Source organism: Microcebus murinus, chromosome 4, assembly GCF_040939455.1.
Source record: "Microcebus murinus isolate Inina chromosome 4, M.murinus_Inina_mat1.0, whole genome shotgun sequence".
Classification (NCBI taxonomy): domain Eukaryota; kingdom Metazoa; phylum Chordata; class Mammalia; order Primates; family Cheirogaleidae; genus Microcebus; species Microcebus murinus.
In genome coordinates, this window is record NC_134107.1 from 20,035,188 (window position 1) to 20,096,135 (window position 60,948).

General features: G+C 37.0%; 3 protein-coding genes and 1 pseudogene across 4 annotated transcripts; 1 reads left to right on the forward strand and 3 right to left on the reverse strand.

Moving 5' to 3' along the window:
- Window positions 1-3,507: 3,507 nt before the first annotated feature.
- LOC142870533 (olfactory receptor 4A5-like) lies at window positions 3,508-4,431 on the reverse strand. The gene has a single exon (XM_076001380.1). The coding sequence runs from the start codon at window positions 4,429-4,431 to the stop codon at window positions 3,508-3,510; it is 924 nt and encodes a 307-aa protein (XP_075857495.1).
- Window positions 4,432-13,549: 9,118 nt separating this feature from the next.
- Window positions 13,550-14,542, reverse strand: LOC105884129 (olfactory receptor 4A16-like; annotated as a pseudogene).
- A 14,279-nt stretch (window positions 14,543-28,821) lies between these two features.
- On the reverse strand, window positions 28,822-29,963 carry LOC105884128 (olfactory receptor 4A15-like). Of its 2 annotated transcripts, XM_012787840.2 has the most exons (2): window positions 29,069-29,963; window positions 28,822-28,868 (listed from the first exon to the last, which is right to left on the reverse strand). In XM_012787840.2, exons 1-2 carry the CDS (start codon window positions 29,961-29,963, stop codon window positions 28,822-28,824), a joined length of 942 nt encoding a protein of 313 aa, XP_012643294.1. The 2 variants fall into 2 exon arrangements, with proteins under 2 accessions (XP_012643294.1, XP_075857381.1); XM_076001266.1 differs by lacking the exon at window positions 28,822-28,868 and having other exon boundaries at window positions 29,046-29,963.
- Window positions 29,964-47,621: 17,658 nt separating this feature from the next.
- LOC105884127 (olfactory receptor 4C46) lies at window positions 47,622-48,551 on the forward strand. Its single transcript, XM_012787839.2, has one exon. It carries the CDS (start codon window positions 47,622-47,624, stop codon window positions 48,549-48,551), a length of 930 nt encoding a protein of 309 aa, XP_012643293.2.
- Window positions 48,552-60,948: the final 12,397 nt, after the last annotated feature.

The window sequence follows — 60,948 nt, forward strand, 5'->3', positions numbered from 1 at the left end:
CACTCTGAAAGACAAATACCACATGATCTCACTGATATGTGGAATCTAAAAAAATTGAACTCACAGCAGTACAGAATAGAATGGTCATTACCAGGAGCCAGGGGGTTGCGTTGGGGCACAGTTGGAAGATTTGATCAAAGAATACAAAATTTCAGCTAAATACGAGGAATAAATTCTAGAGATCTATTGTACAACCTGGTGACTATAGTTAATAAACATGTCTGTTATTCTTGAAAATTGCTAAGAGAGTAGATATTAAGTGTTCTCATCATAAAAAAATGATAAGTATGTGAGGTACTACATACATTAAATAGCTTGATTCAGCCATCTCTCCATATGTATAGATTTTTAAAACAAAATGTTGTGCATAAGTATCTATAAAATTTTTAATTGTCCATTTAAAGAGTTAATGAATTAAAAACATAAAAATTGAGTGTTTTAAATTTCTTTTCTTTAAGAATCTTACAGAAACAAACAAAAAACACAAACGCAAGAATCACAACAAAATCGCTAAATACAGAATTTGTTATACTTCATGAGTGATCATTTATACTTGCAAGTATAAACCTTCCTAAATGCAGCCAATGTATTTTTATTGCATGAGATTTTTTTTTTACGTTACATATCAAAATGGCTGAAACAATCAATTCTGGGCACTTGGTACTGTATTTCAACGAAAGCTAAAGGAAGCAGTGCAGTATCGTCAGAACAGTACGAATCCTTCCCAGGCTGATGGACACCCCCAAACACAGTAGCAATATAAAAAAGAATATTTTTGAAAAGAGAATGAAACAGAAACACACCAAGAGTTTACATCCACTTTTGTTTCAAATTCTCTTTGGATTCCAATACATCTTGTTGTCTCAAGATACAACATGTCCTATTAATAATGGAGGAAGATCTATGCCTGTATATAAAAGTATCCTTCACTCAGAGGAGGTAGAACCTGGCAAAAGATTTATTGCAGAGATACCGTGTACCTGTTCACAACTCCCAAGGCTGATGGTACAAACAAGTGGTTATAGAAAAATAATATCAGTAGTTTGCAAAGTCAACATAAACCATGAACAGGATGATGTTTTTCTTCATGGTAGTGCTGAGACTGCAATGTGCTATGTAGAAAAACCCTCTCTCTGCCCAATCATCAAATGAAATGATAAAATGATAAAAATGGAAAATCATAAACTAAGAAAATGCTCTCTGCAATACATATAAACAATAAAAGATTTAGTATTCAGGATTGCTAAAACACCCCAATAAATTAATAGTAATGGAAAACAAAAAGCAGAAAATTGGCAAAAACATTAAATACACACTTAACACAAGACTAGAAAACAATAGAGATATAGTAAACATATGAGAATATATCAACTTCAATACCAACAAAAATTTCAAATAAAACCACAATGAACTAACAGGCTTAAAGCCATTACATTAGCAAAAATATCAAATCTCTCACAATATCAAGTACTGGTAAGGACACAGAGCAATGGAACTGTTATGTCCTACTGGTAGAATGTCACTTATAACACAGCATGGGGGGAAACTGCAGCCATCTGTAAAAGTGAACATATAAACATTCCCCTTAACTCAAAAGAATTGCTTTCAGCATGTCCATAGAAGTATTGTGCAATATACAAAACTGTTAACAATGCTACCAGTCCCTGAATGGTTACATAACCTGTGGTATATTCACACATGCAATAACACACAACAGGGGAAAGGATGAGACTAAGGCAATAGGCAGCAATGTGATCATATTTCAGAAAGTTAATATGGTGGATAATAATGAAATTCAAAAAATTGTATACCATATAATAAATTTTAATAAAGGTAAGGAATAATAAAATCTCAATAATATTTTAACGATAAGTTTATCATCGGGATTGCATCTGAGGAGAGGCAGACAAACAGCATCAGGGAGATACAAACAGTTAGTTTAAAAATGACATTGATACCCTATTAGACTCAGACTTTTGGGGGGAGGGGGGGAAATGGGCATTTATTGAAACCTTAAAATCTGTACCCCCATAATATGCCAAAATAAAAAAAAAATTATTAAAAAAAATGACATTGATAATATTCCACCTAAGAGATTACAAATACATAAATTGCATGTAAGATTGGGTAGGCATAAAAATTTTAAAATAATAGGAGTATTAAAGTACTTTTTTCATTTAGAAAAGTAAACTTGTTACACATTAGATTTCTACACTTGTTCATCCTCATATCTGCTTCTGCTCCTTTGTATCCGATAATATGTCACATGAGGACTATAGGTAACAAAATTGCACTATATTTGGGATTTCAGCTGCTATTTTCAAAGAAACCAAAAATTGAAATGGATGTATATCTTTATTTTCTTCACTATAGTAACCTTTTAATCTTTGTGTGTATCTTGAAGCACCATGTTGTATACCTTATATAAATATAAAACTCATTTTCTAAAAAGGTAAATTGTAACAATGTGTAGATAATGTTCCATATTACAATGAAAGCAATTCTATATTATTCCTGGTTTGGGATTTTTCAACATGGCTGGAATTGAGGAAAACTTGTCATTTTATAAAACTAAAAAGCAAAACATTATTTATGCCACAATAAATCATTTTTAAGTCTAGAAGTAAAGTATTTAAATTTAATACAACTTTTAGAAAATACATTGCTTATGCAAAATAACACATTTCTTTACCGATATCTTCAGCATCACGAAGACACAATTAGAAGCTCTACCTGTTCTTCGAAGAATGTCAAAACTGCACATTATAACTAGTGAGGAAAATCATGAAAATAAGAAAAAGGAAAGTAGCTATCTCATAATCAAGAACCAGAATCTGTTTTTGTCATCATCCACATTTACTCCAACCAAATGGTCCACTGATAGTGTCTTTAACTAAACATAATATCTCGGTCAACCAAACAACCTGAACTGTTAATGCATGACAATGACCTGAGGAACAGAGGTAATCCTAGGAAAAAATGATAGTACAGATACAGAAAGCTACTTTGCTGATAAATTAATGAACATTAAAACATAAAATCTAACCTTTTGACCTGAGAAATTTGTTCTAAGTATTAGTCAAATTAGTTTCTCAAGAATGTGAGACATAATAAATTTTCAAAAACAGCCTGTTTTTCCCCTTTGAAAACAATAAAACACTTTCATCTAAGTTCCATTTCAATATGAACTAAGAAAAATAAAATTACAAGATAAACTTAGTTTTGTTATTACCTGTAATAGGATAACTGTGCCTTTTTTCACCTTGCAGAACTTCTCTATTAGACTGATTGTAATCTCAAAAGTTAATTAATTGCTCTTTTCTGGTGACTTACATCAAAGAGAAGCATTTCTAGGGAATCCATTGAATTGACTACTTAATTCATCGTTAGAATTTGCTGTTTGTTTGTTGTCTTAGAACTGGAAACAAACACATTCAGTGTGGAAAACATTCATATTCTTTCTACAGTTAGACATTCTTATTCTATCTACAATTAGACATTTGTACTCTATTTATAGTCTCTCTTTTTACACCAGAGTTTTTCCATAGCATTTTTCATCTCTGAATTTCTCAAGGTATATATTAAAGGATTCAACATGGGAGTCACAACTGTATAAACCACAGTCATGGATTTGTCAATGGGAAAGTTGGAGACAGGTCTAACATACATGAAAATACAGGGGACAAAAAAGAGGGCAACCACGGTGATGTGGGAGCTGCAGGTAGACAGGGCTTTTCTCCTTGCTTCCTGACTATATCTTTTAAGGGAGATTAGAATGACTCCATAGGAGATGAGCAGAAGGGTGAAGATGACCATGCAGATGGTTCCACCATTGGCAACCATAATGATACCTATAGAGTAGGTGTCAGTGCATGCAAGTTCCAATAATGGGTAGATGTCACAGAAGTAATGGTCGATGACATTGGTGCCACAGAAGGGGAGATTGTATACAAAGACAATTTGGACCAAAGAGTGCACAAAACCTCCAACACAGGCCATTGCCACCAGAAGGACGCAAACCCGTCGATTCATGATGGTCAAATAGTGCAGAGGCTTACAGATGGCCACGTAGCGGTCATAGGCCATTGCCACCAGAAGGAAGATCTCAGATCCACCAAACAAATGTTCTAAAAACAGCTGTCCCATGCATGCTGGGAAAGATATCGTCTTTTTATCACAGAGTAGGTCTACAAGCAATTTGGGGGAAATGTTAGTGGAATAAGCAACATCAATGAGTGATAGGGCGGCCAGGAAGAAGTACATTGGGGAGCCCAAGGAGGAGCTGCTCATAACAGTCACCACGATGAGCAGGTTGCCCACCATCGTCACAATGTATGTGAGTAAAAACATCACAAATAGTGCTTTTTGCCCGTCAGGATCTTGAGTGAGGCCCAGGAGAACAAATACTGTCACATTGTTACTCTCTTCCATTTACTCTACTGTAAGGCTTTATCAGAGCTGAGAGCTCAGGAGACCAGCACCTATAAGGCAATTTTGAACAGGACTATGAACACATCCACGATGTCATGGAGCACATCTTTAACATCATACCCTCAACAGTAGTTTACGCACAATATACGTTTAATAAGTATCTATCCAGTTCTTCTCAGGATAGATAAACCTGCCATTAATAATTTTATTTTTCCTCAGATGATTTTGTTTTGGTCCTACAGATACAAGGTTCTATCTCTAAGTCTATTGGATATTCTATAAAACAGAATCAGGGCCCAACACTCATCCATATATTCAGTAACTCCTTATGTGAAATATGTTACTTCTTGGTACAGACATCAGCTATGTACCGGGAAAGGGCTGCAGCTCTCAAGTAACCTACTCTCTGGTGGTAGCAATAAACTCTAAATAAATACACTTGCATGGAGTCAGTCCCTTGAATTTAAGCAGCCGTGGTATCTTTACAATATGGTCTGTGTAGCACCAAACATATAAATACAAAACTCTTCCAAAATATCTCACACCATACTATGTGATACCACTGTGTGAAGGAGGAGAAAATAGCCACTGAGAAGAGAGGTAAAGAACAGTGGGACATGGGTTTATTTCAATTACATTTACATACTGAGAGTGCTCAAAAACAGAACTTTGGGGTCCAGATTCCAGAAAAAAAAAAAAACGTAATCAAGAGAAAATGCCAAGCTCAATGTACGAAGCCATGGGATTGAGTAATTTTCTAAATGTAATTATGTCTCAGGTTGCTCATTGGAAGATAATGGGGTTAAACTAGACAATCTCAGAAGCTTTTTCAGTCAAACTATCTATGATACAATTAGTGCAGCCTTCCTTTATTGTATTCTTCTGACTTTTTTTCCATTTTTCATATCTTTATAGTTAAATAACAATATCCCATATTAATACCATTACTTGAATAATGCAAACCAGTCACAAATGGGATTTGATCATTACAGTGAAAAGTAATTTTCTCAAGTAAGTTTCTCAAGTAAGTTTCTCATTCAGGATGTTCAGATTTAAGATCCAAGATCTCCCCAGAGAGAGAGCACAGCACAGCAGTGAATAATGTGGACTCTGGAGCCACACTGCCTCTGCCATGATCCCAGCTTCAGCACTTACTATGTGACTTTGAGCCACCTAATAAACTTCTCTGTGATTCAGTTTCATCATTTCTAGAATGGGGATACGCATAGTGCTCACCTCTTATGATTTTTGTTTCTTATAGCTGGTCAACTGCCTGGAACCTGGTAAACAGTGCCTGACACCTGGTAAAACCTGAATAAATGAGAGCTGTTATTAATGTTCCTGAAAGCTTCAATGTGAACATCGGATAACAACAAATCATCTGGATCTTGGTCATCTTGAAAAGAACTGTAGAAATAGTCCAAGATAAAATGAGCAGCACACCCATAACTCATTAACTTCTTTCTGGGAAAAGAATAAAATCTGGGAATAAAATCATATATCTTAAAAATTACCTATCTAATAATACGTGAGCTATAATTATACCTGTGCTGGGATGGACTTTGATGAGAAGCATGCAGAATAATAGGACAAAAGTTGGACCCATCAGCAGAGGGAGAGCTACATAGTAGAAAATGAAAGAAAGGAAGGATCAAATCAGGAAACAGAGAAATTATAGTTAATAAATGAATGTCCACAAGTAATAAGAGTATTAATTGATGGTTAAGTGAGGCTAGTAGTCTTCTAAAAATCTTCTTCAGAAAGGTTTCTTATAGCAGAGAAGTACTGGGAACCCAACCTCTTAGGGTCCCTGGAGATACACAAGCTGCTTCCTGGGGCAGCCATAACACATAAACGCAAACCCCATCCTACTAAGGAAACTTCTAAAAATTTAAAAAAAAAAAAAAAACATTGATTTCTTAAAGTTCCTAAATCTGATGGTTAGGAACAAACTTAAAGAACAGAGAAAAATGGAACAACTATAAACACAAACCTAGACTTTACGGTTATTCACTGCTGAGGAAAATTAATAAACCTCAAACTTTAGACAACATGATTCTATTTACATAGAGTTGGCAGTGGGGGAGGTCACGTGTAGGGAGAATTTGAACTCTCATTAGAAGCCAGCTGTGATTGCTGCACATCTCATCCACATAATCCAAGAGTTCTGTCATTGTTGAAGCTATAGACCAATAAAGGCATAACTGTTGAAGAACATAAGAGTACAAAGTAGTCTTTACCCAGTTCTCTTGTATTATCCATACCTTACTGTCTGTGAGGTGGTGGCCTTTTCTCTCTTTAATCATCAGTGATAGATCTCACCTGGATAAATCTTCTACTGCACAAGATAAATATTTACTTGTCAATTAGGATACGTTAACTATCCTCTATAGTTTAAGTCATCAAAGATTTAATATGTTAAGGTAGCATTACTAGGCTTTCAACTTAAAACACTACGTTAACACTTTTTTAGTAGAAAAAAATTTCATGTAGTTTCTTTAGAACATAACATTTTTAAAAGATAAATCCCTATAATAACATAAATAACCTCTGTAGTATTTTACAATTGCACTCTTCTAAAGCATCCTAATGACACTAGACAAGGTAATTCCCATGTGTTATTTTTGCTTGGATACTGTCCCTAACATGCTTCCTGAGATAATTTTTAGATTCATACATAAAAGCCCATATTATGTTTCCAGAACTAAATACATATATGTTCCATTACAATTTAACATGTTTGATACTATAAGTGATTTTAAATTCTCTAATTCAAATGTATTTAAAAGTAATTTATAGCTTTATTAAGATATCACATAAAATATAATATCCCCAAAACTGAGATTATAAATCCATTGGTTTATTTGTTATATATGTATCATGCAACATGTTTCTCCTGATATTTCACAAAATGGAAATAAACACCTATCTAGCCATATAATATAACCAAATGTATTTTGTATAGTCTCAGTAATTTCTGTGTTTGGCTGGATTAATTTTTGTAATTCAGATTTCTCCAATGAAAACATATGATATTTAAGACATTGGCTATATTTCAACATATCACAGGAATTGTCAATGAATAACCCTTGTCAGTTGTTTCAAGAACTCACATCTTTGGTTTTGTCCTTGTTCCAGAAAAGTCAATGCTTCTCTCCCTGAGTGTAACTGTAGATACTGCACGCGTCAACATGTGATCACAGAACACACTGCAATATGTGGATGATCAGTGAATCTAGAAATAAATCCAAGTGGCAACATGTTCCATATTTCCACACAGGTTTCCCATTACCTCAGTCCTTCAGAGAGGTGTAGAACTACCCAAAGCCTAAAATAATGTGAAAAAAATTCTATATTAAATTGAATAATAAATTATGAGTTTCACATTACAATATATTTAGGTAAAGTAAGTCATATTCAAACGAGAATGAAGGAGGAAGCAGCCCCAAGTTCCCTTACCCAACCATATCCCCAGCAAAGGGGGATTTTACTCTTACTGTTGGAAAATCTCCACCCAAGAAGGCCTGAAGATCAACGACAGACAGCCCTGTAGCTGAAGTTGACATTCTAGTTCTTAGAAAGATAGACAATCCTAGTTCTGGAGTTTTAGGTTGAGGTAGAGGGTATTGATCAGGCTTGCATCTCCATCACATGTAACCATAATGATCTTTATTAATTCAATCCCTTAAGTTTAGTCCAATATCAATTCGATGACTGGTTCTACAAGAAAGAAATTAGTCTTTTCAACACAGGAACAGTGCCTAAGGGCTTCCACTGTTATTTCCTTAACTTGCCTTGTCATTGATTCCATTGAGCATCTTTACCTCATCATGTGTTTAGCTAAATATTGGATCTTCTGTGCCACAAGGACCTTAGATAAAGAGTCACATAAATACCTATTTGAACCAGCCAAAAATCTTTATCATGTAATAGGCTCCACTGAAAGTTGACAGTTTTCAATTTACCTAATAAATGCATTGAATCCAGGAAACCCAAATGTCTTATGTATTGTTTCTAAGATTTAAAGAGCACATCTAAGCACTGTGTATCTCGTATTGCTAAGTGGTAAAAGATGCACAAATGTATTTTAATTTAATTCTGAAGAACTGTCTGATATGAGCAAAGTTACTGTGAAATAAATTATGACTCCAAGAGGAAGAACTAATATATGCATAAGGCATCATTCTCTATGTCACTTTCAGCAGAATTTAAAGAACTACTAATGTTTTCTGCTTATTCGAATGAGGCAAAAGCGTTTTCCAAATCAAATGATGCTGAAAGCAGCCCTGAATCTTAATTTATTTATTCCAATAAAAAATACATTGAAAACAGTAACTGATATAGATGTTGCCTCAAACCATAACCCATTAATATCGCCAAACTAGAAAGTTAACTACATATATTAGCTTGTTGTATTCCAATCACCAAATAGGAACGACCAAAGGTGCTAAAAAAAATGTAAAATATGTGTGCTTAAAAGAATTGTAAATGCTTTATTGTTCTTGCCTTTTAATATAGGCTTTCTCCTATATTTTATTTTTATTTGAGTGCTAGCTTTTGTATATAAAAATTTGGGAGACAATTCAAGACTTTTACAATGTTCTCTTCCTTTTTTTTTTTTTTTATTATGGCATATTATGGGGGTACAGATTTTAAGGTTTCAATAAATGCCCATTTCCCCCCTTCCCCCCAAAAGTCTGAGTCTCCATCATGACCATCCCCTAGATGGTGCACATCTCACTCATTATGTATGTATATACCCACCCCCCTCCCCCCTCCAACCTGCCCAATACCCTATTACTGTAGTACCTATGTGTCCACTTAGGTGCTACTCAGTTAATACCAGTTTGCTGGAGAATATATCTGGTGCTTGTTTTTCCATTCTTGGGATACTTCACTTAGTAGTATGGGTTCCAGCTCTAACCAGGAAAATATAAGATGTGCTATATCACCATTGTTTCTTAGAGCTGAATAGTACTCCATGGTATACATATACCACATTTTATTAATCCATTCTTGGATTGATGGGCACTTGGGCTGTTTCCACAGCCTTGCAATTATGAATTGTGCTGCTATAAACATTCGAGTGCAGGTGTCTTTTTTGTAGAGTGTCACTGGATCATCTTTAAGAGAGGATTTCTTAAATCCTGGTTTTCTGCCTGGCAACTAGGATTGAAAAAGTAAAGACCCCAGAGAACCTTAATCCAATCAAGGAATTAGGTGCTTCAAGCTGGGTTTGACTTCCTTTGAGGACTACTCTATCGTCTACTCTCCCCTATTCTAACAGTAAAGCCCTCAAATGATCTCAAATGAAAGCCTGGCTATTTAAAATGGACTCTTCTCCTTGGTAGACCTTGAATTTCACTTGTGAAGGAAGAATACAAGTTATCCACCACTGGCTTTTACTGTTTAACAGAACTTTGGCAGATCTCTTTAGCGATATAGATCAACACAAGGTAGCTTAAAGAGATACAGAAAACAAAGAACATTCCTAAGTAGCACCTTGTTCATAGATGTCATCTTACCTGCAAACATGCAATGACACAGAGAGAGCTCTGTGTCGCTTGCCAAGGAGACATTTAAGCCTCCACAAACAGGCTGGCAGGAAGGATTTTACTCTCTGGAGAATTTCTGCCGCCGACCAGGAGTGAGAGCCCTGTGTGAGTAACCTCTAGTAAACTAACCCATAAAGCTGATTTGTCTGGATCAGTGTTTGACCTCTCTGCACCCTCTCAGTTTGGGGGCCAGTTTTTCTCTACTGTCCTGGGATTTTCCTGAAACAGCTTGCCCTCAGGGAAAAGCATGTATGGAAAGTTCCATCCAGCTTTTTAGGATTTCATTTGTGGATTTTAGAATTATTCTATACAATTAGAGAAAAAAGAGCCCCAAATGCAGGGGTTAGCTGAGTTTCCTTCAAAAAAGGGTCCCACCGACCCTTCATTCCTCTGAAATGGAAAAAGAGGAAATGCAGGAAATAATGAAGACTATGGAAAGAGGAAATATGGGACTAAATCAAAATGAATATGAATTGTGAGTAACATTGATAAATGCAAACAAATAAAAAGATAGTAGATTTAAATACAAATATATGATTAATTTTATTTTTAAAAACAAATGCATTGATTTCCCCTGAACTCAACCTGAGCTCAGTAGTAAGAGACTTACAAGAGAAATCTCAAAAGGAAGAGTATTAAAAAAAATAAAATAGTGTAATAAACTGCATAAACCCTGACCAAAAGAACAGGGTCTAACTAATATCAGACAAAAATAGACTACAAGACAATAAATATTGCCAGAGGTCAAATATTTTGTGACAGCAAAGGGTCAACAGCTAGAAGATAGAACAATTATAAATTGGTATGCACCTAAAAACATACCTTCATAAGATTTTTAAAAAATAGTTTTACTCAAAAGGAAAAAATAGATAAATCAGCAACAATACAGGAAGACTTTAGCACAACTCTCAGTAAATGCAAGAATATGCACACAAAAAATTCATATACATACATAGTAAGATTTAAACACCATTAACAAATTTCATCTATGGATATAAGAGAAGAATGCATAATCAACAGCTGTGAAATACATACATGTCCTTTTAAAGTGTACATGGAATATTTTTCAAAGTGAATCAAATGCTGATCCATAAAGCAATTTTAACAAATTTCAAGGAATTAGAATCACAAAGTATGTCTCTCAACATCAGGAATATAAGCTACTAAATAAAAACCTAAAATTAGCCAGATAATTTCTATATGTCTGAAAATTAAGCAAATAAGTTCTAAAGAACCCATTGGTAAAATGACTGCAGAAATTAGAAAACATTTTGAGTTTAATGATAATGATAATACATCAGTGCTTGAAATAATCAGCTTAAATCCTACTTGTATTTATTAAATATAAGAAAGGCTAAAAATAAATAGATCAAATGTCCATTCAAGAAGTCATTTCACTTGCCCTCCAGGTCCTTCTATGTTGCCGGCAAATGATATCAAAACATCTTCATAAGAACATAAAATTATTTGTCAATTAAAACTAAAATAAAGGTATTATTAAAGTCCTCCTGGTTTGTGCATGTTGTCATAAATGGCAAGATTTCCTCTTTTAAGGAATAATATTACATTAGATATATTTTATGTATGTATATTTACAGAAGCTACAGTTTTAGTTATGCAGAATGAATAAATTCTGGAAATCTAAAGTACAGCATGGTGACTATAGTTAATAATACCATATTGGGGATGCACAAACACACACACACACAATATTGTGGAGATACACACACACCCCATATTGGGGAGATACAGACATACACACACACATTGGGGAGAGAGATATCTATAATATACCATATTGGACATATATGTGTGTGTATGTGTACATATATATATCATACTGTCTTTATCCATTCATCTGTTGACAGGTTGATAGACATTTAGGATGTGCCCATATCTTGATTATTGTCAATAATGCTGCAGTATACATGGAAGTGCAGATATCTCTTCAAGATACCGATTTCATTGCCTTTGGATGTATTCTAAGAAATGTGATTGCTGGATCATATGATGGTTCTATTTTTCATTTTATGTTTTTTAGGAACCTCCACAGTGTTCCATAGTGGCTGTACCAATTTATATCCCCACCAACACAGTACAAAGGTTCCCTGTTCTCCACAGCGAAACACAAATACCACATGATCTCACTTATATGTGGAATCTAAAAAAGTTGAAACTTGCAGCACTACAGAATAAAATGGTCTTTACCAGGAGCCAGGGGGTGGAGACACAGAGCAATGGAACTGTTATATCCCACTGGTAGGAATGTCACTTATAACACAACATTAGTGAAAACTGCAGCCATCTGTAAAAGTGAACATAAAAACTCAGAAGAATTGCTTTCAGCATGTCCATAGCAGTACTACTTGCTCATCCTCATACCTGCTTCTGCTCCTTCGTATCCTCTAATATATCACATGAGGACTATAGGTAACAAAACTACACGATATTTGAGATTTATGCTAAGTGAGTGTATTTCAGCTGCTGTTTTGACAGAAACCAAAAATTGAGATGGATGGATATCTTCATTTCCTTCACTATAGTAACCATTTTAGTCTTTATGTGTATCTTGAAACACCATGTTGTATACCTTAAATAAACATAAAACTCATTTTTTAAAAATGTAAATTGTAACCAAGTGTAGATAATGTTCCATATTACAATGAAAGCAATTCTATATTCTTCCTGGTTTTGGATATTCCAACATGGCTGGAATTGAGGAAAACTTACTATTTTATAAAACTGAAAAACAAAACATTATTTATGCCACAATAAATCATTTTTAAGTCTAAAAGTAAAGTATTTAAATTTAATACAACTTTTAGAAAATACATTGTTTATGCAAAACAACACATTTCTTTACCTATATCTTCGGCATCATGAAGACACAATTAGAAGCTCTGCCTGTTCTTCGAAGAATGTCAAAACTGCACACGATAACTAGTGAGGAAAATCATGAAAATAAGAAAAAGGAAAGTAGCTATCTCATAATCAAGAACCAGATTCTGTTTTTGTCATCACCCACATTTACTCCAACAAAATGGTCCACTGACAGTGTCTTTAACTAAACATAATATCTCTGTCAACCAAACAACCTGAACTGTTAATGCATGACAATGACCTGAGGAACAGAGGCAATCCTAGGAAAAAATGATAGTATAGATACAGAAAGCTACTTTGTTGATAAATTAATGACCATTAAAACATAAAATCTAACCTTCTGACCTGAGAAATTTGTTCTAAGTATTAGTCAAATTGGTTTCTCAAGAATGTGAGACATAGTAAATTTTCAAAAACAGCCTGTCTTTCCCCTTTGAAAACAATAAAACACTTTCATCTAAGTTCCATTTCAATATGAACTAAGAAAAATAAAGTTACAAGATAAGTTTAGTTTTGTTATTACCTGTAATAGGATAACTGTGCCCTTTTTTCACCTTGCAGAACTTCTCTATTAGACTGATTGTAATCTCAAAAGATCATTTATTCCACTTCTGGTGACTTTGAATAAAAACAAGCATTTCTAGAGAATCCTTTGAATTGACTACATAATCCAGTGCTAGAATTTACTGTTTGTTTGTTGTCTTAGAACTGGAAATAAACACATTCAGTGTGGAAAACATTCATATTCTAGCTACAGTTAACTTTTTACACCAGAGTTTTTCCATAGCATTTTTCATCTCTGAATTTCTCAAGGTATGTATTAAAGGATTCAACATGGGAGTCACAACTGTATAAACCACAGTCATGGATTTATCAATGGGAAAGTTGGAGACAGGTCTAACATACATGAAAATACAGGGGACAAAAGAGAGGGCAACCATGGTGATGTGGGAGCTGCAGGTAGACAAGGCTTTTCTCCTCATTTCCTGGCTGTAACTTTTAAGGGAGATTAGAATGGCTCCATAGGAGATGAGCAGAAGGGTGAAGATGACCATGCAGATGGTTCCACCATTGGCGACCATAATGATACCTATAGAGTAGGTGTCAGTGCACGCAAGTTCCAGTAATGAATGGGTAGATGTCACAGAAGTGGTCGATGACATTGGTGCCACAGAAGGAGAGATTGTATACAAAGACAATTTGGACCAAAGAGTGCACAAAACCCCCAACACAGGCCACCACCAGCAGAAGAACGCAAACCCGTCGATTCATGACAGTCAAATAGTGCAGAGGCTTACAGATGGCCACGTAGCAATCAAGGCCATCGCCACCAGAAGGAAGACCTCAGCTCCACCAAAGAAATGTTCTAAAAACAGCTGTCCCATGCATGCTGGGAAGGTAATCATCTTTTTATCACAGAGTAAGTCTACAAGCAATTTGGGGGAAATGTTAGTGAAGTAAGCAACATCGATGAGTGATAGAGCAGCCAGGAAGAAGTACATTGGGGAGCCCAGGGAGGGGCTGCTGACAACAGTCACAATGATGAGCAGGTTGCCCACCATCATCACAATCTATATGAGTAAAAACATCACAAATAAAAAACATCATCATTGCCCATCGGGATCTTGAAAGAGGCCTAGGAGGACAAATTCTGTCACATTTGTACTCCCTCCCATTTATACCTTCTGTAAGGCTTATGTCAGAGGTGAGAGCTCAGGAGAATAGGACCTGTAATGAAATGGCAAACAGGACTATGAACACATCCACGATGTCATGGAGCACATCTTCATCATGGTACCCTTAACATGTTACTAAACATTATACCTTTAGTAAGTACCTGGTGAGTTCCTCTCCTAAAGCTCACAATCGACCTTCCTTTAACAACTCCATTTTCTTCAGATGATTTTCCTCGCAGTGTACAGGTAAAAGTTTCTGTCTCTAAGTCTTAGTGGCTACTCTACAGAGAAAAGTAGTGAAGGGCCTAGTAATAATTCATACATTTAATAACTCTTTATTTAAAATATGTTACTACTTGGCACAGGCATGAGCTATGAACACCAGGGAAAGCATCCCTGCTCTCAAGAAACTTTCTCTCTGGTGGTGACAATAAACTCTATATGAACAAACTGATATAGAGTCAGTCCTTAGAATTTGTAGCAGTTGTGGTATCTTTACAATGTGATCTGTGTAGCACCAAATATATAAACCTCTTCTGATATATCTCACTCAATACTATCGCAATCCACTGTCATACCTTCGATTCCTCATGCCTTAAGGATAGTCTGTCTTCATGAATCTGTCATTAAATACCAGTGGACTGGACTGTGAACCATAATAAATAACTACAAAATTATTTAATGTTGTTTTTTGGTTTGACTCTGATTTTTTAGAAGCTGTAATTCTCTGCATTTCATCTTTACCTGTATGACAACTCTTAATACAGTTAAACACTATCCTGATTTTCAGCAATTGATTTGGAACTGAACTATCACCAACTACCACATTAGCAGCTAGTATTATTTTTCTTTTTTTAATTCAGAATATTATGGGGGTACAAACATTTTGATTACATGGAATGCATTTGCCTCGCCCAAGCCAGGGCTACAAGCGTGTCCTTCTCCCATACAGTGTTCTCTGCTTCCATTAGTTATGGATTTACCTCCCCACCCTGCCACCCGACCAGCACCCAGTGAATATTATTACCATCTGAACACTTTAGTGTTGATCAGTTAGTGCCAGTTAGAAACTCTTGGGGTGAGCCAGTTAGTGAGGAAGGAGAAAATACACATTGAAAAGAGAGGTAAGGAACAGTGGAACATGGGTTTATTTATAATACTTTTACGTATAAGAGCGCTCATAAGTAGACTTTCAGTGTCCGGATTCCAAAAAGAGTCATATATGATGGGAAATTCCAAGTTCAGTGTAAGAAGATATAAGGTTGAATCATTTTCTAAGTGTAAGTACAAGTCTGTCTCAGTTTGCTCATTGGAAAATAATGGGATTAAGCTAGATAGTCTCAGAGTTCTTTACAGTCGAACTATCTATGATACTATTAAGGCAGCCCTGCTTTATTTTACCCTGCTGACTTTTCTTTATTTTTCATATATTTATACTTAAATAACAATATCCCAGACTATTACTGTTATTTGAAAAATGCAAGCCAGTGGCAAATGGGCTTTGATCATTACAGTGAGCAAATTATGGGTCTCAGTTTCTCATCAGGGTGCACCTATTTAAGATCCAAGGCATCACTGGAGAGAGAGCACAGCGCAGTCGTCAATAATGTGGACTCTGGAGCCACACTGCCTCTGCCGCAATCCCAGTGTCCCCACTTCCTATGTGACTCTGAGCCAATTAATAAACCTCCTTATGCCCCAGTTTCATCGTTTTTAGAATGGGGACACCTATATTACTTACCTCCCTTAGGCTTGTTGCTGTATTACAACAAAGTAAAGTGCCTAGAACAGTGCCTGGCTCTTAGTAAAGCATCCATAAATGAGAGATACTATTAGTGTTCTTGAATTCGTCACTGTGAACACTGGATCAGACAAAATCTTCTGCATCTTGGACAACTTGAAAAGGATTACAGACAATAGTCCAAGAGAAAATTAATAGTACACCCATAACTCATTAACTTCTTTCTAGGCATACAATAAAATTGTATATCTTAGGAATTACCTACCTAATTATATGTGAGTAGTAATTTTACCCGTTCTGGGATGGACTTTGACGAGAAGCATGCAGAATAATAGGGGGAAAGTTGGACCCAGCAGCAGAAGGAGAGCTACAGAGCAGAAAGTGAAAGAAAGGAAGGATCCAATCAGGAAGCAGAAATGATGCCTAATACATGAATATCAACCAGTAACAAGAATATTAATGTGGTAATTAAGTGAGGCTAGTAGTCTTTTAAAAATCTTCTTCAGAAAGGTTTCTTATAGTGGAGAAGTAAGTACTGGGAGCCCAACCTCCTGAGGGTCCCTGGGGATATTCAGAAGGCTTTTTCAGAAGGGGTATCCACAACAAATAAACCCAGACCAGATCCTAGTAAAGAAAATTTCTAAAAATTCAAAAAGGAAAAAAATCATTGATTTTTTTAAAGTTTCTAGATCTGATGGTTAAGGACAAACTTAAAGAACAGAGAAGAATGGAACAAGTATAGGATACAAACCCAAATTTCTCGTTATTCGCTGCTGAGGAAAATAACCGAATTAGTAAATCTCACATGTAGACAAGATGCTTCCATTTACATAGATCTGGCAGTGGGGCAGATCATGTGCAGGAAGAGTTTGAGCTCCTGCTAGAAGGCAGCTGTGATGAACATTCTATACTCCTCATTCATGTAATTCAGAAATTCTGTCATTGTTGATTCTATAGACTAGTAAAGGCATAACTGTTGAAGAACATAAGGGTATAAAGTAGTTTATTTCCAATTCTCTCTTTTTATCCACACCTCACTTTCTGCAAGCTCTAGCGCCTTTTCTCTCTTAATCAGCAATGACAGATTTCACCAGAATAAATCTTCTATTAGACAATTTAACCATTTACTTATAAGTTAGGGCACATAAACTATCCTCTATAGTTCAAGTCATCAAAGATTACTATGCTTTCAACTTAAAACATTACTTTAACACTTTTCTAGAAGAAAAATAATTTAGCATAGTTTTTTTTTTTTGGCATATTATGGGGGTACAGATTTTAAGGTTTCAATAAATGCCCATTTCCCCCCCTCCCCCCAAAAGTCTGAGTCTCCATCATGACCATCCCCTAGATGGTGCACATCTCACTCATTATGTATGTATATACCCACCCCCCTCCCCCCTCCCACCTGCCCAATACCCTATTACTGTAGTACCTATGTGTCCACTTAAGTGCTACTCAGTTAATACCAGTTTGCTGGAGAATATATCTGGTGCTTGTTTTTCCATTCTTGGGATACTTCGCTTAGTAGTATGGGTTCCAGCTCTAACCAGGAAAATATAAGATGTGCTAAATCACCATTGTTTCTTAGAGCTGAATAGTACAACATGACATTTTTAAAAGATAAATTCCCAAATAACAAAAATGCCCCTATAGTATTTTACAATTTTAGTCTTAAAAATCATTCTAAATGACAGTAGACAAGGTAATGTCAAAGTGTCATTTTTGCTGAGCTACTGTCCCTAACATGTTTGCTTGGATAATTTTTAGATTCATACATAAAAGCCCATATCATGTTTCCAGAACAAAATATGCATTTTGTTCCTTTAAACTCTAACAAGCATGGTATGATACATAATTTGAAATTCTCTAATTCGAATATATCTAAAAGTAATTCTACAGGTTTATTAACATACTATGTAAAATATAATATTCCAAAAACTAAGATTATAAATCTATTGCTTTGTTATACATATAGCATGCAACATGTTTCCCTTGTTATTTGGAAAAATAGAAAACAAACATCTATCAAGCTGTATAACATAACCAAATATACTTTGCATATTCTGATTAATTTCTGGGTTTTGCAAGAATAAATTTTCCAATTAATATGTCTCCAATGAAGACATATAATATTTAAGACGTTAGCTATATTTCAATATATCATAGGATCACAGGAAACTTCAATAAGTATCCCTGGTCATTGTTTCAAGAACTCCCATCTTGGGTCTTGTCCTTGATCTGGAAAAGTCAATGCTTCTTTCACTTAAGATAACTGTAGATACCTCAAGCATCTATGTGTGATCATAAAACACATGATAATATGTGGATCATCAGGGAATCTAGAAATAGATCCAAGTGGCTACAGTTTCCATATTTCTACACAGGATTCCCATTATCTCAGTCCTTCAGAGAGGTGTAAAAGCTACCAAGGCACATGCCTAAAATATAAATGCAAGATGCTTAAACATAATGTCAATATTTACTGTACAAAGGTAGTTGAATATTCTCACTTGCTGGAAAAATGTCTTCCCAGAAAAACAAAAATGCTATGTTTGCATGACTATGTAAAAATAGACCTAGCTAGTGTAAATTAACAAGGTTAAGCCCATTATTTGGTGGCACAAATAAGCAAAAACATTTAACAACTTTAAATTTAGTTAATTGAATTTTTCTCTTCTCAGCCAATTATGATGAAGCAGCCAAAAAGTACTCTATAATAATTGGGGATTATAACTCTTATATTTTTAAGCTCTGTACACAACAAGGCAAATGCTGCAATTTAACTTCATTGAAAAGCCAATGACAGAGCTTTCTCACAGGTAGAAGAAAAACACTTCAGTTTTTCAGCCATTCGAATGGCATACCCATATGACCACTGCTTGTTGTCATGTCCCTATATCTCTCAGTCTATCCTGGGAAATAGAGACCTTCCACAAATTTCTCCAAGCCATAATGTATATAACAAGAAAACATCATCATATCTAGAGGACTAGATATCAAATGAACACATACTCCAGCTTGGGCATAAAATTGAGTTTTCTGAAATCTCCTGGGTTATTTTATCAGGAAAATAATTCTTCCATTTATATGTGCAGGCATGGTTTGCAGCTTTTTAAATCATCACTATTTTAAATGAAAGAGACTGTAGGTCATTATAGATTAGTTCATTAGAATATTTGGCACAAATTCAGATAAAGTAATCTCTCTGAACAGTTTTCTTCCCTAGAACAATCCCTAGAGGAAAAAGACTTGGGTCTTGCCAAGAAAAAGTAGTTGAATACCGAGGAATGTGAAAAGCCTGTAATGTGAAAAGAAAAATTCTCTAGTAAATTGAATAACAAATTATGAGTTCCGTGTTATGAAATATTTAGCTAAATCAAGTCAAATTTAAACCAGAATGAAGGAGGATGCATTCCCAGGTTCCCTTACCCAACCATATCCCCAGCAAAAGAGGGCTTTACTCAGGCTGTTAGAAGTCTTGCCACCGAAGCCCTGAAGCTCAAAGACGGAGAGCCCTAGAGCTGACCTTGACATTCTTATTCTCTGAAAGATAAGCAATCATAGTTCTGCAGCTTTAGGCTGGAGTAGAGGGTATATTGATGAAGGCCTGCATCTTTGTCAGATGTAACCATAATGATCGTTAGTCTAATCATTCAATCTCTTTATTTTAGTCTAATATCAATTCAGTGACTATTTCTACAAGAAAAAGAAATTGTTCTTTTCCAACACAACAACAGCACCTAAGGATCTCCACTGTTGTTTCCTTAACTTGGCTTGTCATTGGCTCCATTGAGCATCTTTATCTCATCATATATTCAGTCAAATGTTGGATCTTCTATGCCATAAGGGCCTTAGATAAAGAGTCACAAAAATACCTATCTGAACCAGCCAAAATCTTTATCATGTAATAGGTTCCATTAAAAGTTGGCAGTTTCCAATTTACCCAATAAATTGGTTTAATCCAGCAACCCCAAATGCCCTATGTAATATTTCTAAGAGATAAAGAACACATCTAAGCACTGTGCTCTCTCTAAGCACCTCTCTTACTGGTAAGTGGTAAAAGATCCACAAGCATACTTTAATTTTGAAAAACTATCTGATGTGATCAAAGTTACTGTGGATTAAATTATGACTCTAAAATGAAAAACTAATATATGCATAAGCCATAATTCTCTATATCCCTTCCAGCTGAATTCAAAGAATTACTAATGCTTTCTGCTTATCTGAATAAGGCAAAAGTGTTTGCTAGATCCAATGATGCCTACAACAGCCTAGAATCTGAATTTATTTACTCCAATAAAAAATACATTGAAAATACTAACTGATATGAATGTAGCCTCAAAATATGCCACAGTAATTCTCTATAACCAACATATATTGCCAAACTATAAAGTTGAAGGTAGATCTAGCAAAAATGGCTTATTTTAGCCCAAATCTCCATATAAGGACAACTATAAGAGCTAGAAACATGTAATCTGCACGGTTTGAAAGCATTTAAAAAACTATCTGGAACAAAGGATCTGTGGGACCAATATTTTGAAGGAAAGCCAGAGACCTAAACTCTGCATTTGGGGTCTCTTTTCTCTAAAGGTATGGAATAATCTGAAAAGCCACAAATGAAAGCATGAAAAGCTGAAAGCATCTCTCTCTAGATGCTTTACCCTGAGGGACAGGTGAAATTCAAGGTCTATCAAGGAGGAGTCCTTTATAAATACCCAGGCTTTCATCTGAGACCATTTGAGGGCTTTACTCTTGAAGTAGGGGAGAATAGACTATAAAGTAGTCCTCAAAGGAAATCAAGCTCAGCTTGAGTCATCTAATTCCTTCTAATGAAGGAATTAGTGTTATATGAGATCTTTACGTCTCTAATTCTAGCTGCCACACAAAAACATAAGAAATCTTCTCTTAAAGTAGAAAACATTAAAAAAAATCTTGAATTGTCTTAAAACTTTTTATATACAAAATCTAGCATTTAAAAATGACAATGTATAGGAGAAGACAAAGCCTGAATGAAAAGTGAGAGCAATAAAAGTAGACATAGATGATTCAAATAATGAAAAACGAACATTCGAAAATAAGCTTAGCATGTACAAATCACTAAAACACAAGATGGATAATAAATTTGAAAACTCTAATAACTGAAATTAAGAACTCAATGATTGGATTTGACAGCAGATTAGAAACACATAAATAGAGAATTAGTAAATTGGAAGAAATAGTAAAAAGAAACGTGCAGATCACGGCTGAGAGCAATGAAGTAAATGCAGAAAATATTAATAGTATAAAAGAGGTATAAAAGACACAGTGCGAAACTCTAACATACATTTAATTTAATTTCAATTCCAGAAAGATAAGAGAAAGAGAATGGTATAGCCAAAATATGTAAAAAGATATAGCCTAAAATTTTCTAAACTATTGAAAAACATTAAGATGTAAATTGATAGGGTATTAAAAGTTTGATGAAGAATAAATTTTATTTGTTTTATTTTTTTATTTATTTCAAAGTATTACCGGGTACAAATGTTTTTGGTTACATGGATTGCTTTTGTAATGCTTGAGTCAGGGTTAAAAGTGTGCCTGTTACTCAAATAGTGTTCATTTCACCCATTAGGTAGGTGTTTGCCTATCCCTTCCTCACCCCCTTCTTGATTTCTGTTGAGTTTTACTTCCTTCTGTGCACATGAGTGCTCATCAGTAGGTTCCAATTTATTTTTTTTATTTTAGCGTATTATGGGGGTACAAGTGTTAAGGTTACATATATTGCCCATGCTCCCCTCCTCCCTCGAGTAAGAGCTTCAACCATGTCCATCCCCCAAAGGTTGCACATCTTACTCATTGTGGTTGTATATATCCATTCCCTCCTCCCCCCTCCCACCCTCCCGACACCCGATAAATGTTACTCCTATACGTCCACTTAGGTGTTGATCCATGAATACCAATTTGCTGGTGAGTACATGTGGTGCTTGTTTTTCCATTCTTGAGATACTTCACTTAGTAGAATGAGTTCCAGCTCTATCCAGGAATATACAAGAGGTGCTATATCACCGTTGTTTCTTAAAGCTGATTATTCCATGGTATACATATATCGCATTTTGTTAATCCACTCATCAATTGATGGGTACTTGGGCTTCCACAGCTTTGCAATTGTGAATTGTGCTGCTATAAACATTCGAGTGCAGGTGTCTTTTTCATAAAGTGACTTTTGATCTTTTGGGTAGATGCCCAGTAGTGGAATTACTGGATCAAATGAAAGATCTACTTGTATCACTTTGAGGTATCTCCGTATTGCTTTCCACAGAGGTTGAACTAGTTGCAGTCCCACCAGCAGTTTAGAAGTGTTCCTCTCTCTCCGCATCCATGCCAGCATTTGTTGTTTGGGGATTTTTTGATAAAGGCCATTCTCACTGGAGTTAAGTGATATCTCATTGTGGTTTTGATTTGCATATCCCTGATGATTAGAGATGTCGAACATTTTTTCATATGTTTGTTGACCTTTATTCTGTCTTCTTTTGAGAAGCTTCTGTTCATGTCCTTTGCCCATTTTTTGGTAGGATTGTTTGATTTTTGTTTGTTTTTCCATGGTTTAGATACTTCATTTAGGATAATAGTCTCTGGTTCCTTCCAAATTGTTGCAAAAGGCCCAGGTGTCCTCAAACTACTGCCCGCGAGCCACCTAGCACATTTGTCTGGCCCCCCGGGTGTTTTTGCTGCCGCTGCCTATCTTGCTTAGCAGCCGACTCATCCTGGGCCCACAGTGCACACTCTCCAATGGTATGAGGGACAGTGAACTGGCTCCCTGTTTAAAAAGTTTGAGGACCCCTGCAAGCCATCATTCTTCATGACTTAGTAGTACTCCACGGTATACAAATACCACATTTTGTTAATCCACTCATGAATTGATGGGTATTTGGGTTGATTCCACATCTTTGCAAGTGTGTATTGTGCTGCAATGAACATGTGAATTCAGGTTCATTTTTCAATTCATTTTTTTAATAAAATGACTGCTTTTCCTTTGGGTAAAAGGAAGAGTAGTGGGATTACTATATCAAATGGTAGATCAACTTTTGGCTCTTGGAGGAATCTCCATACTGTTTTCCATAGATGCTGTACTAATTGGCAGTCTCACCAACAGTGTATAAGCATCCCTTTCACTCTGCATCCATGCCAGCATCTATTGGCTTGGGGCTTTTTAACAAAGGCCATTTTGACTGGGGTAAGGTGATAGCTCATTGTGGTTTTATGGAAACTTAGCAATAAATATTTAAATAACCTATGAATCAAGGAAGAAATCATAATACAAATAAGCAAATATTTAGAACAAAAATAAAAACATAACAAAATGTGTGAGATGTCACCAAAACAGTATTAAGAGGAAAATTTATAGCTTTAAAAGCTTCTAATAAAAAGATTTAAGATTTAAAAGCAGCTATCTGAGCTTTCATCTGAAGGAGCTAAAACAAGAAGAATAAATTAAAGCCAAGGTCAGTAAATGAAAGGAGATAATAAATTTTAAGACCAAAAATCAATAAAATACAAGACATAAAATAGAGAAAATCAAAACATCCAAAGTTGGTCTTTGTATAATAAAATTGAAAAACTTGTAGAAAGTGTGATCAAGAGAAATTTAAATTATCAATATCAGAAATTTTAAAAAATAATCATAGAGATCCTTCAGATTGTAGAAAGATAGAAAGGGATTGTTATGAAAAATTATTCCAATAAGATTGACAACTTAGAAAAATTGCATAAATTGTAGGAAAAACATAAGCTTCTGAAAATGGCCCAAAAAGAAATTGAAAAGCTAAATATTCCTATGCCTCTCAAAGTAATGAACTATCCTTGTTTGTAGATAACATGATTGCATCATAGACACTGTGCATTATAACATTAGGCATGAATTTATCCAACCCCTTCTCCCCTGCCACCTGCTTGATTTCCATTGAATGTTATTTCCATATGTGCTCATAAGTGTTTAGCTGTTAGTTCCAATTTAATAGTGAGTATATGTGGTGTTTGTTTTTCCATTCTTGTGTTTTCCATACTTCACTTAGAAGAATGGTTTCCAGTTCCATCCACAACAATACAAGAGATATTAGTTCACCATTTTTTATGGCTGAGTAGTACTAATATATATACCACATTTTAGCATCAGTAACAATTAGACGAATCATTCACTCATTTTGGAGTGAATGATTTATCTATTCAGCACAATCTGAATAAAACTCCCAACACGCTCTTTTTGGGATGTAAACAATTGATCCACATGCTTCTCTGCAATGTGATTCCTGGGTAATCATCTATTTCTCCACCACTTCAAATGTAGCATCTTTTGATATAATGATTTCTTTTCCTTTGGGTGGATATCCAGTAGGGGAATTGATGGATTGAATGGTAGGTCTAGTTTAAGTTCCTTGAAGAATCGCCATACTATTTTCCATAGAGGTTCTACTAATTTTCACTCCCACCAAAAGTGTAAAAGCATTTCTTTCTCTCTTCATCTATGCCAGCTTCTGTTGTTTTTGGACTTTTTAATAAAAGGTATTCTAACAGGAGTAAAGTGATCTCCCATTGTGGTTTCAATTTGCATTTCCCTGATGATCATTGATGCTGAGCATTTTTTTCATATGCTTATGGGCCATTTGTTTATCTTCTACCTAATGGGTACCATGAACACTATTTGGGTGATGGCACACTTACAGACATGACCCAAGCACTACAAATGTGATTCATGTAACCAAACACATTTGTACCCTCCTAATACTTTGAAACATATATATATAGCTGAGGTGGCCCTGTGACCACTTGGAGCAATAGAAAATGGAGGACGTGACATTGTGCCAGTTCTGGACATAGCCCTTAACTGACCCAACTTCTACTTTCTACTACTGGGTTCTCTGAGCATCATGTAAAAAGATTGACTATCCTGTGGGAGAGACCTTTGGTTCTTCATCTAAATGGATAGGATGAGAGACTCAGTGGATCTCTTCCAGTCATCACCTTCAAGATACTATAAATGTGAATTAAGCTGTCCTGGACCCATCAGACCATCCAGTCATCAGCTGAAGAACAGAGTGACTTCAGTCCATGCCACATGAAGCAGAAGAAATACTCAGCCCACCACTGTCTGAATTCCTGGCCCACAAAATTTTGAGATAAAATTAAACAGCAGTAGTTCTAAGTCACAAAAAAATGCGGAGCCTTGAGTCATGTAGCAATAGCTAACGAGAATAAAAAGTGGAACCACTAAGTGTGGTGCTTCCATAACAAAAATATAAAGCATGTGGCGTTGGCTTTAGTGCCAGAAGATGTATGGCAGCTGGAAGGGTCTCAAGGACACTGTAAGGAAAGGCTGAAAAGACAGGAGGAATTGTCCTTGGAGGGAACAAAAAAGTGACCCATGTTATCCAGTGCTGGAAAAGTTTGGCAACACTGGCACCTATAGTAATGTAGAAAATAGAAAATGTGCTTAAATGAACAGGTGGATTTGGCTAAGATTTCCAACTAGAATAGTGAAAGCTCCAACTGTTTCTTATACTAGTTTCTAGTATGATGACATATGGATGAAGAAAGATGAGTTCAAACAGTAACTTTTAAGTTTCCAGGCAGAATCTAGAAGAAACATAAAAGAGCCATAACTTGCTTTTTTTCAAAAATAAAACTGGTTCTCATTCCCAGCCTCTCCAAAGAGCAAAAGGCTCTCAAAGTAAGAAATGTCATCAGAAGTATCATCTCAAAGTTGTGGATGTGAGACCCTCTGTCAAGACTTCAGAAAGATTTAAGAGTGTGTCTCACAAACACTCTCAACTAGACAAAAATATTTCTAAGACTCTTAAAAGTCACACAGACTTTTAGCCCTACCCTGAAAAGGACCATATTAAAGGTAGTTGTGTGTATGGTACTTGCATAATGGAGTAAATGCCAATAAAAACATAGAAATTCTATGAAGTGTTTAAGGGAATTGCACTAAAGACAGCACCATAACCTTTTCTTGTGAACAGGTGTGTCTATTTTGGTTATCTGTTCCTCCCTCCCTCCATTGAATACTGAGGATGGGGAAGAAATAGCCTATCTCTAGTGCATGCTCTTTAAATACAGAAGAACCACAAATAAGGAACTTTACAATAGGAACTGCACCAAAGTAGCTTCATCCACACTCAGCCTGAATTTAGAATGCCATGATCCTTACTATCCTGGGAGCCTCTAAATCTTGCCTCCCTGCTCTGAGATCCCTGAGGAATTATCACTTTAGAAGTCTGACAAGCTCACTGGAAAGATCTTGCCTACATATCCCTGTATCTACATGGAGAAGAAAGGGGATCTAGCAGGGCCAAACTTTCTAGCCATTATGGCCAAAGTACCACTCATATGAGTGAAGTCATCTTGCACCCTCCATATATAAATAAGTCAAAAGGCAAGTTGTATATAATCTCTAAGAAGATGATTACAAATTTGATTGAAACTTACCAAAACCTCACAATAGGTATATTATTCTGGATGGGAAAACTAACCATTATATTATATCATTTTCCTCAAAATAGAGAAGTATGATCATGATATTATAAATATAATTTTATGGGAAGTTTTCAAGTTTTAAAAATAGACATAATGTTTATCAGAAAGAATACATACTTATGAATTGCAAGAAACTTTTGTGAAAGGTAAGTATTTAGGGGAGACTATCCCTACCATATACAAATAAACATTAAAATTCTTTGACCACTTAAATAGTGTGTTAGTGGTAGAATAAGCCAAAAAAAAAAAAAAAAAAGAAAGAAAGAAAGAAGAAACAGGAAAATGGCCAAAAATTGAAACTTCTAGATGTAAAAAGGTTGGCATATTAAAAGGAGAAATTTCATATTAATACTAAAAATAATTTAAAAATTAATAAATGATATTGGCAGATTATTTTACCAATTTGGGGATAATACACTTACATATTTCCTTATCACAAACGAAAACAAATATCAATGAGTTGGAAAATAAATGTTTTGAAAAGTTATTTAAAAAAATAAGATGTTAAAATTTATAGAATCACTGGAGAAAAATAGAATTTTCCCAAGTGTGATATGATAGAAGAAATCAAAAAGTACAAGACAATTATAACATAAATAACATAAGGTAAATATATATAGCAAGCATCAAAGAAGAGTGGTATAAGCATATATATTCAATATAGAAAGAGTTTTTTAAGATTAATCAGGAAAAATATGACTTTAATAGATCAAGAATTCAAGGACACAAGTAATTGACAAAGTTTATCAAGTGGATTTTATGTCCCAGATTTTGTGCAAAGAACAGAGAGCACAAAGACAGTTAAGTAACTTTCCTGACTTCAGGGAACTTATAGACCAATAAACATAGACAAGCAATGAACCAAGAATTTTAACTCATCACTTGATGTAAATACAAATTTTAAAATGTCCAAAAGTGAAGGACTTAGTTATGTAAACTCTGGCGCAATCAAATGTCTGATATTATTTGGTAAATAGTGTTATGATTGGGAAGAACTTGAAATGATATAAGAAATCTCAATGTAATAATAATAGGGAGAAAAATAGTAATACAAAGTTACTCGTACAGTGTGATTTACCAGTGAAAACAACTCATTCCCCCATAGCCTTGGCCCCTCACAAATCCAGACTAAAGAAGTAAGCAAGAACAATGAGTTTCTTTGACTACATGTTTTCTATCATATTAGGGGAAGATAATGTTTTATTTCAAACCTGATTCAGAGATAAATTTTCACAAAGATTTAATGAACGAGATTTCTGTCAAATAAAACAGTATGTTCGGACCTCTTTTATTACCTAGTAATCTGCATTACATTAAGAAAGGAATTAAGAATGGAAACAGCATAGCATGTCTTGTCAACATCTTTCTTGAGAATGATGTTTTCCAGATTATCTGGTGTCAAACTCTGCATTGAACATTTGAAGCGTGTGGATTATGGATTATGCTAATTTTCATATGAAAGGGAGAGTCTGGCTCCCTTTTTATTAATACAAGGCCATGAGATGGTGATATTGGAAAATAGCAGAGGTATTATCAGATATTCTAATCTGGGAAGATTAATGAATCATCTTTATGAAAATATGGCACCAAACAAACCTGCTCCACCTGAGGAGCTAATGATTTCCCAGTTGGAAAAATAAGTAATATTTAGTTATTTTTCTGCATAGCTCCCTTGTTCATTCAGATTGTTTTTATATACTTAGCTTCCTTATGATTAGTCTTAAAATTCTGAAGCATTATTCTTCTTCAACCTTAATATGTTAAGCAGTATGAACAAACTATATATTAAAGTATCTGACAAATACAAAAATAAAATATATACTTCAGATATTAATATGCTCTGCATTGTGTGGGGAGGAGTGAACCAAATCTTTACATCCTATTTCTTCTTTTATGCTTCTGAAATTGGAAATGAGCACTACTAATTCTGAAAAACAGCTAGCTTTAAGAGAGAAACATGATAAAATCTTCATTAACTGAAATAAATTTACAGTAGTAACTACAGCACATAAATTTATAGTCTCTAGAGAATAATTGAAATCCCAAAAATAAACATATATTTTCCTAAAATATTATGAAAATCTTAAAAATATATTTTGATCATTGGAAGTATTCACATAATAAATATTTTTCACTGGACACAAATTATTAAATCGGGGAAAATTTACAACAGTTAAATAATCACACATGGCTTTCCTGCAGAGAGAAACTCTTAATCAAAAATAGGGGATGCATTCCACTGTTACCTCATTTTCTTTTTCTGGTCCAGAGCTTCTTCATGGCATTTTTCATCTCTGCATTTCTCAGAGTATAGATTAGGGGGTTCAACATAGGGGTGATTACTGTGTAAAACACAGTCAAGGATTTATCAATGGGTAAGGTAGAAGGAGGTCTCACATACATAAAAATACAAGGGACAAAGAAGAGGACCACCACAGTGATGTGGGAGCCACAGGTGGATAAGGCTTTGCGTCTCCCTTCCTGACTCAGATTCTTCAGGGAGTGCAGAATGACCCCATAGGAGATGAGTAAGAGCATAAAGATGACCACACAGATTGCTCCATCATTGGCAACCACAGTGAGGCCAATAACATAGGTGTCAGTGCAGGCAAGCTTTAACAAGGGGTACATGTCACAGATGAAGTGGTCGATGACATTGGGGCCACAGAAGGGAAGGTTGTAAACAAAGAGAAGTTGAACTACTGCATGCACAAAACCTCCAAACCAGGCCAACAGCAGGAGCAGAACACACACCCGTTGGTTCATGATCGTTAAATAATGCAAGGGTTTGCAGATGGCCACGTAACGGTCATAGGCCATGACAACCAAGAGTAAAATCTCGGCACCACCAAATAAGTGTCCTATAAAAAGCTGGGTCATGCAGGCTTGGAAGGAAATGGTTTTCCTCTCATAGAGTAAGTCTATAATCATATTTGGGGTAACTGTGGTAGAATAAACAGCATCCATAAATGATAAGTAGCCGAGGAAGAAGTACATAGGGGCATCCAAGGTTGGGCTGACCACCACAGTCACGACAATGAGTAGGTTGCCTACCATTGTCACAATGTAGATGAGCAAAAACACAACAAATAATATTTTCTGGCCCTGGAGGCTCTCAGTGAGCCCCAAGAGGACAAACTCAGTCACGTTGTTTCTTTGTTCCATGTGTCCCTCTATGCATCCTTATTTCGGTACTCAGGACAAAATTGCCTGCAAATACAATTATCACTGATAACTTCATGAAACTTTAGGATAATTCATTTATTCGTTCAACAAATAGGCATTATGATTTCTTATGTTACAGAACTATCAGGGATTATAGGAATACATTGTTGTTATAGCATGGTCCCCAATTTCCTCAATCTTACAGACTAATGGAGAGAGAATTAAGTAATTAAGAGACATGCAAAAAAAGGACAGGTTATGAAATAAGCAAGTCTGCCACCACTAGATTTCTATCTGGAAGCTAATAAAATTGAACGTATAGCTAACACCATAAACAAAAATAAAATAAAAATGTGTTAAAGATTTAATGTAAAACAATAAATGCTGGCGTGGTTGCGGAGAGAGAGGAACACTCCTATACTGCTGGTGGGACTGCAAACTAGTTCAACCTCTGTGGAAAGCAATATGGAGATACCTTAAAGCGATACAAGTGAATCTACCATTTGATCCAGCAATCCCATTGCTGGGCATCTACCCAAATGATCCAGTGACACTCTACAAAAAAGACACCTGCACTCGAATGTTTATAGCAGCACAATTCATAATTGCAAGGCTGTGGAAACAGCCCAAGTGCCCATCAATCAAAGAATGGATTAATAAAATGTGGTATATGTACACCATGGAGTACTATTCAGCTCTAAGAAACAATGGTGATATAGCACATCTTATATTTTCCTGGTTAGAGCTGGAACCCATACTACTAAGTGAAGTATCCCAAGAATGGAAAAACAAGCACCAGATATATTCTCCAGAAAACTGGTATTAACTGAGTAGCACCTAAGTGGACACATAGGTGCTACAGTAATAGGGTATTGGGCAGGGGGGAGGGGGGTGGGTGTATATATACATAGTGAGTGAGATGTGCACCATCTGGGGGATGGTCATGATGGAGACTCAGACTTTTGGGGGGAGGGGGGGAAATGGGCATTTATTGAAACCTTAAAATCTGTACCCCCATAATATACCAAAATAAAAAAAATAATTAAAAAAAAAAAGAAAAAAAAAAAAACTAAAGCAAGATTTACTGTGTATTTACTTTCAAATTAATAAAGGAAATGGTTTTCTACATCTATGAGTGGAAGAACTTTCTTAATAATTGAAATCCCAGATAAACATATTTGACAATTTCAAAATTTTTTTAATAATTTAAGACAGGATATTATAAAAGCAATGGAAAGAAGTAGTTTGGAGAAAAGATTTACTTTTTAGAGGGCATACACAAAGTTAATATTTCAAACAGATAAAAAGTTCTAAGCAGTTAATAAACAAACCAGTAGCAAAGTTGGCAAATGATATAAACCAACAATTAAAGGAAAAGTACATCCAAATGTCCACAAAAACATATCATAGGATGCTGAAGTTCACCTATAAAAAGAAAATTTTAAAATAAAAAGCAAATATTTTATTTTTTTCTTTGTGTGAATTTTTAAAGTATCACCTTATATTCATCAGACTAAGAATGTTTAAAAATTATAATAGCTATGACTGCCACAAATGAAAAGGGTTTTTTCTTACATTAATAGTGAACATAGAAATTTTATATTTTTGGGACACAATTTAGCAATCTCTGTTGCAATTAAAAATACTTTTCAACATAACAATTACACTCTCTAGAATCTATACCACAGATATTAAAGCCCTAGTACACAAGGACACATGCATGGCATGTTTCTGTGCCATTATTTATAATGGCATTAAATAAAAAAACAAAAATAATTAAAGTGAATGCTGATCAATAGAGAAATGGTTGAATAGAATACAAAATCTATTAAATGGAATAAAGTCATTTAAAAGAATTAATTACATCTATGCCAGTACTCTTAGAGATATTCCCGCAAGATACTGTTGAGTAAGAAAGAAATAAACATAAAACTGTGTATAATATGATATTATTATAAAACAAAAATAAAAACACCATACATGTATCCATTTATTAATGCTTATATATGATTACATAAGCATGGGAAAATATCGTAGGGTTTATATTTTCATGTTATAAGCACAGTTTACACTTGTGCTGGTGATGCAGGCAGAGGCAAGAAGCTGTGTGCTAAACAGTGAAAATGTCAGATGGAAGAAACCAAGCCAGAAAAAGGAGATGGGGGAAGAGGACTTGATACACACAAAAAAAACTGTATCATAAATAATATCAATATTCACTATCCCAGCTATCTCTTAAAATAATGCTAGTAATGACAACCAGTCACTATCTAAGTCTCTGTTGACAGTCACTTCAGTCTGACCTCAGAAATTCTGCACTGCCTGCTCTTCACAATACATGTCTGTGTTCCTTACCGTGGCCACCCTCTCTGCTCATGCACTAGATCACATGCTCTTTATTGCTCTTAAAAGCAGTGTTCTTCCCATTCTACAAAGTGAAGCATCCCAAGAATGGAAAAATAAGCACCACATGTACTCACCAGCAAATCGGTTTCACTGATCAGCACCAAAGTGGACATATAGGAATAACATTTATCGGGCATCAGGAAGATGGGAGGGGGGAGGAGAGGATGGGTATATACATACATAATCTGTGCGATGTGCACCGTCTGGGGGATAGACGTGCCTAAAACTCTGACTTGGGGGGTGGGGGGCAAGGCAATATATGTAAACTAAACATTTGTACCCCCATAATATGCTGAAATAAACAAAGAAAAAAAAAGTTTTCCTGCAATTTTCTCCTCCATTTCCTACGTCATCAATTTTCCTTCCTATATTGCACCTGTCAGTGTGTATATATATATGATATAGATCCATGTTTTAAAAATCTATTCTTTGACCCTGTGGATCCTTTAACCAAGCACCCCAGCTCAATTCTCTGTTCTTCTTTATGAAAAATATCTTCATTTTACTATGCCCAATGGTCAATTTCAGTTCTCTTCTTACTTCATCTATCATTCCAAGGAATTCACGTAACAGCTTGCTTACTTACGTACCACTGGGGTTCTTGAAAGTCACTCATTCAACTTCTATAGATGCTATATCACCTTCCAATTTTTCACATATCAAACAATGCTTAGAAAACACATCAGTTGGTCCCATCAAGACATTTACAAATGCCTGCATATTAAAATATCCCCCAAAAGTTATACTTGAAATCAGTCTCTAAGAACACTGATATTAAGAAGGCAAATTTATTCTGGATTTTTATAATGTTAAAATACCCAAAAGACTATTACAGAATTGAGTCAATTCACATATATCTTAGCAATCATAAAGGAACACTAAAGTGGCTTATTATCAGAATCACTTAGAAGAACTTTTAAAAGACTGTGAATTCCCACACCACCAATATACTATTGCATAGTATAAAGATGAGTTCAGAATTTTATGTATAAATAAGCTTCTTGGGTTATGTGTATAAGGGGACAGTCATTCAGTCCAAGATATAATTGTGATATTGTACCTTCTCCTTGTCCTAAAAGATAACAACTATGTACACTGACACCATCTCTGTGAATACAGATGGCAAAATAACACATGCACCATCACTGGACCTTGAAATGCTCCCATGTGTCCAACTCTTTGCAAGCTTTCAATAAGTCTGATTCATTCACAAAAAGGTTACCTTTTAAATTGCTGGGATTATCAAAAAGAATATCAAGAATATAACCTAAAGAAGTTGATTATGAACTAATCTTGATTATAAACTAATACACCCAAAAATCTTCATTGTTGGCAAGATTTGGCCTAATAACAAACAAATGTTAAATAAACATTTTTCTTTTTTTTATTTTTATGCATACACAATAGTTATACCTATTTATGGGGTACATGTGATATTTTGATACAAGCACACAATGTGTAATGACCGAATCTGGGTAATTAAGATATCCATTGCCTCAAACATTTTTCATTTCTTTGTATTGGGAACATTCTGAATTTTCTCTTCTAGCTATTTGAAATATACAATAAATTATTAACTATAGCTGGTACTATTGTGCTACCCAACACTAGATCTTATTATTTCTATCTAACTGTATAATTTTTTTTACCCATTAAGTGACTTCTTTTCATCTCCCTTCCCTACTACATTTCCCAGCCTCTGGGAGCCACAATACTATTCATTACTCCATGAGATCATTTTATTTTTAGCTACCACACATAAGTGAGAAAATGTGATACATGTCTTTCTGTGCCTGGCTTTATTTCACTTAACATAATGTCTTCCAGTTCCATCCATGCCGCTGTGCATGACAGGATTTCATTCTTTTTTATGGAGATATCATCTCACCCCAGTTGAAATGGCTACTAGCAAAAATACAGAAAATAACATGCTGGCAAGGATGTGGAAAGGGGAATGCTCATACACCATGGGAATGTAAATTAGTACAGGCACTATGGAAAACAGATGGAGTTTCTGCAAAAAATTAAAAATAAAGTTGCTATATGATTCGGTAATCCCACTGCTGGGTGTACATCCAAAAGAAAGGAAATCGGTATCTCTAAGAGTTACCTGCACTCCCATATTTATTGCAGCACTATTCACAACAGCCATCAAAGGATGAATGGATTAAATAAGCATTTTGAGGTTAAATGAAAAGTCAACTTTGTAGGAGAGAGAATTGTGAATTAAGATAAATATTTACAATTCCTATTTTACACCAATAAAAATGAAATAATGAAGCAGGCTTTACAGCATTTTGATTCTCAATCAGTTCTACTGACTGACCTGTCTTCATACAGCATAGTTGAACTTTGAGTAGTCTGAAGGATGGAGAGTAATTTTGATCCCTGTATTATCATGTTTTGAGTCCATCACTTCAATTCCTAAGAAAGACAGTTGTGAATACTGATACAGACAAACACTCTCTGAGCTTAGGACAAATGTCTGTGGATACTTTATCGACATTTGAACTACAGCACATATTGTTGAGTCATTCAATTGGTGCATCTCCAAGGGTGACTCTTCTCTAATTACATTCATTGGGACCTTTATCATTATTGTGTAGGTAGACTCTGCATCTCCAGAGATTCCACAAGGGTAATATGTATAACAGGACCTACAGAACCATGCCCTCTGGGGAAAAATTATGAAAGAACAGCTTAAGGGCAAGTCATCAAAAGGAAAAAGTCCAATCTAGGCAGAAATGAAATATGTAAAAACTCTCTTATTTAAATGATGATCTGCAAAATAGGCAAATCTGTTAGCTGTATAACCACAGACAAGTTTTAAAAAGGAGTGCATGTCACATTAATAAATGATCAGTGACATGGGACCACATAATGGAAGCCCATAGATAATACCAAATTGAATTACTAAGTGCAGAAATCCTCCAATACAGGACACTACCGTGTTTCTCTGAAAATAAGACAGGGTCTTATATTTATTTTTTCTCAAGAAGACACACTAGGGAATATTTTCAGGGGATGTGTTATTTTTTTTAAGTACAGTACAACAATCTACATTCATTCAAATATAGTTAAGTCATCTTCTTCTGGAACATCATCATAACTCTCCAAACCCCAAATTCCATCCTGAATTTCTTGCTATTCTATTTCCTTTAGAACCATTGGCCCCAATCTCTCATGTTGAGCGATAGAGCTTTCATGGGGCAGATAAGAAGGGCTGCTCGTCTTCTTTACCACTCCATGACGAAATGCATGGGTTGTGCAGATACACTGTGTATCCACGCCCATCACTAGGTCTTATTTTCGGGGTAGGGCTTATATTGGGCAAATGCTTAGAAATTCTGCTAGGGCTTATTTTATGGGTAGGTCTTATTTTCAGGCAAACACGGTATCATCAACACACCATACACCCATTGCCTTATGATAACAAATAATGCAAGGGCTTACAGATGGCCATATAGTGGTCACAGACCATCACCCACAGAAGAAAGACATCTGACACACCAAAAAGTGCTCTGTAAAGAGCTGGGTGCTGAGTCATACAAGATTAGAAAGATATAGTATTTTTCCCAAAGAACAAGTCTGAAATCAAATTGGGGGAAATGAATGAGGAATAAGTTATAAACTAGCAAGAATGAATTACATGGACAAGCCCAGGATCTTACTGACAGTCACAGCCATAACAATGAGCAGGTTGCCCACCATGGTCAGAATGTAGAAGATCAAGAACAGAACAAAAAAGGACTTTCTCCTCCTTTGGATTCTATGTGAGGCCCAAGAGGATAAAGTAAGTTACGTTGTTCATTGGTTCCATCTATTCTTTACAGGTGATAACTTCAAATTGTAGAAACAGTTTACCTATAAACAAGGGAGGGGGACTTTAAATGCTTTATAATCTTTTATTTATTAATTAAATTTTTTAAAACTTTATGGAGTATCTATTTTTGTCAAATCTGTCATAGACATCAGAATTACCAAGTTGAAAAGGACATGCTTCCCTATCCTCAGTGATTTGACACATAATGATGGGATCCATTACGGACTGGGCACAGTGCCTCATGCCTATGATCCCAGCACTTTGGAGGCTGAGGTCAGAGGATTGCTTGAGGCCAGGACTTCAAGATCAGCCTGGACAACACACAGAGACTTCATCTCTACAAAAAAAAAATTAAAAATTAGCAGGGCATGGGGACATGCACCTGTAGTCCCTGCTACTCAGAGAGGCTGAGGCAGAAAGATCACTTGAGCCCAGGAGTTAGAGGTTGCAGTGAGCTATGATTGGGCCCCTGTACTCTAGCCAAGCCATCAGAGTTAGACCCTGTGTCTATTAAAAAATAAAATACAGACCAATGTAACAAATGCCATTAATATTCTCAAGATGCTAAGGATCACAGTGTAGGGATATATAAACCAAACTGTAATCAGAGAAGGCTACCCAGAGGAAGCAATACTTTAACTGAGTTTTAAATAAAAAGTGAACAAACAGGGAAGATGAGAAGGGAATTATACATTCCATAAAAAGGTGAATCACTTGTGAAATCACAGAAGTGTAAAACTTGAGACCCATTGAGGTAATTTACATATTCAAAGCCAGCAGAACAAATTGTAAATGAAAGGATACTGTCCTGGTTTGACTCCTACTTCTTTGAGATCTCTTTTAGGGTCTTTGGTTGAATCTTCTCTCTTTTCCTGATCAATAAATGCTAAATAACTCCAATTTTATGAATCCTACCTCTGTATCACTCTTAATTTTCAAACCTGAATAGGTAACATCTCTAATTATGGACATCCTCAATATAAATTTAAATATTTAATTTATATTAAATTAATACATTTTTAATTTTCCATAAGACCTAGGTCTTCCTCATCTGATTAAATGGGACTACCAGCCATGTTATTGTTAAGAAAAAATAATATAATATTGTCCTTCACTCCCTTATTATTCTCATATTACTTACTGATAACGTTAACAATTCCTACTGAATCTACTTCCGAAATGTATAATAAATTTGATCATTTCGCTAATTCTCGTTACCTTCCTGATCCATGACAATAGCCTACTGCCAGGTCTCTGTGTTTTCATTCTGGCCTCCAACAATATGTTTTTCTGAAGCAGCCTCTGGCAGTCAGCAGGAAGAACAAAGGAGGTGAACACCGAAAGAGAGGCTTTGCTCCTGGAAACCGCCAAAGATTCAGCTGGCTCAGGGTGGGACAAAGAGTGCAAGACCCTCTATAAGACTGACGTGAGACAGCAGGACTCAGAAGCAGTGGGAGCAGCCAGTGGCTTGTTGAGCGGGCCGGCCAAACCCAGCACCTACTGACCCCACGCAGTTGCCCCCAGTGCTGGCTCTCTGTAGGTGGACAACCACCATTTTGGGGGTCCAGAGCAAAGAAACACTGTGGCATGTTGCAGTTCTGGGCATCACCATAGCAGGGTAGGCTCAGACAGTGGTCACAGGCAACACCCCTGCCTGAGCCCGCAGTGCAGGCTCCACCTTTGGAGGCAAGGAGAAGGAAAAAAAGACACTTTCACTGTGTGACTGACATGAATCTGCAGAACCTTGGTACTAACCAATAGAGGGAAGCCTATTGATTCAGTCCAGAGGGATGGCTTTGATCATCTGATTCTTATAAGAACATAATGCTAGGGCTTACTCTATCCAGGTGGCTGCCAGCTTTGGGGTTTGTGGACTGGGAAGGAAAATCCTGGCCAGAGTCATCAGCAATTGCACCAATTGACACCTCCCACCAGGAGCTGCCTCGCAAGAGTGGTGAAAGTGCCCTGAATAACATATTAGTGGCTCTCCCTTAACAGCAGATCAAGCAACCACAGAAGTACACACTCTCAGGCTTGCAGGCACCAGTTTCCCTTACCCCACCTAAAGTGTGAACAGGGCTCAAGTAACCATTGGGAGTGACAAGACGTTTCACAAAGATCAGGGCATTCTTATACCCCATTTGGGGGATTAGAGCCCAACAGAAAGGTATCAGAATACCTTGATAACTGGTTCCTCCACTCAAACTACAAGAAACAACAGAGAGGGTAACCTCAGAGTTCAACACAGTGCCTTCCATCTCAAACTAGTGGAGGGCAGCAGAGTCATACATACAAGAGTGATTCACCACCTTGGAGCTTAAGCAAGGGGTCCAAACTCACTAATCTCCTATGGCAAGAGGTGAAGACAACAGATCAGAGATAACCCAACTGGCTAAGACACCTGTAAGGTAATACAGGACCAATGTGCTTCTCCCCAGCACTGCCAAGGAATGTCCCTTTGGGGATTTGGAGCACCCCCAGATCTCAATAAAGTAGCCTGATGAGAAAGAATCAGTAAAAGAATGCAAGAAACATGAAAGATCAAAGATAAAGTCACCCCCAAAAGAAAACATTCCATCTCCATCAATAGATACCACTTACATGATACAATTAAATTGACAGAGGAAGAATTCTGAATCTGGATTGTAAGAAAACTCAATGGAATTGAAGAGAAAATAGAAACCCAACACAAAGAAACCGTGAGAAAAATACAGAAAATGAATGAAAAATTCTCTAAAGAAGTTAAATATTATGAAAAAAACAAACAGAAATCTTAGAAATGAAGGAGGCATTCCAGGAAATTCAAAACACAGTGGAAAGCCTTAACAATAGAATGGATTATGCAGAGGAGAGAATCTCAGAGCTTAAAGATAATGCATATGTGCTAAATAAATCAGATGAAAAAGAACACAGTAGCAAGAGATAAGAGCAGAACATGCAAGAAATGTGGGATTATGTAAAGAAACCAAATATAAAGATTATAGGCATCCTGGAGAGAGAAGACGAAAATACACAAGGCATGGAAAATCTACTTCTTGGAATACTGGAGGAAAATATGCCTGGATTGGCCAGAAACCTAGATATCCAGATATAAGAAGCACACAGAACTCCTGGGAGACTCAATGTGAAGAGGCAACCACCACGTCACGTAACTATTAGACTGGCCAGAGTAAACATGAAAGAGGAAATCCTTCACACAATAAGATGAAATCAACAGATAACCTACAAAGGAAAACCTATCAGACTACCTGCAGACTTCTCAAATGAAACCCTACAAGCCAGAAGGCACTGGGGACACATCCCCAATCTTCTTAAACAGAAACATTGCCAACCTAGAATTCTTAACCCGGCAAAACTGAGCTTCATCTACAAGGGAGAAATAAAGACTGTCCCAAACAAGCAATCACTGATGGAATCTGTGAAGACAAGACCTGCTCACAGGAAGTACTCAGACCTGCATTATACACTGAACAGCACAATTGACATCCACCAAATTAAAAACACTCAAGACTTAAAGTCCAGGCCGGGCGCGGTGGCTCACGCCTGTAATCCTAGCTCTCTGGGAGGCCGAGGCGGGCGGATTGCTCAAGGTCAGGAGTTCGAAACCAGCCTGAGCAAGAGTGAGACCCCGTCTCTACTATAAATAGAAAGAAATTAATTGGCCAACTAATATATATAGAAAAAATTAGCCGGGCATGGTGGCGAATGCCTGTAGTCCCAGCTACTCGGGAAGCTGAGGCAGCAGGATTGTTTGAGCCCAGGAGTTTGAGGTTGCTGTGAGCTAGGCTGACGCCATGGCACTCACTCTAGCCTAGGCAACAAAGCGAGACACTGTCTCAAAAAAAAAAAAAAAAAAAAAGAGTTAAAGTCCAGAACCCAGATTCCACAATGGCTCGAGAGGTAATTCAAAACAATAAGAACTTACCCAACAATATGAACATAAATCTACCTGAAATATCAATCCTTTCAATAAATGTGAATGGCTTAAATTGTCCTTTGAAGAGACATAGATTGGCTGAGTGCATAAAAAAAAGTATAAGCCAAGTATCTGCTGTCTCCAGGAAATGCATTTAACCCATAAAGACACTTTCAGACTCACAGTCAAGGGTTGGAAAACAAACTTTCAGGGAAATGGAAACCAAAAGAGAGCAGGCATAGTGATTCTCATTTCAGACAGCATAAATTTTAAAATAGCGAAAGTAAAGAAAGACAAAGATGGTCACTATATAACAGTGAAAGGAAAAATCCAACAAGAAGGCTTAACAATTCTTATTATCTATGCACCCAACACAGGAGCACCCAGATATATAAAGCAAACCCTGTATGAACTAAATAGCATAATAAAAAATAATGCCATAGTAGCAGGGGATTTCAACACTGTGTGAAATGGACAGATCATTCAAACAAAAAATAAGCAAAGAAATAATGCACTTAAAAAGAACTCTAGAACAAATGGGTCTAACAGACATCTACAGAACATTCCACCCAAATAAAGCTGAATATACATTCTTCTTATCAGCTCATGGAACTTTCTCCAAAATGGACCACATCCTAGGCCATGAATCAGACCTCAACAAATTTTAAAAAATAGAAATTGTACCATGTATCTTCACAGACCACAGTGGTATAAAACTAGAGATCGATTCCTACAGAAACACTCACCACTTCACAAAGTCAGAGAAATTAAACAATTTATTCCTAAATGACTGCTGGCTGAAGGAAGAGATTCAGATGGAGATCAAAAAATTCTTTGAATTAAATGATAATGGGGACACAAGCTATCAAAACCTGTGGGATACAGAAAAAGCATTTCTGAGAGGAAAACTAGCAGCATTAAATGCTCACATCCAAAAGACAGAAAGCTAACAAATCAACAAACTAATAAGCCATCTCAAGGAACTGGAGAAGGAAGAGAAAATTAATTATAAATCTAGCATAAGAAAGGAAATAACTAAGATTAGAGCAGAACTAAATGAAATTGAGAACAAAAGAACTACACCAGAGATCAATAAAACCAAAAGTTGGTTTTTCAAAAAGATAAACAAAACTGATAGACCTCTTGCTAGGTTGACAAGAACTAGAAAGAAAAGGACTTTAATAAATTCAACCAGAAATGAAAAGTGAGAGATCACTACAGACATCATGGAAATACAAAACATTATCTTTGAATACTATAAAAATCTATATGCCCAAAAGCTACAAAATGTGGAGGAAATGCACAAATTCTTGGAAACACACAACCACCCTAAGCTTAATCAGGAGGAACTAGAACTCCTGAACAGACCAACATCAAGTGCAGAAATTGAAGCAGCAACAACAAAAAAAAAACTTAAAAAAAAAGTCCTAGATCAGATGAGTTCACACCTGAATTTTACCAAACATACAAAGAAGAATTCATACCTATACTGCAGAAATTATTCCAAAACATTGAGAATGATGGTATCCTCCCCAACTCATTCTAGGAAGCCAATATCATCTTGATACCAAAGCCCAGAAAGGATGTAGCAAAAAAAGAAAACTATAGACCAGTATCCCCCATGAATATAAATGAAAAACTTCTCAATAAAATTTTAGAAAACCGAATACAACAGCACATCAAAAAAATAATTCACCATGACTAGGTGGGCTTTATCCCAGGGATGCAAGACTGGTTCAATATATGCAAATCTATAAGTGTAATTCACCACATAAATAAAGGCAAGAATGAACACCACGTCATTCTCTCCATGGATGCAGAAAAGGCATTTGGTAAAATCCAGCATACTTTTATGATAAAAACCATCAACAAAATAGGCATAGATGGAATATTCCTTAAAATTATTAAAGCCATATATGGCAAACCCACAGCCAATAGCATATTGAATGGGGAAAAATTAAAAGCATTCCCACTTAGAACTGGAACCAGACAAAGTTGCCCACTATCTCCACTTCTATTCAACATAGTGTTGGAAGTCCTGCTGAGAGCAATCAGACAAGAGAAGGGAATTCAAGGTGTCCAAATGGGGGTGGAAGATGTCAAATTCTCACTCTTTGTTGATGATATTCTATTGTACCTAGAAAATCCCAAGAATTCTCCCAGGAGACTCCTGGAATTGATAAACGAATTCAGTAAAGTCTCAGGATACAAAATTAATGCACACAAATCAGTGGCATTCATATATGCCAATAATAGTCAAGCCAAAAATCAAATCAAAGATGCAACACCTTTTACAATAGCATCAAAGAAAATTAAATATTTAGGAATATGTTTAATGAAGGAGGTGAGAGATATCCATAAGGAGAACCACAAAACACTAAGAAAGGAAATTATAGACAATGTGCACAGATGAAAATCACTACATGCTCATGGATTGTTAGAATAAATATTGTTTAAATGTCCATTCTACCTAAAGTGATCTACAGAATTAGCACAATCCCTATGAAAATTCCACCATCATTCTTCACAGATTTAGAAAAAATAATTCTACTCTTTGTCTGGAATCAGAGAAGAAGTCGTAGAGGCAAAGCTATCTTAAGCAAAAAAAAACATTGGAAGGCATCAGTCTGTCAGACTTCAATCTTTACTATAAAGCTTATGGTAACCAAAACATCATGGTACTAGCACAAGACCATAGATACAAACCTTGGAATAGGATGGAGATCCCAGATATAAAACCATCCTGATATTGTCATCTAATCTTTGACAAAGCAGACAAAAGTATACATTGGGGAAAAGAATCTCTATTCAATATATGGTGCTGGGAAAAACTGGATATCCATATGCAGAAGATTGAAACTGGATCCCCAACTCTCATCTCTCACAAAAGTCAACTCACAATGGATAACAGACTTAAACCTAAGGTGTGAAACCTTACGAATTCTGGAAGAAAATGTGGGGAAGACTCTTTTAGACATTGGCCTAGGTAAAGAATTTATGAAGAAAGACCCCCAAAGCAATCATAGCAGCAACAAAAATAAACAAATGAGACATAATCAAATTAAAAAGCTTATGCACAGCCAAGGAAACTGTGAGCAAATAGGCAACCCTAGGATGGGAGGAAATGTGTGCTTTTTACACATCTGATAAAGGGCTGATAAGAAGAACTATATAGAACTCAAAAAGAATCAACAAGAAAAAATCAACCCCATCAATAAATGGGCAAAGGACATGAACAGAAACCTTTCAAAAAAAGACAGAATAATGGCCAGCAAACACATAAAAAAAGTGCTCAACATCTCTAATTATTAGGAAAATGCAAATCAAAACTACAATGTGATATAACCTAACTCCAGTGAGTATGGCCTCTATCAAAAAGTCTCAAAATAACAAATGCTGACGTGGTTGTGAGAGATTGGAACATTCTTCCATTGAAGGTGGGACTGCAAATTAGTACAACCACTGTGGAAAGTAATTAGGTGATACCTCAAAGAGCTAAAAATAGAAATACCATTGGATCTGGCAATTCTACTACAAGGTGTATATACAAAGGAACAAAAGATATTCTATAATAAAGACATCTGCATGCAAATATTTATAGCAGCACAATTTACAATTGCAAAGATGTGGAAACAACCCAAATGCCCATCAATACATAAGTGGATTCATAAAATATGGTATATGTATACCATGGAATACTACTCAAGTACAAAAAACATGGTGATCTAGCACCTCTTATATTATCCTGGATAGAGTCTGAGCCATCCTGCAAAGTGAGGTATCACAAGGATGGAAAAACATGCACCACATGTACTTGCCATCAAAGTGGTACTAATTGATCAACATTAATGTGCTCACTTGGTAGTAATACTCCCTGGGTGGGTGTCAGTCAGGTAGAGGGTCGGGGGGTGGGGGGTCGGGGGGGGGATAGACTGGGTGGGGTGGGCAAACCCACAGCTAATGGAGACAGAGTGCACTGTATGTGAGAAGGACATGCTTGTGGCCCTGGCTTGAGCGAGGCAAATGCATTTCATGTAACCAAAATGATTGTACGCCCATAATATCATTAATTAAAAATAAATAAATAAATAAAATGAGTTAAAAATTGAAATTAATTAATTAAATGGCTTCCATTAATTTGTGTCTAGATCTGAAGCCATCAATTGTAGGTTTCTAGAAAAGGTTTAATAGTGATATGAAAACAGAACCTCTTTCTATAACATGAGTCAGCAGAGAAACTCCATCACGGGTCCACACACTGGAGTTATGCCACCTTCACAGTCACACAAGCCTTCAGCTTTCTTAACAGATCTGCTTCACATGGAGAAGGAGGACTCTCACAGGCTTATCTTCCAAGTGTAAGGAATAGAATTCCCCATTCAAAAATGCTGTTTCCCAAGCATGTCTCTCCAGAATACCTTCTTCTAAAACAAGGTCTTTCCATCAAAGGAGATAATGAATTCCTGGGAGAGAAAGCAGCAGCTAAAGAACAAGATTCCTGAACCTTTATGGAAACCCTTTAAATATCCATGCAATGCAAGATGAAAATGATTCTGTTGCCATCCACATCTCCACAGCAAGATTAATCATGGGCAGAGTGGCCCATTTATATCTGTTTCCTCCAAATATTCTGTCTCTTGCACTGCAGGAACAGAGCCGGATATAGACAATTGATTGTTCATAGGGTTTTAAATAAATCCATTTTAATTCAAATCCCAGGTTTTCTGTGAACAGTTTTCAGGCTTAGGCCAGGTAAAAAGATTTATACTTGTAGGAACAACTTCCTTTTTCCAAATAGCTTTACTGAAGCATAATTGGTATAGAAAAGAAACCTGCCAATTAAATGTGTACTTAACAACTATTGACTTGATACTGAATTATCTCAATAGGCTCCTCACAAGTATGAAATATCTTTCACATTGATGCTTACTCCAAGAGGAGATCAATTTGACAAGGGATTGTTTCTGGACACCCCACAACATCAGTAAGACCATCTAAATGCTCAGACTACTGAGGTAAGCTTTTTAATAGTACTGCTGCTTATTAAATATTGTTACTTTCCATACATGGTAATCAGCATTTTTAACACTTCAACTATAGCAATAGAGTCTTTCATCCTCATCCTAATTCTTCAAAGAGAATTAGTAAATCTCATTGACCTAATTTCAGTTCAAAAAATTGAGACTCATAGAGATTAAGCAATTTGTAGAACCCAGCTGTCTGATACCATACCATGCTCTTGCCTGAGATGCTTCCTTAATAATCCAGACTAGTCAGGAGGATTTTTTTTTTCAGAATATTATAGGAGTACAAATGTTTTTCTTACATGGTTTGCTGTTGTATTGCTTGATACAAAGTCAGAAGTGTGCCCATTACCCAGATAGTGTACATTGTACCTGTTAGGTATGATTTCACCCCTCTCCCCCCCCCCCACCTGCTTGATTTCCATTAAGTCTTGCTTCTATCTGTGCACATGAGTGCTGTTTGGTTAGTTCCAATTTAATAGTGAGTGCATGTGGTGCTTGTTTTTCCATTCTTCTGATACACTTCAGATATACAAAAGATAAATATAAATACTAAATGGCATAAATCATCAGCTGTTTAGTCCAAGTGCAAACATGGAGAATCCTTCATGCGATCAACTGCTGTAGATAATAAAAGTCCCTATTACTTCTTTGAGAAGAATATTGGAGATGTTTCTTCCTGAGCTTATTGCATGATTAAATGTTTCTTTCGTTATAACTGTATCAATTCTTACTGTCTCTTAGGTATATACACACTCATAAAAATAAATGAAAGTCCTATGTGTATCCACAGGACTGTGCTATATTTTTTCATATATGTTCCCTCAATCAATTCTCATAACAATCTGTGAGGCAGTATTGTTATTCTCACTTTATAGATAAGGAAACAATGATGTAAGGTGCCAAGAAATGTACTCCAGGTAAAAGAAATTATAAGTGGAAAAACCATGAATCTAATGCAATATATATCTGATTCTAAATCTGATATTCTTAACCACTGTGGTAGTCATTTCAACATTTTCCCAAAGAGTCTGGAGGCCCATGATTTGAAAAGGGTTTGAGAAAAGAACTGAGGCTGAGGGAGAGACTAAGTCCCTTCTATGAATGTAATATAACATTTTTTAATATTTCAGAATTCAAAGAAGTCATTGTGTGTGTGTTCATGTGTCTGTGTGTCTACTGATGAAATTACTCCATACAAATTTGCCTCCCAAGTAATATTAAAGTACTTATAGAAATAAAGGTCATGGCAAAAGGAGATTACCAGTCTAATGTTGTTTATTATAACATAACAATATAGGGCATGGTTTCAAAATTTGGAGAGAAAAAATTAACTAGTAGAATCTGACCTAATCTTGACTATGCCCTTTATTATCTGTTTGATCTTGGAGAGAATCTCCAAGCTCCAATCCACAGCTCCTATGTGTAAGATGAGTACATAAATGATTCCAGTAACTATTTGGGGGGCTTATATTAAGGTTTAAATCAGCAACTGTCTGTATGAACATTTAGAACTGCTCAGTATGTTTTAAGTAATATGATCATCATTATTACAACTGCGAATGTTATAATGTTAATATGGGTAATTTTATAACTATTATTGTGTTAATGCAATCATTAACATTAGCCTCTGACATTGCTGCCTTATCTACAAAATGGGTGAAATAATACTACCCACACAGGTTCTTACAAGTATTAATTGGAATCATAGGTGCAAAGCACTTACTACTATACCTTGCACAAGGCAATTAATCATTAAAAGGTATATATTATTAGTTATTATCAATAGATAGTTAGTCTAATTAGATTTATACGATGGCATTCTGAATTCTTTTACAGTAGCTCTCATATCCTATTTGTGCATTCCCATCACAATGCCCAGCTACTTCTTGTGTCAACTACTCTAAATATTGTGCTCACTGGGGTTTCTTTCTCTGGTTTCCACCCCCGTGTGGAATCTCAGTCCATTTCATTTAAGACTCACAAAGACCTTCATTAGAGGAATATCCCAAGTTTTCTACTTCTTGAAATTCCTCTTCATCCTCAGTCATATTCTCAGTAACCTACCAATGTTCCTCATTTTCTAAAGAATAAAGAACAAATTCCTTAGCTTTACAACCATGGCCTGGACATTCAACTTCAACCTCCCTCTTCAGGTTTAGCTGCCACTATGTGTTCAATCTATTACTTCAAATTAGGCTCTTAGTCATCTCAGATGATTAAGTGTACACAGATGATCTCTTGACTTGTGTGTTCAAAAAAGTTCCTCATGTCTATACTATTAACAGAGTCTTAACCAAGTAAGTAACTTCAGTAACCTTCAAGAACAGAATATCTTTATTTACATCTCAAGAAAAATCTTATAATAATTCACAGTGCAATAGAATCCAAGCAGTTATTATTTATTAGAATGGAGAAGTGTAATAAATTCAAAATTGCATTCATAAAAAATTTTTTCAGGTTTTTTAATTAACCATCTCATGAAATACATGGAAAATAGAAACAACGTCACAGAGTTTGTTTTGCTGGGGCTTACAGATAATCCAAAGATGCAGAATATCATATTTGCTGTGTTTTTTGTCATCTACGTCATCACTGTGGTAGGAAATGTGCTCATCGTGGTCACAATCACTGCCAGCCCATCACTGAGGTCCCCCATGTACTTTTTTCTGGCATATCTCTCCTTTATTGATGCCTGCTATTCCTCTGTCAATACCCCCAAGCTGATCACAGATTCACTCCATGAAAAGAAGACCATCCTGTTCAATGACTGTATGACTCAAGTCTTTGGAGAACATTTCTTTGGAGGAGCAGAAGTCATCCTACTTACTGTGATGGCCTATGACCGCTATGTGGCCATCTGCAAGCCCTTGCACTACACCACCATCATGAACCAGCGTGTATGTGGCCTTCTGGTAGGAGTGGTGTGGGTGGGAGGCTTTCTTCATGCAACCATACAGATCCTCTTCATCTTCCAATTACCCTTCTGTGGCCCTAATGTCATAGATCACTTTATGTGTGATCTGAACCCTTTGCTCAATCTTGCCTGCTCTGATACCCACACTCTGGGACTCTTCGTTGCTGCCAACAGTGGGTTCATCTGCCTGTTGAACTTCCTCCTCCTGCTGGTCTCCTATGTGGTCATCCTCTGCTCCCTAAGGACCCACAGCTCAGAAGGGAGGCGCAAAGCCCTCTCCACCTGTGTCTCCCACATCACAGTGGTCATCTTATTCTTTGTGCCCTGCATATTTGTGTACATGAGACCTGCAGCTACTTTACCTATTGATAAAGCGGTTGCTATATTCTACACTATGATAACTCCCTTGTTAAACCCCTTAATCTACACCTTGAGGAATGCCCAGATGAAAAGTGCCATCCGAAAATTGTGTGTTAAGAAAGCTATTTCAGATGACAAATAAATGTACTTAAAGCCCAACATTGATTTAACTGAGGTGTCAAAAGAATATTTTGGATAATCTCAGGGAGGCATCCTTATTGGACAGAGAAAAAATTAGCCATGCCATTCACAGATTCTGCACTGATGGAAGTAGAAATGCCTCCATAAAACAGGTGCAAATCTAATTAAGGAAAACCCTGCATATGTAGGAAATTCTACCAAATTGTGCCTTAGTTTTACTAGCTTCATCGACTATATAGATCCACAGGCTTTCTTTCTCATTAAAAATAAGAAATATGTGCCCTAAGTATTGGTCAGTTATTACCTATTTGATGGTGAGTACGTATGGTGTTTGTTTTGCCATTCTTGTGATACTTCACTTAGTAGAATGGGCTCCATATAGTAGTAACATTCATTGGGTTTCAGGCAGGTGGGAGGGGGGAGGAGGAGATGGGTATATTCACAGCTAATGGGTATGGTGCACACCATCTGGGGTATGGACATGATTGAAGCTCTGACTCAGGTGGGACAAAGGCAATATATGTAACCTAAACATGCGTATGCCTGTAATATGCTAAAATAAAATAAAAATTTTAAATAAATAAATAAAAAGAAGAAATAATAAAATATATTGGTATTTAGCAATAACATAAACAACACTCCAAAGAGGTAAGCACTATTATTGCCCCCATTTCATAAGTGAGGAAAATGACAGAAAGGGGAAGTTATCAAATGGATATATTGCCAAGCAAAAAAGCAAAATATGATTGATTTTCTAGATCATATTCTTAACTGCTGTGGTACTCAGCCACAGAATGATGACTAAAAGGTCACATAATTATAATGTTTAACATCTTGGAACCAGGGACTGTACTGGGCACACTGCATACATTAGTTAGTTATATAAAAAAATAGAATAATCTTTATTAATAATGCCTTGTTTTATATGTCATAATTGATGATCATTTGATGCTTGAAACATAATAACTAACTACTTTAGGGCTATAAATATCAATGGGCCATTTAACCTCTCCTGGGTAGGTGATGAAGTTTATGCCATGTTTCCAATTGTTCTTGTAGGTTACAAACAATTTTGTATGCCCATGTAACTCATGTTATGCTAGAAACCCACCACAAAGAATGATGACTCAAATAAAACATTTGAATGTCAGGCAGAAATTTCTATTTATTAAATATACAATTTTAGGCCACAAAATATTGCCTGCTAAATAACAATAGTTACCACAAGGTAGCACAATGTCTGGTACATGATAAACAGTGAATGAATGAAAAAATATTAAGGAAGATGAATGAATTCAACAAAATGTAGAGAGAAAAATGGTATTGGAAACAAGGCACTTCTTTTGTGCCCATACCTCATTCAGACTCTGAGGAGAATTCCAGCTAGACTTCTTGAGGAAATGACAGTTTCCTTTTATGCCTCCTTACACCAAAGAATAAGTAGGAAATTGAAACAAATTCTCAGCATATTAGCAAACACTTAACCTTGAAATTCTCTCTGCTCTTGCTACATTTCATTATCTTATGATGTGAACTTTTTATATTTCTCTGTTAATCAGTTTGCTTTTTGGTTACATTGAATTATGTTTTTAAAAACATGTAACTCCACATATGCACAAAGCCATTCAGAATAAATATGTCCCATTCATTCCTTCTGTGTCTTATTTTGTTGATCAACAACTATTTTAAGCCCAAGGACTCTGTCAGGCGCATTTATAATTTCTGGAGCTTCAGTGGTCAGTAAAGAGAAACCCAGGTTCTGCCTTCCCAGAGGTCAGGCTCCATTCAGAGACTCCCAGAAGAGGACAGAGAATCACAACACAGTGTTATAAATGGTAAGATAGTGGAAGCACAGGCAAGTTGCAGGAACACACACCAAGGACCTGAGGGGACAGGAAAGGATTCCTTGATGAAAAGATAACAAAAATGGGACCCAAAGGATGAAAAGGAGTCAGCAGAATGAACAGGCCTGAGGCTGAGGCACAAGGGTTCATAGGAGAGGGGATATAGAACAAGGGCCAGGAGGTGAAAGAGAGTAAGCAGGAAACCTAATCAGTGCAATATGGCCATGGTCATTAATTCATCTACTCATTCAACAATTACTTATGGAAACCCCCACTGAGTATCAAATGCCATGTTCTGCACTGAGCTTGCAAAAGTTTGTAAATAGCAAGACTTGAAGCCAGAAAGACAGGAACAAGGAAGATCAAGAAGGATCTCATAGTTGTGTTAAGGCTTAATGCTAAGGACCATGGCGGAAACACTGAAAGCATTTTTAAGCCACTGAGTGAGACGGGTAGATCTGAATTTTAGATTAATAACTTTAACTACAATCTGGAAAATGAAATGAAGAGTCAAGACTGGAAGCAGAAGAGCAGTTATGAGGTTATTGTAATGATCTAAGTATGAAAGGCTGGAGGCCTGATCCCTGGGGTTGCCAATGAGGATGCAGAGTGTGATAGACACTGTTGTGTCCAGCTCAAATCCTCTTTACTGGGCCAGCACACCCATGGCCCAGCTACTGTGAGTCTGGGCCGCTAACAGCTCACAACCCTACCCATCTCTAGATAATTACACAAGAGACAATGGGAACTGCTTTACTTAGAGGATTTCATCCTCCATCCCAGGGCCCACCAGCGGTAGATGACTGACTGGAATGGGGTTTAAGAGGTCAGTTCTTTTGTCTCGAGGTGGAACCAGCTCTGTAGTGCAATGTATGCCCCATATCCCCTATGGCTCCAGGCTGAAGCAAGACTCTAGTTGACACCACCTCCTTCCTTCCCCCTACCCTAGTAGGTTTCCCTCAACCCCTTCTCCTTATAAATCACTTTCATGAGAATTCCCATCTGAGGCTTCAAACATAGGGAATTCAAACTAACAGAGAGAGATAGAGAAGGTTTCCAAGAGTGTTTATGAATTGCAAACAAAAGAAATTGATATGAGATGAAGATTAGAGATAAAACAGTCACATATGAAACTCAGGCTCTGGCTTAGATCACTGGATGGAGGGAACAGAGAGAATATTAATATGGTTTTGAATATGTTGAGTGATGTTCAAGCCAAAATGTAGTATTAAACATATGGAACCTCTCCTCAGAAACAAGATTTGGGAGGCAACTCATAAAGGCTCCAGGGGTTGGGATATGAAAGTGTCAGGGTGATATTGGGTAAAGGTACTAAGTTTCCATTAGGCAAGATGAAAAAGTTCCAAAGGTCTAATGTACAGCATGCTGACTCTGGTCAGTAATAATGTAGCATATCCTTGAAACTTGCTATGAAAGTAGATCTTACTAAAATAAAATGGTGTGTGAGGTGTTAGCTATGTTAATTAGCTTAATTGTGGTAATCATTTTACAATGTATGCATATATCAAAACATCATGTTGCATCCTTTAAATATATACAATTTTTATTTGTCGATGTTACCTTTATAAAGCTAAAAACTATGAGAAGTCATATTGCATGGTATAATTACCTTATAATATGTACTTGGGTTTTCATCATAAAGATACCCGTTTGTGATTATTATATATTTTCTTAAATACAAACTGTTCATAAAAAGCATAAGTTGAGTGTAGTTTGGTTTATCTATGACAGCTAATGGCAATTATTAGCTCTAAGTCAAAATACAAAAGCATGCAAGAATGAGCTGGAGGTGGAAGTATGGTGGTCTGAGGAACATGGACACAGGAAGACAAAGAGGAGTAGAGAGTGAGATATCCCTCATAACATAGCAGCTTTTTATCTTTTTTCATGAGAATTAAAGTTGTCTTGTAATATAAGGAAATAGAATTGCAGAAAAACAAAAGTTAAACTTGACCAGGCATGGTGGCTCATGCCTGTAATCCTAGCACTCTGTGGGAGGTCAAGGCAGGAAGATTGCTTGAGGTTAGGAGTTCAAGACCACCCTGAGCAAGAGCAAGACCTCATTTCTACTAAAAATAGAAAAATTAGCTGGACATGGTGGCATGCTTCTGTAGTCCCAGCTACTCAGGAGGCTGAGGCAGGAGGAATTCTTGAGCCCAGGAGTTTGAGGTTGCAGTGAGCTATGATGATGCCACTGCACTCTATCCTGAGTGACAGAGTGAGACTCTGTCTCAAAAACAAACAAACAAACAAAAAGTTAAACCTGCATAAACAACGAAGTCCATATAGGTCATCATTTATTAAGGTTGTTCACCTAGTGATGATCTCTAGGACCATCTTGACATGCTCAGTAGGGAGCCCATCTGGACATGCTCAGTGGGGAGCCCATATCAATGTTTTAACGAACACCACCACCTTCTTTTACCACCATTCTATCCAAACTGTCTGGACACTTCATTAATTTTCCAACAACTCTAAAATGAGTCAAAAGACATGCTAGAGTTTTGCCCCAGGAATCTGTCCTGACTCCATTTTCTACCCACTACTCTAATTTCTTGGTTATCTTTGTGCCAAGTATCTGTCTTACTGACTTATGTGTAATATTGCCTTTATGCCAGATGAAGTTTCAATCACCTTTGGATATTGATTCTGCTTTTGTTCCTGGATGCTATCTATTTCAGATTTTTTAATAACTTTCCCTTTTTATAAATTCCTGCCCCCATTCTAGTGCCAAAGTCTAACTCTTAGAGACCTATCACAAACCCTTCTGATAAAGGAAAGGAAACTAGATCCCTTATGCTTTGAAGAGTGCTACAATTACTGAACCATGAATGTTCAGTGAAAAAGTTTAAATAACAATAATCTTTAAATCTTTTCTACAAAACCAACTCCAAGTGATTGTTCTTCCTCTGTCTATGCATATTCAATGAAAGAATTAGTAAGATACTAGAGCATTACCTAAAAGTGAAATTATAACAAATTAGGTTATAAAGAATCTTTCAATAAATTAAGTTCTTTTGATTCATTTTCAGGTTTTACAATAAAAAAAGTTGCAGCTACCTACTACCATCAAAGAAATGTAATTTTTACTTAGAGCTGTATAATAAGCAGAAAGTATGTAGGATAAAGAATCATGTCTCAATTTATATTTCAGTTCTGTAGCAAACTGAAGGTTTGGTTAAATCATGCCATATATCTAAGCTTCAATATCCTATAAAATGTGTTGTAAGAATTGAGGATGAAATTGTGTGCCAGTTACCAATTTATTGCCTCTCAGTTCCAAAAACACACTTCTTTGCCTGCTCCATGTTAATAAAAATGGGCCCTGTAAACATTTGTCCCCTGCATTTTGTCGGATGCAATGTTAAGCTTTATCACCATAGGGCATTGAAAGAGGCACCTTTTCCTGATTTAAATATGTTTTTATTTTCATCTTGTTCTATGTAACTTACAACGGTGTGTGTATGTGTGGTAGGCCCAATACTGGTCCATCACCATGGGGTTAGGGACCGTAGTGGTGGGGCAAGGGCAGGGAGGGAGGGACATCTAGTGGTGCTCACTTCCATGGCACTGACAACTTCATGGACAATTTCCCATCGAGTTTCAATGGCACATCTGTGGGGAGATTCCAGTGAATCACACAGATGCTCCAGAAACCAGTTTCCCAAGTCTGCCTATCTGTACTGTTGTGGGGTGTTCTCTGGCAGCCTTGGTCTACCTGCTCCTGGGGGAGTTGTTCCCTGCTTGCCAGTCTGTAGTTTGTCATTTGTCAGTCTCAGTCCAACAGCATTCAGGGGAAGGTTCCCAGCTTGCCAGTCGGGAAAAGCTTCTAGTTTGTCAGCTTCTGTTCAGCTACCACAAACTAGTTCTGGCCCAAGACAACCCAGTGAACTTCTCCACCATCCAACGGGCAACAAATATATCTTTTCCAAAATATTAGAATCCCATCCATGGAGAAAAAGAAAACCTCCTAACTGTGTTCCTTTCTTGGATACTCATCTCTTAGTCCCAGGGAACTCTTACTCTTTTTGTCCTTTATATTTAATCCCTTGATATACTAATGTTATATCAAGTTATTAGTATGAAATAACCCATTTCCTTAAGTACTATGTTTGACAGTTGATATCTCTCACATTTCACTTTGACACTTCTTGTTTTCTATTTATTCGTGAAGGTACACACTTATTCATTCAAACACATAGTTTGGCTTATGATTATCTTTTAAAGTTTTTTTAATAGCAATTTTTGTGAAACCATGGATAAGTCAAAAATTCTTGTTACTTGCAAATACGAGTTCTGTCATGGAAACAACACTGTGCAGACAGCTCGAAATATCAATGAAGTGTTTGAGAAGGAAATGGCTAGTGAACTCACAGTATGTCAACAGTGCAAAAAGTTCTGTTGTGGTGAGTTTAATCTTGAAAATGAGCCACCTGGGTGTCCTGACACCAAGGTGGATAATGATGAGCTGAAAGGTGTAGTGAAAGCGAATCCATCTCAACCTATGCGTGAATTAGCAGCAAGGTTTGACATTACTATTCCAACAATGTTGGACGATTTGAAACAAATTACCAAGGTAAAGAAGCTATTTAGTTGGGTATTAACTAAATGAGCATCAGAAGATAAATCATCTCATAGCTTGCCTTTCTTCGCTATCATGACATAAAGGCGAACCATTTCTACACTGTATTGTTATCTGTGATGAAAAATGGATTCTTGTTGACACACAATGGTTGGATAAAAATGAAGTGCTGAAACACAGTCCAAAATCAGATATTCAACAAAAAAACTTATGGGGGTTAAAAAAATGGCAGATTAGTGGTGGCCTCCTGGCTCACTGCTCCCAGAGAAGGAGGTGAAGAAGTTGGAGGGCTACACATGAGTGGATCACTGCCCCTGAGAACAGCATTGTGAATTCCCAGAGAAACAGCATGGGCCATGCAACACAGGAAAAAAGGTAAAAGGGAGATAGGGTCATAAAGATTGGAGAGTGGGAGAAATACAATAGGGAATACAGTGAAGGAGGGCTGTGTCCCCAGGCGCTGGCTGGTGCTGTATGCTCTGACCCACAGGAGGATACCCAATGCCCACACAGACCTCCCAACCCACTCAGACAGGGACACACCTGAAGTTGGTGCAAAGTCATGGTACAGGACGGCAGGCCCTGTGGAGAGGAGACAATAGTAAGAGACATACTGAACTCTCCTGTGCACTGTGCTGGGACCGCACTGGTCAGGGGAGGGACTCGTCTGAGTGGTTACTTTCTGTGACCACGTGAGGGAATTTGGAGACAGGCACCCCACCTCTGGTGGTTAGCAGGACCAACGCATGAGAGTTGAATGGCAAAAAGTGGGCTCTATGCTTAGAAACTACCATTGATTCTGCTGGTTCAGGGGGGACAAAGAGAGCCATTCCCCTGCTCAGCAGATGTGAGTCTGCAGGACTTTGGTTCCAAGGAAATAGTTGGTAGCCTGTTGATTCCACCTGGCTTTGGCCACCCTGTGAGTTCTTGACACCAACGATAGCTCCCCAGGTGCAGGCAGCCACCATCTTTGTGGTCCCCAACCCAGAGATCCTGCTCAGTGGTAGCAGTTTCGGGCACCATCCCACCCCCAGCCCTGGGGCTCTCTGGCCTTAGAAACAGGGTAGGGTGAGGAAAGGCACATTCTGTCCATGGCAGATGTGAAGCTGCAGGACTTTGGTGCTGAAGAAATTGTTGGCAGCCTGTTAATTTAGTCCATCACACAGCTTTGGCCATATTCTAAGCACTTCACACCAGAGGTCGCTCTCCAGGTCCAGGCCACCACCATCCTTAGTGTCCCCCACCAGGAGGTCCTGCTGATGCCACCCCAGCCCCAACCCTGGGGCTCTGGGGCTCTCCTGCAGGGCACAATGGGCTCTGCACTTGGAGACAGGGAGGGGCTAGAGAAGCTGCAATCTCTGCCCATTGGACTTGCAACTGAGGGGCCCTGGTGCTTAAGGGGCAGATAGCAGTTTATCTACAAGAACCTTCCCTTCAAGTCCTAAACACCTGCTGCTCCCCGAGATCTGAACCCACCCTCTAGGTTGGGTCAGCCTGCCATCTACATACTCCTGAACAACCAGAGAGTCCTCCAGTCAGAACACCAGGCTCCCAACCCCCCAGGCATCCTCCCATACCACTGCCTTGAGCCAAACATCAGGAGCCCTATTGCTTCAACAACCCCAGGACATCTCAGTCCTTCCTTGAGGGCCTCAACTCCCCAGGATTCATCCTATGCATTCTCACACAGACATATCTTAACTCCAACCCAGAAAGTAGGAGTCACAGGTGTCCAGTGGGTCATGGGGTGTTCTGCGTGACTTCAGAGACTGGTCATTCTGGATGGACTGTATCTCAGAGAGAGAGAGAGAATTGGAAATGACTAGAGGATAGACTTTCCTATACCCAGTCCCTTTGTGCACTCCCAGCCGAGCCTGCCTCAGTTAGCAAAGTCGCCGCAGTGGAGCAAGAGGGTGGTTGTTCTTCCTCCACTTAGGCTTGGAGAAGAGGGCATATGGGAGCCCTTTCTCAACTCAAAAGCACTCCAGGAAGCTCACAGCCCTTAACTCAAACCATAGCAGCCGGTAGAGGTCTCTGTGCCAAGTGTCCTGCTTTCACCACCAGGGACATCTCTCCATCCCCATCCTCCTGCCCACAGGCATTTGACACGTTCACCTGCTGACATCACAGTTGTTGGGGTGGGGCAGTGTGGGAGAGAGACCCCAATCTAGAGTCAGGTGGCAAGTGTGAGCCTATACGTACCCATCAAGAGAGTGGGGAGGAGCTCAAGACAGCAGGGTTCTGTGGGTGAGCCTCATTCCCCCTACCTGGTTGGAGCATCACCCTGACAGAGATTTCTGGGAATAGAGTGGCCCACCTGCCTCATGTAGGGGTCTAGTAGCAGAAAAGGAAATGCACAAATGGAGAATCCCCTATTTCACCACTGACACATGGAGACACTCATCAGCAGGCCAGACACACATCCTACAGGGAAGTTCAAGAGCCCATCTTTGGTGGAGAGGCAAACACAAGTGAACCAATTAGAGGGGTAAGTGGCTGGGTTTGTGGACAGGAAGGATAAACCTGGCCAGAGACCTCAGCAAACACACCAGCTGATCTCTCCCATCAGGAGCAGCCCTCCAAATGTGTTGAAAAGCCCTGAAATACATATTAGTGGCTCCCCCTAAGTAGCAGATTAAGCAACCATAGAAGCTCACACACCCAGGCTTTTGCACTCCAGCTATGATCTATCTTGCTTCTACCCCCACCTTAGTGGGGGAGGGAATGGTCCATGCAAGCCCTGGGAGTGACAAGTCCTCTCCCAGAGATCAAGACATTCATATACCTCACCCAGGGGACCAGAGCCTACCACAGGGACATCAGATTACCGTGATAACTGGCTCCTACAAGCAAACTACAATCAACAACAGAGAGTGCACCTCCATAGCTAAACACAATACCTTCCATCTCAAGCTATTAGGGAGCAGTGCATTCATACTCACAAGTACAATCCACTAGCTTGGAGCTTAAGCTAGGGGACCAAACTCACTAGTCTCCACTGGCAAGAGATGAAGACATCAGGTCAGAGGTAACCCAACTTGCTAAAACACCCCTATGGCATTACAGGACCAGCATTCTCCCCCCAGAACCATGAAGGAACTACTCTTGGGGACTCGGATAAAGAGACATAAACCAGCCCTAGCACCCCCTAGTTCTTGACCAAGAAGCCAGATGAGAAACAATCAGTGAAAGAACTCAGGAAACATGAAGAAACAGAGTAAAAGAAATCCTTAGCTCCTCAGCACCAAATACCAACTTAAATGAAATGGTTAAAATGACAGAAGAAAAATTCCAAATATGTATCATAAGAAAATTCAATGGAATTGAAGAGAAAATAGAAACTCAACACAAAGAATCCACAAGAACAATACAGGAAATAAATGAAAAATTCTCTGAAGAAATTGAAGTATTACTAAAGAAACAAACAGAAATACTGGAAATTAAAGAGGCATTTATGTAACTAAAAAACACAGTGGAAACCCTGAAGAATAGGCTAGATCATACAGATGAAAGAATCTCAGAGCTTGAAGATAACTCCTATATGCTAAACGAACCAGATGAATATAAAGAACACAAGAGCAAGACACGGGAACAAAACATACAAGAAGTGTGGGATTATGTAAAGTGACTAAACATAATAATTATAGGCACCCCAGAGAGAGAAAAAGAAAATACACAAGGGCTGGAAAATCTATTTCTTGGAATAATGGAGAAAAACTTACCAGGCCTGGCCAGAGATCTACATATGCAGGTACAAGAAGCACACATAACTCCTGGGAGACTCAATGTGAAAAGACAATCACCATGTCACATAGTTATTAGGCTACCCAAAGTAAACGTGAAAGAGGCAATCCTTCAAGCAGAAAGGTGAAAACAGCAGGTAACCTGTAAAGGAAAACCTATCACAATAACTGCAGATTTCTCAACTGAACCATTACAAGTCAGCAGGAACTAGGGACCCATCCTCAGTCTTCTAAAACAAAATAATGGCCAACCTAGAATTCTTTGTCCTGCAAAACTAAGCTTCTTATATGAGGGAAAAATAAAGATTTTCCCAGTCAAGCAAACACTGATGGCATTTCAGAAGACCAGACCTGCCTTGCAGGAAGTACTCAGACCTGCATTATTAACTGATTAGTGCAATTGACACCCACCAGTATAAAATCACCCAAAAGTTAAAGTCCAAAACCCTGATTCCACAATGGCTCGAGAAGTAAAACAAAACATTAAGAGTCTATCCAACAGTATGTTCAGAAATCTACCCCAAATATCAATTCTGTCAATAAATGTGAATGGCTGTAATTGTCCACTGAATAGACATAGCCTGGCTGAGTGGTTAGAAAAACAAAAGCCAAGTACTTGCTGTGTCCAAGAAATGCATCTTACCCCCAGGGAGGCATTCAGACTCAAGGTAAAGTGATAGAAAATAAATTTCCATGTTTTTCCATCCTTCTGGGATACCTCACTTCCAAGGTTGAGCTCAATGTCTATCCAGGATAAGATAAGAGGTATTAGATCACCATTGTTTTTTGTAGTTGAGTAGTATTCCATGGTATACATATATCAAAATTTTATAATGGAGATGGGGCACAATGTATGGGGAAGGACATACTTGTGGCCCTGGCTTGAGGGAAGCAAATGCATTTCATGTAACCAAAATGTTTGGATTTCCATAATATCCAGAATTAAAAAAAATGGAGGCAAATGGAAACCAAAAGAAAGCTGGGGTAGCCATTCTTATGTGAGATAGCATAAATGTTAAAACAAAAAAAGTAAAGAAAGACAAATATGATCACTATATAGTGGTGGTGGAGGGAAAAATCCAACAAGAAGACATCACAATCCTAAATATTGATGAATCCAACACAGGAGTGCCCAGATACATAAAGCAAGGCCTGGCTGATCTAAATAACATGATAAACAGCAGTGCCATAGTAGATGGGATTTCAATAGAACTAGACAGATGCTCTAAGCAGAAAATAAGCAAAGAAACAAAAGACTTAAACAGAACTCTAGAACAAATGGGCCTAACAGTCATCTACAGAATATTCTACCCAAACAACACTAAATATTCATTCTTCTCATCACCACATGGAACCTTCTCTGAAATTGATGACATCATAGGCCACAAAACAGATCTCAACAAATTTAAAAAAATAGAAATCATAACATGTATCTTCTCAAACCACAGAGCAATAAAATTAGAGATCAATTCCAACAGAAATACTCACCTTTACACAAAGTCAGGGAGATTGAACAATCTATTGCTGAATGACTAGTAGGCCAAGGAGGAGACCCAGATGAAAGTCAAAGATGCTTCGAACTAAATGATAATGGGGACACAACTTATCAAAATCTCTAGGATACAACAAAAGCATTCCTGAGAGGAAAACTAATAGCATTAAATGTCCACATCCAAAAGACAGAAAGACCACAAATCAACAAATCAATGAACCATCTCAAGGAACTATAAAAGGAAGAGCAAACCAATCCTAAACCTACCAGAAGAAAAGAAATAACTAAGATCAGAGCAGAACTAAAGGAAATCAAGAATAAAAGAACTATATAGAAAAATTCAAAAAAAAAAGTTGGTCCTTTGAAAAGATAAACAAAATTGACAGCCCTCTTGCTAGATTGACCAGAAGTAGAAAGGAAAGGACTCTAATAAGTTCAATTAGAAATGAAAAAGGAAAATTCACAGGAGATATCACAGAATTACAAAACATCATCTTTGAATACTATAAAAATGTCTATGCCCAAAACCTAGAAAATATGGTGGAAATGGACAAATTCTTCAAAACACAGAACCTCCCTATGCTCAATCAGGAAAAAAGAGAATTCCTGAACAGACCAATATCAAGCACCAAAACTGAAGCAGCAAGGAAAAATCCTAAATAAAAAAGTCCCAGACCACACGGGTTCACACCTGAATTTTACCAAGCCTACTAAGA

Coding starts and splice junctions, on each gene's coding strand:
- LOC105884128 (XM_012787840.2), bottom strand. CDS start 29,963: ATGGAACAAAGAAACAACGTGACTGAGTTTGTCCTCTTGGGGCTCACT. Junction 28,869..29,068: donor GAAAAATGCCATGAAGAAGC/TCTGGACCAGAA, acceptor ATTTTCATAATA/TTTTAGGAAAATATATGTTT.
- LOC142870533 (XM_076001380.1), bottom strand. CDS start 4,431: ATGGAAGAGAGTAACAATGTGACAGTATTTGTTCTCCTGGGCCTCACT.
- LOC105884127 (XM_012787839.2), top strand. CDS start 47,622: ATGGAAAATAGAAACAACGTCACAGAGTTTGTTTTGCTGGGGCTTACA.